At 40.3% G+C, this 72,089-nt stretch overlaps 3 pseudogenes; all 3 read right to left on the bottom strand.

Moving 5' to 3' along the window:
* Positions 1-31,158: 31,158 nt before the first annotated feature.
* On the bottom strand, positions 31,159-41,894 carry LOC145164947 (auxin response factor 11-like; annotated as a pseudogene).
* A 10,063-nt stretch (positions 41,895-51,957) lies between these two features.
* LOC145164945 (cullin-1-like) lies at positions 51,958-53,332 on the bottom strand (annotated as a pseudogene).
* A 79-nt stretch (positions 53,333-53,411) lies between these two features.
* Positions 53,412-54,097, bottom strand: LOC145164944 (uncharacterized; annotated as a pseudogene).
* Positions 54,098-72,089: the final 17,992 nt, after the last annotated feature.

Raw genomic sequence — 72,089 nt, 5'->3', positions numbered from 1 at the left:
GTTTATCATCTTTAATACATTGGTATTGACAACAGTTTTTTGTTAATTTTTAAGCCAGAAAGATGTCGACCTCGAAAGAAAAAGGAGCATCCGGTGTGAAGCCAACTAAATTCATTGCACCACAAGTTATGAAACGCAACAGGATTTCAGCTGCAAAATTTGTAAACAGACAGTTACAAGATGAAGAAATCGACTTCCCAATACTAACAACCACATCCAAAGCACCTATAACATCTACCAACGAAACCCCTAAACCTATATCATTAACATCACCCATGACTACCACTTCCTCGGCATCACTTACAACATCCACACCCTCCTTAGAAAAAACATCTAAAACTTCAGAAAATGGAACAATACAATCCTCAACACTTCCATCAACCAAAACTTCAGCACCTACATAATCTAAACCATCCTCAACACCAACACCCACTACCACATCATCAACACCTATATCTACTACCACAAGCTCAAAACATGCATCTACACTACCATCCTCCATACCTACAGTAACTACCACACCCTCCTTAAGTAAAGGAACTACCACATCCTCAACATATACATCTATCCCAACACCTTCCCCAGAATATACCCCATCAACAACACCTATCCCAGAATCTACCCCATAACCAACACAACCAACCATGAATGGATCTGTAGTGCAAAGTGTAGAAGGTGAAAACAATTCCTCTAAAGATTGCGGACGAGATGGACGTTTAACTGTTCATGTTTGGAAAAAAAACATGAGTTACCAATCAAATCTTAATTACAACTTTTTCTATGTATAAAATTTTGGTGTATACGTACGTATCAATTCATTACTTAACACATCACATGATTACTTGCAGGCTAATGCCACTAGGCCCTTGTGCACACATTATTAGTCAGTCCTTTAAACAAAGAGTAGATCCAGAAGGGTGCGCTTGGGCAAAAGTAAGCAAAGAAATGCGCGAATTATATTGGGAGGAGTTTCAGGTAATTAACTATATGTGATACATTGTTGTTTGGTAAACATTTACATTTAAACTTATGTTTATATTGTTAATGTGTAGAAAAAATGTTGTTGGGATGAAACAATAGACTCGGTGGTGAGGCAAGCTTGGGCAAGAAAAGCGGCAGAAAGTTATTGTCAATATCTCTTCAACACGAGGAGCCCAAAAAGAAACAAACATGGCTTTAAACCAACTCATATTCCACAGGAAGTTTGGAACTCCTGGAAATTAATATGGAATACAGAAGAATACAAGCTAAAATCGGAGCAGAACAAGAAAAATAGGCGTAACGGTGTGGCTGATCGAGTTGCATAACCTACACATAACACTGGATCCGCAAGTGATTTGAAGATAGTTTCTGATTTGGTAATTTTTTAAATGGTACATCGTATCAATGTTTGTATATATTTATCTGTATATTTGATATTTTATATGGTATTTATGCAGAACAGGAAATTAGGACATGAGCCACCCCATAGTGAATTGTTCCTGTATCCACATGTGACAACCCGAAATTTTCATTTGTATAAACTCTACAGTCAAGAACTGCACATATTAGTCAAATTCATTTCAGTACATTTTTGGCCGGTTTAAAGCCTGTTTGAGTGTTTTTATTAAAAATTCGTCAAAAGGACAAATAAAAGGAAGTATCTTCTAGGAGGAATGTGTAGCAAATAAACACTTCAACACCATAACAAGGTGTTTACGGCCAAACTTGGGGAGTTTGGGCCGTAAACTCCTCTTGACCTTGAATTCATGCTTAAGGCATGAGTTTACTCCCCATTTCCTCACTTTACACTTCCAAGCTCAAGAACACCCAACTTTTCTCTCAAGTATCATAACACATTTCTTCCAATCTTTCAAAAATGTAAGTGTTTCTTCTCTTGTTTTGTTGTTATAACACTTCATCTAGTAGTTATACATGATTTCATCCATGAAATCTTGTCTTTTTCATAGATCTTCAAGTGTTCTTCAAAACACCAAGATCAGCAAGAACACACACTAGTGTTTTTGGGCCTTAAACACTCTTACAAGCTTCCTATAAGTAAGTACACTCCTCCTAACTAGTTACTTACTTAAAATACTTGTTAAACGTTTGACAAACATCAAAAACCCCCAAGAACACATGGGTTTACGGTCAAGGCATCTCCTTGAACCGTAAACAACATCAAGTGGTGTATAAGTGCCACCAACACCTTCTAGGACTTCGATATTGGACTAGAACCTTGCATGCATGAGCTAAGGACCCCAAACCACGAAATAGTAGGAGTTACCATGAGTTTACGGCCGTAAACTCATGGGTTTACCACCGTAAACTCCAAGGGAGTGGTCCATGAACCGTAAACTCCAATGAAGGGCCATTTTGAGCCCTAGTACCTTCCTAAGCCTTGGATACAAACCTAGATCACTTCCTTGAGGGGTATAAGACCTTAAAACACAATGGTACAAATTACCATGATTTTACGGTCGTAAACTCATGGGGGAAAAGACCAAAAACCGTAAACACATGTATTGTTACCAAATAGGAAGTAAACTCCAATGTGAGGCCATACTCTCTTTAGATACAACCCTTTAGTACTCCTAGCACTTGAATCAAAGTGTTATCCTTGTATTAGGGTGTCTTTACTTGATAAATTGGTTGTTAAATGACTAATTGGATACATATATGTATCATTACATGTTAAATAGGATCCGTGTGTGTGTTCAAGTCTCCACTTGACACTTAGCATCCTATCCAGCACTTCCATCCAAACCACTCACTACAAGTGAGTTCATACCCCTTAATTAACCTTTGAAATGATTTTAAATGCTTTTATGGGGGAGGATACAAGTTGAAACATTCTAGTTATGGCTTTAATCACATGTGATTAATAACTAGAACAAACGGAAAGATTTACTATTACTTTCAAATTGCTAACAAACTTATGGTTTTCAAGCACTTCAAAACCTTTTATTAAACTTTTAGATACTAAAACTGTTTCCAAACTCTTTTAAACTTGCATTGTTTTCAAACTCATATCTACACTAATATATCTATATAAGTAAGACTTGAAGGACTTAGGACTGATAGCTCACCTTATTTCCTGTTCCTTGTGTTGGATAAGGTGTCTAAGTCCATAACTATTTCTGGTATGTACTTGACCCGACCCGGCATGGTCCATTTGGGTTGCATGGCACCATGCAATTGGATAAACTAAAATGAGAGAAATAACACTTATGGTTTATTAATATATTATAAGTTCTAATATATTAATAATATTATTTAATTAGTTTGATCAAGAATTAATTTAGAATTAATTAAGTGATCAAAAGATAACTAATTAAATATATGGGTAGATTATGTAAATCTTCCATATCTTATATAGTGGGCTAAGAGGCTCCATGGATTATCAAGTTGGGTTCCACCCATAGGATGCTCCATGGATGCTCCATGGGAGTTACAAACCCATGGGTCATGGAAATGAAGAGTCATGACACATTAGGGTTTACATGGTGTAACCCTAGACGTGTCAACACTATATAAGAAACCCATTCTCCACAAAAATTGGCTACACTAAGAAACAAGAGGGCTAGGCCGATTTTAGAAGTGTGTATTCTCTCTAAAGTCATTCCAAAAGCATTTGGTGTTGTGTGAAGCATTTGAGGCATCACACTTGGGGTGCTAGGCTCACAAGGTTTCAAGGATCATAAGCAACAACAATGTAAGTTATTCTATCTTTCATGCAAGTTAAAAATTTGTTCCCCATGTATGCTATATAGGAATATAACCTTGGAATTCAACTTTGCATGATAATTAGACAAACATAGATCCAAGGTTATTAGGGTTGCATGTACACTTAGGAAGTGTTAGAATGCTCAAAACCCATCAGTGGTATCAGAGCCTAGGTTTGTTTGTTGTTTTTTTTTGTGTGTAATCAACTTGAAAAAAAAATCGTTAAATTACAAGTTTTTTTTAAGTGTAATTTTTGATTCTTGAAAGTGTTCATATTGATGTTCTTGAACTTATGAAGATTAGATGATCATAGGAATTGTTTGTAACCTTCATGGTAGTTTAATTCATGATCATAATGTGTTTTAATGGAGTCCATAACTTGTCCTCAAGTTATGGAAAACCAAAAGTCTCACTTTTATTAAAGCCATTAAAAGAACACAAGAGTTATAAAAATGAAGAGTCTTCATTTTTATTACTCAATTAATTCATAAGTTATAAGAAATGAAAAGTTTTGGAAGTTTACAAAACTTGCCCTCAAGTTTTGGAACATGTAAAGTCTTGATTAAAACTTTAGTTCCAACCCTTAGAATTTTAAAAGTTAAAATTCAACCCTTATACTTTATAATATTATAAGTTACTAATATATATATGTATAACAACAAGTCGTCTTACCGCTAGTACGCCTCATTCACGAAGCCGGTCTATAAGGGGGGTATAAGGTTGTTGCCTATAAAATGGCAACTTAATGGGTGTCCACTCTCACCCACCGCTTCCTTGATCGGTGGAGGGTCGTTAGCCGAACGGGTAAGACAAGGACTTATAAATTCTCATTAAAAGTATGATGAATATTATAAAGTAACTAAATGCTTTTATTAAATTCCCAATCTTAGTTACTTTAGGAAAATGTGAATAAGGTGCTAATCCATGAAATTACACTTTACACTTTGTTTAAGTCGTTGGTGGAGCGTGTGTGGTTAACCGACACACTAACTTGGACTTAACAAGGTAGGTAAAGGGTGACTTAAGGTTTACCATAGCATCGGTGGAGCGTATGTGGTTTACCGGCACATCGATTGAGTGATAAACCTTGAGGGTACCAAGTGATTTGCATGGTTACTTCACACCTCATTTTGTGATCCTCGGTATCCCAGTCACAAAACTTGGAGGGCACACTCGAGATTGAAACATGCCTTTGAAAAGTTCATTGAATCTCAAAAGAATCTAGGAATTTCTAAGAACCAATTAAAAACCTAATATTTATATTTCGTTTTTCATGGTGGAAATTGGTGAATCGTCATTCACCTACCTTTCAAATATGTTATAGCTTGGATTACGACATACCTCTTCTAAGTTATAATATATTGTGATTGGATCCTAGCCTTAATATTACATTTGGGTGTTTTATTAAGGACTCTCTTAATATCTAAACTAATCTTGTTCTCTTCTTTCAGATGTCTTCAAACAATGCTGCTTCTGGCTCTAATCCTAATGGCTCCTTTACCCTTATGAACTTGTGTGGGAAAGTCACTTTTGATGGATCCAACTTCAATGAATGGATCAGAAACATCAGGATGATTACCCGCTACGAGGACAAAGAATATGTCCTTGACAAGGAGCTTAAGGAGATTGATGAGACCACTGCAACTCCCCAGGAGATCGCTGACTTCCAGGCACATGAAAGGGATGCTACAAAAGTGGCATGCATCATGTTGGCCACCATGACAGCGGAACTCCAAAAGTCCTATGAGGACTTCTACCCTTTTGAAATGCACCAAGATCTGATGGAAAGATACCATCAAAGTGCACGACAAGAGAGGTTTGAAATCATATGCTCTATCATAACAACCATGATGAAGGACGGGGAATCTGTCACGAGCCACATGCAGAAAATGCAAAGGTATGTGGATCGGTTGCTGAAGCTTAATGTGAACTTCCCTGAGGAGCTTGCAATAGATATCATTTTGCACTCCTTACCATCGTGCTATGATCAATTCCGCATGACATATCACATGAATAAGGAAGAGGTCACACTCAGCAAACTTCAGGGACTCCTCAAGACCGCAGAAACAGGTCTTAAGGGTAAGTCAGTTGTTAACACTCCTACTCCAAACTCCGCCCCGGTTTTGGCAATCGGGAAAGGTAGAGGGAAGAAGAGAAAGAGCTCTTCGAAGGGTACCAAGGCTAGGACCCTTGATGGCTCTTCTTCAAGTGGAACCAAGAAAGGTTTTGTCACTCCTTCTTCTGAACCTAAAGAGGCTGAATGCTTCTATTGCCATGAAAAGTCACATTGGAAGCGGAACTGCCCAAAGTACCAGCAAGATGTGAAGGATGTGGAAAGTTAAACCCAACCATGCAGGTATTTACACTATCTTATCTAATAACTCACCCCATTCTGACTCTTGGGTCCTTGATACCGGTTGTGGTATTCATATCTGTTCTGATTTGCAGGGACTAAGAAGAAGTGAGAATGTGGAGCATGGAAGAATAAACTTAATCATGGGGAATAGGAAAGCTTTACCTGTCACCAAGATTGGAGTTTATAATTTATCGCTAAGTAGTGGGTTTAGTTTAGATTTGAATAAATGTTGTTATTCGCCAGAAATGGCAAGAAATATTATTTCCTTTCATGCATTGTATAAACAAGGTTTCACCTTTTCATTTGATAATGAAGTTGGTTCGATTAATTCTTTCTTTAATAATGTTCTTTATTTTAAAGCATTACCTTGTGATGGTGTGTATGAAACTATATATGTGGTTGATAACTTAGGAAATAATGTATTGTGTATTGATTCTGTTAATGATAATAACTTGGATAAAGCATCATTATGGCATTGTCGTCTTGGACATATAAGCAAGAAACGCATAGGCCAAATCCAAAAGGATGGAGTATTGGAGTCATTTGACCTAAAGTCAGATGATAGTTGCGAATCATGCTTACTTGGAAAAATGACAAAGTCACCCTTCATAGGTTCTTGTGAGAGGGGTGAAGGTTTGTTGGATCTTATACACACGGATGTGTGTGGGCCCTTCAAACATGCCACAAGGGATGCTAATCGTTATTATTTGACTTTTACTGATGATTACAGTAGATATGGATATGTCTACTTAATCAAGCATAAGTCAGAGACTTTTGAGAGGTTTAAAGAGTTTAAACAGGAAGTCGAGAATCAATTGGGCAGGAACATTAAGATGCTTCGATCCGATCGAGGTGGTGAGTATCTTAGTTCAAAGTTCCTCGACTATCTTAGGGAATGTGGGATTGTCTCACAATTGACACCTCCCAGGACACCGCAGTTGAATGGTGTTGCTGAGAGGCGTAATCGAACCTTGTTGGATATGGTTCGTTCCATGATGAGTCGAGCTTCGCTACCAATCTCATTTTGGGGGTATGCCTTAGAGACTGCCGCCCATATCCTTAATCTAGTTCCCACAAAGAAAGTTGCCAAAACTCCTCATGAGATATGGACTGGTAAAGTACCCAAACTAGACCACATTAAGATTTGGGGTTGCGCGGCTTTCGTGAGACGCGAGACTCATGATAAGCTCGAACCTCGAAGTGAGAGGTGTATTTTCATCGGCTACCCACAGAAATCCTTTGATTACCTCTTCTACAGACCTAGTGAGAATGTGGTCTTTGTAGCTAGGAGGGCTTTCTTTCGAGAGAGAGAGTTCATAAGCCAAGGAGACAGTGGGAGGCAAGTTGACCTTGAAGAAATTCAAGAGTCAAGTGGTCAAGGAACTTCAAACCCTAGCACTCAACTTGAGGAGGAAACTCCTGTTGAGCCAATTGACAAGTCTGTACCTCTGAGGCATTCCACAAGGGTTAGGAATGCACCTGAGCATTACTATGGATTCCATATTACTGCGGAAGGTGATACACTTATCAGTGATGAGACACTGATAGGTCTGGATGAACCTAACAGTTACGCAAAAGCCATGGCAGGCCCTGAGTCAGCCAAGTGGAAAGAGGCAATGGACAGCGAGATACAGTCCATGTATGACAATCAAGTTTGGAACTTGGTTGAGAATGTACCAGGTCGTAAGACTATAGGGTGCAAATGGATCTTCAAGAAGAAGACCGACATGGATGGTAATGTACACACTTATAAGGCACGACTGGTTGTAAAGGGTTTCTCACAAACTCCGGGAGTTGATTATGATGAGACCTTTTCTCCAGTGGCCAAGATTAAGTCTATTAGGGTTCTGTTAGCCATAGCTGCATTTCATGACTATGAAATATGGCAAATGGATGTCAAAACCGCTTTCCTTAATGGAAAGTTGGCTGAGGATGTTTACATGAGTCAGCCAGAGGGTTTTGTCAATACAGAGTACCCTAATAAAGTGTGTAAGCTTAAGAAATCCATTTATCGGTTAAAGCAAGCACCTCGCAGATGGAATCTTTGCTTTGATGAGAAAGTCAAAGAATTTGGCTTTTCTAGGAGTGAAGATGAATCTTGTGTATATGTCAAGGCTAGTGGGAGTATAGTTAGCTTTTTGGTATTGTATGTGGATGACCTACTACTCATAGGAAATGACATCCCAACTCTGCAGGAAGTTAAGTCCTGACTTGGGAAGTGTTTCTCTATGAAGGACCTAGGAGAAGCTGCCTATATTCTAGGGATAAGGATCTTGAGAGACCGGAGTAAAAGACTAATTGGACTTAGTCAGAGTACTTACTTGGATAAGGTGTTGAAGAGATTCGGCATGCAGGACTCCAAGAAAGGAGAGTTACCCATCCAGAGTAATGCCAGATTGAGTAAGACACAAAGCCCTAGTACTAAGGCTGAGATAGTAGAAATGAGTCGAATACCTTATGCTTCGGCTGTGGGAGTGAAGACTTGAGAGTTGTAGGGTATAGTGATGCTAGCTTTCAGACTGATAGGGATAATTTCCGCTCTCAGTCAGGCTGGGTCTTTACCTTAAATGGAGGAGCAATTTCTTGGAAGAGTTCCAAGCAAGAGACAGTGGCTGATTCAACTTGCGAATCAGAGTATATAGCAGCTAGCGAGGCAGCAAAGGAGGCGATATGGCTGAAGAACTTCATTGGAGACCTTGGAGTTGTACCAGCTATTAAAGAGCCAATGGAAATTTTCTGTGATAGTGAAAGTGCAGTTGCCTTAGCCAAGGAACCAAGGGATCACGGGAGATCCAGACACATCGACAGAAAATACCATTTCATCAGACATCGAATAGAAGAAGGACTCCTCGTGGCAAAGAGGGTATCATCGGATGAGAATCCAGCAGATCCCCTCACGAAAGGACTGACTTGGGTTAAGCATCTCCAGCATGCTCGGAGCATAGGGCTGAAGGATGATATTAGATTTAGTAGTTAGATAACCTTGAAATTTGTAAAGTGTAATTGACATTAGATGATGAATAAAAGGTGTTTTATTTATGAGTAAAGTGTTGCTATCTCTTGTCGATCGTTTACTATATTTCTTTTGCATGTTTTGACTTCCAGGATAATTATGTTTGGTATATCATATTATTCGAACCTCCACAGTCTGTCATATGTCGGAAGTAGGTATGAATCAAGACTGTCATGATTGGTTGCAGAGGTCTAAGTTGTTGGACATGGCTACAACACTCATGAGTGCTCATAAGTTCTGAGCATTGGACTCAACCCACGCTCACTGGAATCACTTCATGGAATTTATCTCGAGTGATCGTGAGACGTTAATATCATATAAGTCTTCAAACATAGATATATGATTTGTTACTTATGAGTTGGTTATGCATTGATTGTACGAAAACGCATTGGTAACTCGATGTTATAAAACGTGCTCTTGTGTATAATTCAATGAGTAGTAGAACAAACATATGAGTCGAACTTTATCTGTTCCTTCTTGGATTAGAAGCTGATATCTGGGCCCCTCGATGATTTTGTTTTGACCTATGTACCGGGCCCGGTCAGAACTAAGTTGATGTGTTCAATTGAGTTCTATGTCAAACAAATCGGAAATCGGGAAACAAACTGCTGGACACAAAGTAAGACACTGTTCCACGTATTTGTCCGGCTGATATCTAGAACAGAGGATTATATGATCACTTATCTTAAATGGCGTATCATCATCTTCTCAGTTCTGAGAGACCTTGAAAGAGCTACGATTGCCGATCGGTTCCTGAAGTATTGCAGTTATAGTTATTAGACTTATCCAAGTGGGAGACTGTTGGATAAGGTGTCTAAGTCCATAACTATTTCTGGTATGTACTTGACCAGACCCGGCATGGTCCATTTGGGTTGCATGGCACCATGCAATTGGATAAACTAAAATGAGAGAAATAACACTTATGGTTTATTAATATATTATAAGTTCTAATATATTAATAATATTATTTAATTAGTTTGATCAAAAATTAATTTAGAATTAATTAAGTGATCAAAAGATAACTAATTAAATATATGGGTAGATTATGTAAATCTTCCATATCTTATATAGTGGGCTAAGAGGCTCCATGGATTATCAAGTTGGGTTCCACCCATAGGATGCTCCATGGATGCTCCATGGGAGTTACAAACCCATGGGTAATGGAAATGAAGAGTCATGACACAATAGGGTTTACATGGTGTAACCCTAGATGTGTCAACACTATATAAGAAACCCATTCTCCACCAAAATTGGCTACACTAAGAAACAAGAGGGCTAGGCCGATTTTAGAAGTGTGTATTCTCTCTAAAGTCATTCCAAAAGCATTTCGTGTTGTGTGAAGCATTTGAGGCATCACACTTGGGGTGCTAGGCTCACAAGGCTTCAATGATCATAAGCAACAACAAGGTAAGTTATTCTATCTTTCATGCAAGTTAAAAATTTGTTCCCCATGTATGTTAGATAGGAATATAACCTTGGAATTCAATTTTGCTTGATAATTAGACAAACATAGATCCAAGGTTATTAGGGTTGCATGTACACTTAGGAAGTGTTAGAATGCTCAAAACCCATCACCTTGTTTGGTTGTGGACTTAGGGTATCCTGTTATTTGTCCGAATGTCGTTGAACTCTTAGTTATATATATATATATATATATATATATATATATATATATATATATATATATATATATATATATATATATATATATATATATATATATATATATATATGTGTGTGTGTGTTGGATATAAAAGCTTTCACTTCAGTTCAATGCCTTTGTGTAACGAAGGCATACAAACCACATTACTATTTAACTATAATAGGTATAGTTAAGGGATTACTACTCGCTACTACTATTACAAAGTTACATACAAGAGTCGGTACATTTACGAGTTGCTACATGAGTGCTACAGTGAGAAACAAAACATACTATACACTATACAAGAGAACATACTATACACTATACAGAAACATACTATGTACTAGCAAAGAGAAAACATCACTACACTATGACATGCTATACAACCTTTTGAATACTATAAACCGAATGTGACATACTACTTCTCGATACGACACTTCATCGTGGTATCACCATGTAACCAGAGTCTCCTGGAGGGAGAGCGGGCATTATGTGTATAGATCTATACGGGACAGACACTCCCACATCCCGACTGCTAGCTACAGTCCCAGCCGAAAGGCCAAGGGATGACAAAATGTTACTTCACTACATATGACCTGGAGGGTCATCAGTTATTCAGCCGTCGATTAGCATGGTTACATACGAGTTCACATTCAAACCTTTAATTAACCAATTAAGAATTAAAGGCAAAAATAGACTTTTCGAGGCGTATTGTTCATTTAATACCACCTGGAGTCTACATGTTACTACTTTAGACTCCCCGAGGTGTACTGTACATTTAGTACTACCTGGAGTCTGTATTTCATTACACTGTGATTTTGTCACATACACGTTTAAATAAACTATATTTTTATAATGATAGTTTCACTGTGGAAAAACTCCTACACTACATAAGGAACAAATACACAAACAATCGGGTCTTGGTAGAAGAATACATTTTTACTGGAAAATATATAGGATTTTCTAGGGAGTATACTATTTACAAACATTTGAAATCATTTACTACATTAAGTTGTTACAAACATTTTCATAGAAGCAATGACACTAAATACTTATGAACTCACCAGCTTTATGCTGAGAAACTCTTTCAAAATAACTTGTATTCTCTGGTCATCAGTAGACAGGTACAAATGAAGCTTTTGACAAGATGGAGCACATACAAGACTCATCTTTTATTTTGATTATACTTTTGAGTGTCTTACAAACTATACAGAACACGCTTGTATTACAATTATTATATTAATGCAATGGATGTTGTTGTTTGTCTTTACTATTATGCTTTGTTATGATACTGTACATGACGTCCTCCACCCCAGAACATTTCCGCCGTTCCGGTTTTGGGGTGTGACAGATTGGTATCAGAGCATTGTTTATAGTGAATCGAGTATATCAACCCATAAAAGATATACAAACTATAAACACAGCGGGATTAAAACACTCTGACTAAGAAATTATACTTTTAAATAATAAAATATTTAACTAAGTATATATACACCTATCCATACTAGGGTCAGTATCATACTAGAACAGAACAAAACTATTATGATTGTTGAACATCACAATTAGGCTTAGAGACATATAGTCAAACCTAAGGGGATATTGCCGGATCAACTATATTTTCTGAGGAGTGACTACCATGTGCCTAAGAATGATTGTAGTGTTGCAACAAGTCTAAAAACTTACTAACACTACTACAAAGGGAACATTAGAATAGAATACTATAGGAGTATTCTGTGTTATTATAAATTACATATGTGAGAACTAAAAAGGTCGTTACTAGTAGGGCAATAGTTGCTAAGTGGATACTCTAAGGTTACATGTGACTAAGGCGCTATAGACTTAGAATCTATGATCTTTACTTTATTTCCTGTTCCTTGTTTGGTTGTGGATTTAGAGTTAGGGTCACTTATTCGAAGGTCTATCCTGTTTTGGTTGCATGTAATTTGTATGCACTATGCAAGTATTGAATCAACTAATAATGATCATCTTATAATTATCTTAGATTAGTACGTCTATTAACTATTCTTTCCCCATTCTCGTGTAGATAGCATGGTTGACTTAAGGGTTCGCCCAAGGGGTTCCCGTCGCCAGTAGGGGATTATCTTCTCATCCTTTCTCCTCTTAAAAGAATAGCCTTCCTCTTCAGTGTCTCCATTCTACTTGTCTGTAAACATTCCTAACTTTGAAAGTACTCTAACTAGGATACTTAGCTGCCAACGTTTTCCCTTATGGTTTGATGTAAGACCTACTGTTAGGTCATTTTTCCCGAACTCATTTTACATCATTAATACCAGTAATATCGGCAGTTATCTAACCTATGGGAAGGTCTCTACCTTTGTGTTTCCCTACTCTATTGTTATGCCTCTATCTAATGGCTGGACTATGGCGATTTAGTCTATGAAACACTCTCATCATACTTACAATCAATTCTTACTATTATCATCATCTTTATAAACTTTCAGTAAAAGATGCCGCCTCGAAGGCATCCGACCAGAAACAAGCCTGCGAACCAAACTCCACCACCACCACCCCCTCCACATTTCGATGCGGTGATGTATCAGGCAGCTGTGACCGCAGCTGTGACCGCCGCCATGGCCCAAGTAAACTCTGGCGGTGTTAGTGGAACGGGGACTGGCACAAACTCTAGCCATGGTGAAATCCATCCACGTGCACGGGAGTGTACCTATAAAGATTTCATCAGCTGCAAACCTACATACTTCAACGGAACCGGAGGGATCATCGCACTGTCCCAATGGATCGAGAGAACAGAAGCAATCTTCGAGATGTGCTCATGCCCTGAAGGAAGCAAGATAAAGTTCGCTGCTTGCACCTTCACCGAAAGGGCCCTAACGTGGTGGAATGGCCATGTCAAATCACTCTCACTGGTAACATCCAACACCATGGGCTGGGATAACCTAAAGGACCTTATGACAAGGGAGTACTGCCCGAGGGGCGAAATTCAGAAGCTCGAGGAGGAACTGTGGAACCTTAAAATGAAGGGTTCCGACATAGTGGCTTATACAGCCAGGTTCTGTGACCTGGTGACCAAATGTCCCAACATGGTCCCCACCGAAAGCAAGAAAATTGAAAGATACATCTGGGGTCTGGTACCTCCATATCGAGGGAACGTCCTAGCATCACACCGTGCGACCTTTGATAGTGCCAAGGAATTGGCCCAAAGGGTCATCGATCATGAGGTTCCTTCTTTTCCAACAACGAACACAACTACTGCCCCAGCACGAACCAACGCGACCGACAATAAAAGGAAGCTTTGGGACCGAAAGAAGGGCATATCAAATCAACCCTCTTCCAAGAACCAACAGATTGTGGCTGTCCATGCTGCCACTACTCCTGCTGCCCCTGTACCAGCCAAACCATATGCAGGGAGCCTACCCAAGTGCACCAAGTGCTCCTTCCATCATAACGGCCCCTGCCGTGAAATGCACTGCACTAACTACGACCGTGAGGGCCATACCGCCCGGTTTTGCAGAACACAACCCAAACCCATCACCCAGGTTCCCGATATAGGAGTGAGTCAAACCTGCTACGGGTGCGGCGAGACAGGGCACTTCAAAAGAAACTGTCCGAAAGATGGGAATGCGGGAGGAGCAGGAAGACTACTTGCTATAGGCCACAATGAAGCCGTGGCAGACCCCACAGTAGTCACGGGTACGTTCCTTCTCGATAACTCTTATGCTTGTATCCTATTCGATAGTGGGGCAGAAAAGAGCTTCGTAAACTAAAATTTTAAACACTTACTTAAACAATCACCGCAAACATTAAAATAAACCTTCGTCGTAGAAATGGCTAACGGCAAGACAGAGAGTTCTAACGAGACTTACATAGGTTGTACCCTCACGCTAGATAACTATTCATTCCCAATCGACCTCATACCCGTATCGATCAAGAGTTTCGATGCCATTGTGGGCATGGACTGGTTGAGTCTCCATCGTGCCGATATTCTGTGCTTCGAAAAGGCAGTCCGCTTGAGCCTACCAAATAACGAAACCTTGTTGATCTACGGAGACAAACCCAGTACGAGCCTTCGTATCATCTCAAGTATTCAAGCCCAAAAGTACATGCGTAAGGAATATCGAGCATTACTGGCGCACGTTGTCGATGCAAATCGGAAAACAAAAGACCTAAAAGACCTCCCCGTAGTACGCGATTTTCCCGACGTCTTTCCGGAAGAACTCCCAGGATTACCCCCGCAACGTCAAGTTGAGTTCCGAATTGACTTAATTACAAGAGCGACCCCCGTAGCCAAATCGCCCTATCGTCTAGCACCTGCTGAGATGCAAGAACTGTCCGGTCAACTCAACGAACTGCTCAGCAAGGGCTTTATAAGACCAAGCTTCTCACCCTGGGAGCACCAGTGTTGTTCGTAAGGAAGAAAGACAGATCGTTCCGTATGTGCATCGATTACAGGGAGCTAAACAAGCTTACAGTCAAGAATCGTTACCCTCTTCATCGCATAGACGATTTATTCGACCAGTTGCAAGGGGCAAGCTACTTTTCCAAGATTGATTTGAGGTCCGGGTATCGCCAGTTACGAGTACTTGAGGAGGATGTTCCGAAGACAGCCTTCCGAACTCGTTACGGACACTACGAGTTTGTAGTGATGCCATTCAGATTGACCAATGCGCCCCCAGTATTGATGGACTTAATGAATAGGGTATGTCGTCCTTACTTGGATCAGTTCGTCATCGTATTCATCGATGACATACTTATCTACTCTCGAAGTAAAGAGGAACATAGCGATCATTTACGACAAGTCCTAGGAACCTTACGATCTAAGAAGCTTTATGCGAAGTTCTCTAAATGCGAATTTTGGATCCGAAGAGTCGAATTCTTGGGACACGTGGTTAGAAAAGAAGGAATCCATGTGGACCCTTCCAAAATTAAAGCCATCGAGAACTGGTCAGCACCGAAGACGCCTACGGAAATTTGTCAATTTCTAGGCCTCGCTGGCTACTACCGCAGGTTCATTCAGAACTTCTCTCGAATTGTGAAACCCCTTACAACATTGACCCAGAAAGGCGTGGCCTTTGACATGGAAGAGAAAAAAGAGAAGGCGTTCCAAACGCTGAAGCGAGCCTTATGCACCGCATCGATACTATCCCTCCCCGAAGGGATAGAAGACTTCGTGGTTTACTGCGATGCATCCAACCAGGGGCTCGGCTGTGTTTTGATGCAATGAGGTAAGGTCATCGCCTACGCCTCAAGACAGCTGAAGACACATGAGGTCAACTACACCACACACGATCTCGAATTAGGAGCGGTCGTGTTCACCCTAAAAATCTGGAGACACTACCTATATGGTACAAAGAGCACTATCTTCACAGACCACAAAAGCCTACAACACATATTCAACCTGAAGGAGCTCAATATGAGACAACGACAGTGGGTAGAGCTACTCAATGACTACGAATGCAAAATCCGTTATCACCCGGGTAAAGCCAACGTGGTAGCAGACGCCCTGAGTCGGAAAGAATATTCTGGCCGAAGAGTCAAGTCATTGACCATGACTATCCATTTGCATCTTTCCGCACAGATTAAGGAGGCTCAGCTCGAAGCCTTAAAACCTGAAAATGTAGCGGGAGAATCCCTGCATGGAATAGATAAGAACTTGGAAGTCAAGGGTGACGAAGCCTTATATCTCATGGACCGGATCTGGACACCGAGACATGGTGGCTTCAGAGACTTGGTCATGAAGGAAGCACACAACACTCGATATTCCGTCCACCCAGGTTCAGATAAGACGCATCTGGATCTTAAAAAGTTATACTGGTGGCTTAGGATGAAAGCGGAGATCGCTACCTTCGTAAGTAAATGCCTTACTTACGCCAAGGTTAAGGTCGAATACCAGAAACCATCTGGTCTACTCCACCAACCGGAGATACCTGAATGGAAGTGGGAGCGGATCACTATGGACTTCATAACCAAGTTGCCCAAGACAACTGGTGGACTTGATACCATTTGGGTCATCATCGACAGATTGACCAAATCCGCACATTTCCTGCCTATCAAGGAAACTGACAAGATGGAAAAACTCACAAGAACATACATTAGGGTGATTGTACGACTGCATGGTGTTCCTATATCCATTATCCCCGACAGAGATAGTAGATTCACTTCGAGGTTCTGGCAGTCACTACAAAGTTCCCTAGGAACGAGGCTGGACATGAGTACAGCCTACCATCCACAGACCGACAGACAAAGTGAGAGGACTATTCAAACATTGGAAGATATGTTGTGAGCCTGCGTGATTGACTTTGGGAAGGCATGAGATACTCACTTACCCCTTGTTGAATTCTCCTACAACAACAGTTATCACACGAGCATAAAGGCTGCTCCATTTGAAGCCCTCTATGGCCGAAAGTGCAGATCCCCTCTGTGCTGGGATGAGGTGGGTGACACCCAGTTAGCTAAAGGATGAGTTCCTGACAGCACTCTCACAGGTCGGGAGATCATTCAGGAAACGACAGAGAAGATCGTTCAGATTCGTGAACGATTGAAAGCCTCTAGAGACCGACAGAAAAGCTACGCAGACAAATGGAGGAAACCTTTGGAATTCCAGGTTGGAGACCGAGTCCTTTTGAAAGTCTCACCCTGGAAGGGCTTGATACGCTTCGGAAAGCGTGGAAAGCTAAATCCAAGATACATAGGGCCTTTCGAGATTCTCGCTAGAATCGGCCCCGTAGCTTACAAACTCGATCTACCCCACGAGCTTAGTAACGTACATCCTACCTTCCACGTCTCAAACTTGAAAAAGTGCCTATCTGACGAGACTCTTGTAATCCCACTCGACGAGATCGAGATCAACGAGAGCCTCAACTTCGTGGAAGAACCTGTAGAGGTCATGGACCGAGAGGTCAAACGAACGAAACAAAGCCGCATCCCAATCGTGAAGGTTCGCTGGAACGCCAAGCGAGGACCGGAGTTCACTTGGGAGCGCGAGGATCAAATGAAACTTAAATATCCTCATCTTTTTAATTAGTTATATTGTAATAACTTAGTTCCTTGAACTCTAGATTTCGGGACGAAATTCCCTCTAACGGGGGGATGATGTGACAACCCGAAATTTTCATTTGTATAAACTCTACAGTCAAGCACTGCAAATATTAGTCAAATTCATTTCAGTACATTTTTGGCCGGTTTAAAGCCTGTTTGAGTGTTTTTATTAAAAATTCGTCAAAAGGACAAATAAAAGGAAGTATCTTCTAGGAGGAATGTGTAGCAAATAAACACTTCAACACCATAACAAGGTGTTTACGGCCAAACTTGGGGAGTTTGGGCCGTAAACTCCTCTTGACCTTGAACTCATGCTTAAGGCATGAGTTTACTCCCCATTTCCTCACTTTACACTTCCAAGCTCAAGAACACCCAAATTTTCTCTCAAGTATCATAACACATTTCTTCCAATCTTCCAAAAATGTAAGTGTTTCTTCTCTTGTTTTGTTGTTATGACACTTCATCTAGTAGTTATACATGATTTCATCCATGAAATTTTGTCTTTTTCATAGATATTCAAGTGTTCTTCAAAACACCAAGAACACACACTAGTGTTTTTGGGCCTTAAACACTCTTACAAGCTTCCTATAAGTAAGTACACTCCTCCTAACTAGTTACTTACTTAGAATACTTGTTAAACCTTTGACAAACATCAAAAACCCCCAATAACACATGGGTTTACGGTCAAGGCATCTCCTTGAACCGTAAACACCATCAAGTGGTGTATAAGTGCCACCAACACCTTCTAGGACTTGGATATTGGACTAGAACCTTGCATGCATGAGCTAAAGACCCCAAACCACGAAATGGTAGGAGTTACCATGCGTTTACGGCCGTAAACTCATGGGTTTACCACCATAAACTCCAAGGGAGTGGTCCATGAACCGTAAACTCCAATGAAGGGCCATTTTGAGCACTAGTCCCTTCCTAAGCCTTGGATACAAACCTAGATCACTTCCTTGAGGGGTATAAGACCTTAAAACACACAATGGTACAAATTACCATGAGTTTACGGCCGTAAAATCATGGGGGAAAAGACCAAAAACCGTAAACATATCTATTGTTACCAAATGGGAAGTAAACTCCAATGTGAGGCCATACTCTCTTTAGATACAACCCTTTAGTACTCCTAGCACTTGAATCAAAGTGTTATCCTTGTATTAGGGTGTCTTTACTTGATAAATTGGTTGTTAAATGACTAATTGGATACATATATGTATCATTACATGTTAAATAGGATCCGTGTGTGTGTTCAAGTCTCCACTTGACACTTAGCATCCTACCTGGCACTTCCATCCAAACCACTCACTGCAGGTGAGTTCATACCCCTTAATTAACCTTTGAAATGATTTTAAATGCTTTTATGGGGGGGGGGGATACGAGTTGAAACATTCTAGTTATGGCCTTAATCACATGTGATTAATAACTAGAACAAACGGAAAGATTTACTATTACTTTCAAATTGCTATCAAACTTATGGATTTCAAGCACTTCAAAACCTTTTATTAAACTTTTAGATACTAAAACTGTTTTGAAACTCTTTTAAACTTGCATTGTTTTCAAACTCATATCTACACTCATATATCTATATAAGTAAGACTTGAAGGACTTATGACTGATAGCTCACCTTATTTCCTGTTCCTTGTTTGGTTGTGAACTTAGGGTATCCTGTTATTTGTCCAAATGTCGTTGAACTCTTAGTTATATATATATATATATATATATATATATATATATATATATATGTTGGATATAAAAGCTTTCACTACAGTTCAATGCCTTTGTGTAACGAAGGCATACAAACCACATTACTATTTAACTATAATAGGTATAGTTAAGGGATTACTACTCGCTACTACTATTACAAAGTTACATACAAGAGTCGGTACATTTACAAGTCGCTACATGAGTGCTACAGTGAGAAACAAAACATACTATACACTATACAAGAGAACATACTATACACTATACAGAAACATACTATATACTAGCAAAGAGAAAACATCACTACTTTCCGTTTTTTTGTAGGCAGCCTATACAGAAAAACGGAAAGAGTTGGAAGCTGAAGGTGATGAATTTGAGGAGGACAAGCTATTTTATGTTGTTGTTGGTGGTCATGATAAAAAAGAGGACTTTATGGATTAGGCTCTTTTGCAAAGGCGGTTCCCAATATGAATGGTAAAACGGATGTATCTTACATTCCGGAAAAAAATGATGAAATAGAAGAAATGAGGGAGCTTGTTGCTAAACAGAAACATCAAAACGAAGAGCTTAAAGAAATGATGAACGCCGAACAAGAGGAAAACAAAGCAAGGGTCGGGCATCTGGAAAAACAACTTCAAATGACATTGGATCTTATTAATGGCTTTACAAAACAACAATAGTAGTAGGTTGATATATGTTTATTGCAGTTTATGTATTTTAGAGTAGCAACATTCTTTTTTCCATGTAATAAATAATTATTTTATTATTTTATGATATAATGGTTATGATTTTTTTGTTTTTCATATATTACTACAAAATTATTTGGATATAATTTATAAATCAATTATCCATCGGTCCATATGGAATCTGGTATATAATATACACCACTAAAATTGCTAGGGATTCATGACCACGGAATTTGCTAGGAAGTCATCAAACGGAATTTGCTAGGGATTCATGACCACGGAATTTGCTAGGAAATCGTCAAACGGAATTTGCTAGGGATTCAGCACGACAGACTTTGCTAAGGAATCACCAACACAGAATTTACTAGGGAATGACCACCATGGAATTTACTAGGGAATGACCACCACAGAATTTACTAGGGAATCACCACCACGAAATTTGCTATGAATTCATCACCACAGAATTTGCTAGGGAATGAGCACCACGGAATTTGCTAGGGAATCACCCCCACGGAATTTGCTAGGGAATCACCACCACAGAATTTGCTAGGAAACCACCACCGGGGAATTTGCTAGGGAATTACCACCATGGAATTTGTGATGGAATAACTACCGCGGATTGTGCGATGGAATCCTACTACAGAATACATGACGAAATACCACCTACCACGGATTTCATTCCGTTGTCACATTTGTGACAAAATTGTCTTGTCCGTTGCAAACCCTCGCTACGACATTTTTAGGGACGGAAATAGGTCGTTGCAAATTCCGTCGCTATTCGTCTTTTGCAACGAAATTTCAGCTTTTATCAACGGATTCCTTTTGTAGCAAAAACGCGTTTTTCTTGTAGTGATATGAGTCGAAGTTTATCCGTTCCTTTTACCCTAAGAGGGATAAAAGTGATATCTACGGGCCCCTCGATGATTTACTGATGATAACCCTAAGCGCTTGGCCAAGCCTGGACTGATTTGATTTGTTCAATTAGTCATTCGTCATAAATCGGAAATCGGGAAACAACACATGGACATAGAGAATTATTATAATCCATGTCTCATGTCCATACGATATCTAGAATGGAGGAATATATGATCCCTTATCTAAAGGACGCGTTAGAGTTCGACATCGGCGTTTGAGAGCTACGATTGCTAGTCGGTTTTTAAGTCGTGCTTGCAGTTATAGTTTTAGACTTATCCAAGTGGGAGACTGTTGGATTAGGTGTCTAAGCCCATAACTATAATTGGTATGTACTTGACCCGAGAGTAGCGTGGTCCATGTTGGGTTGCATTGACCGAAGCAATTTGATAGGATGGATATTTGAGAAAGAGGTTATTTGTGATTTATTAATATATTATAAGTATAATATATTAGTTGAGAAATCATATTATTTAATTAGTATTGATCAAAAAATAATTTGGAATTAATTTAGTGATCAAAAGAGACTAATTAAATTAACGGGGACTGATTAAGTAACTTATTGATACTTATAGTGTTGGATATAGTGTCTAAGTCCATAACTGTATTTGGTATGTACTTGACCCGACCCGGCATGGTCCATTTGGGTTGCATGGCATTGCAATACTTGGATAGACTAAATGAGAGAATAAGGCACTTATCATTATTAATATATTATAAGTTCTAATATATTAATAATAGTATTATTTAATTAGTATTAATCTAGTATTAATTTGGTGATCAAAGTGAGACTAATTAAATATATAGGGTTGATTATGACAATCATCAATTCTTTTATGGTGGATTAATGATCCATGGTTTATGCGTTATGGATGTAACCATATGAAGCTCCATGGATAGTCCATGGGAGTTACAAATCCATGGGTCATGGGAAATCAAGAGTCATGACAATTAAGGGCATTCATGTGTAAACCCTAATTGTGACAACACTATAAAAGGAGCCCTATGGCTAGCAAAAAATGGACCTAGTGGACCTAGTGTTACTAGAGAGGGCATAACCGATTTTGAGTGCTAGAAGTATTCTCTCAAGTTATTCCAAGTCTTGTGGTGTTGTGTGAAGCATTTGAGGCACAACATTTGGGGTGCTAGGCTCACAAAGTCTTGAAGGAATCCAAGCAACAACAAGGTATGTATTTCTACTAGTTTTATGTTTTATGTAATCCCCATGCCATGCTAGTTAGGAAATAAGCTTGAAAAAGAAATTTGCATGTATATAGAGAAAACATAGATTCAAGGTTATTAGGGTTGCATGTACACTTAGGAAGTGTTAGAATGCTCATAACCCATCAGTGGTATCAGAGCCTAGGATTGTTTTCTGTATACTTGATGCAAAACTGCTTAAAAATCGAAAATTCTGCATTCTGACGACTGGACTCGCCGAGTCCATGGGGAGGACTCGCCGAGTCCATGAACAAATTCATTCTACTCGCCGAGTAGAATAGTGTACTCGGCGAGTAGAAGCGTGCTGGACAGTTTTTCGAGTTTTGTTGCTGGAAATGGATTAAGATCATTATCCCAATCTGTTTTGGACTTGTAAAATCTGTTTTTCAAAATGATAATGATTATGTTAACCCATTTTACATGACTTTTATCAATTTTCAAGTATTGTATATGTGTATATGATTTCTTGAAATTGCTTGACATGAATTTGTGTTCTTATGAGTTTTTAGAAGATCATAGGAATTATGTGTAACCACCATGTGTGTTTAATTCATGATCTTAATGGGTATGATGGTGTCCATAACTTGTCCACAAGTTATGGATAACCAAAAGTCACTTCTTTTAATTATGATTAAAGAACTAAAGAGGTTTCATAAAATGAAGAGTCTTCATTTTTATGAACCATTAAAACTCATAAGTTACAAATTGAAGAGACTTGGAATAGTTTCAAATCTTGCCCTCAAGTTTTGGAATTTGAAAAGTCTTACACTCTAATACTTTAATTCCAAATTGAACCTTAGATTTTTAAAAAGTTTAAATATCAGCACTTATACTATTATTATAATTTTATTATATAGATATGTATAAGAATATGTCATTCTTACCGTTAGTAGGCCTCATTCACGAAGCCGGTCTATAAGGGGGGTATAAGGTTGTTGCCTATAAAATGGTGACTTAATGGGTGTCCACTCTCACCCACCGCTTCCTTGATCGGTGTAGGGTCGTTAGCCGAACGGGTAGGATACGACTTTAAATACTCGTTAAAAGTATAATGAATTATAAAGTAACTATACATCATAAATTCCCAATCCTAGTTACTTTAGGAAAATGTGAAATTGGTGCTAGCCCATAAAATTACACTTTGTACCTTACCAAGTCGTTAGTGGAGCGTGTGTGGTTAACCGGCACACTAACATGGACTAGTAAGAGTGGCAAAGGGTAACTTGACTTTATTATAGATCGGTGGAGCGTGTGTGGTTAACCGGCACATCGATTAGGTAATATTGTTGAGGGTACCAAGTCAATTTGTATGGTTATTCACACCTTGTTTGTGATCCTCGGCATCCCAGTCACAAACTTGAGAGGGCACAATCGAGATTCAAACATGCCATTGAAAAGTTCAATGTATCTCAAAATATCTAGGAGTTTCAAAACCAATAAAACCTAATAATAAAATATTTCGTTCTTATGGTGGAAATTGGTAAATCGTCATTTACCTACCTTCAAATATTTTATAGTATGGATTACGGCATCCCTCTTCCAACTATAAATAGTTTGTTGGATCCTAGCCTTAATATTTCATTTGGGTGAATTATTAAGGATTCCTAATCTAATGAAACTTGTCTTTCTTTCCTTTCAGATGTCTTCCAACAATGCTTCTGGCTCAAACACAACATGCTCCTTTTCCCTTATGAACTTGTGTGGTAAGGTCATCTTTGATGGATCCAATTTCAATGAGTGGATCAGAAACATCAGAATGATTACCCGCTATGAGGACAAAGAAATGTCCTCGATAGGGAGCTTAAGGTTGTGAGTGAAGCCACTGCTACTCCTGAAGAGTTTGCGGAGTTTGTTGCACATGAAAAGGATGCTACTAAAGTAGCATGCATCATGATGGCCACCATGACTCCTGAACTTCAGAAATCCTATGAAGATTTCTACCCCTATGAGATGCACCTGGATCTGCTGGAAAGGTACCATCAGAGCGCGCGTCAGGAGAGGTATGAAATCATCTCCTCCATCATAACCGCAAGGATGAAGGATGGTGAACCCATCACCGGTCACTTGTAGAAGATGCAAAGGTTCGTTGACCGGTTGCTGAAGCTAAATGTTGACTTTCCTAAGGAAATGGCGATTGACATCATTCTCCATTCCTTACCTCCAAGTTATGATCAGTTTCGTATGACTTATCATATGAACAAGGAGGAAGTCACACTTAGCAAACTTCAAGGACTCTTAAGGACAGCTGAGAATGGCCTTAAGGGTAAAGCGGTTGCTACTTCTACTCCTTCAACAGCCCCTGTTCTGGCTATTGGGCAGGGAAAGGGTAAGAAGAGGAAAAAACCCTTCGAAGGGTACCAAGGGTAAGACTCTTGATGGTTCCTCTTCAAGTGGGACAAAGAAAGGTCCCATTACTCCTTCTTCAAACCCAAAGGAAGCATAGTGCTTCTATTGCCAGGATAAGGGACACTTCAAGCGAAGCTGCCCTAAATATCTGCAAGATGTAAAGGATGGGAAGGTTAAACCCACCCATGCAGGTATTTACACAATATTGTCTAATAACTCATCTAATTCTAATTCTTGGGTGCTTGATACAGGTTGTGGTATTCACATCTGTACTGATTTGCAGGCACTAAGAAGAAGTGAGCAAGTGGAGCACGGGAAGATAAACTTAGTCATGGGCAACAGGTAAGCATCACCTGTTACCAAGATAGGAGTTTATTCTTTATTGCTTAATAATGGGTTAATGTTAGATTTGAATAAGTGTTGTTACTCGCCCGAAATGGCGAGAAATATTATTTCTTTTCATGGCTTGTACAAACAAGGTTTTTCATTTTCATTTGATAATAAAAATGGTGTTATTAATGTTTATTACAATGATGTATTTTACTTTAAAGCATTACCTTGTGATGGTGTATATGAAGCCGTGAATGTTGTAGACAATCTAGGAAATAATGTGTTGTATATTGATTCTTCAGATAGCTTGGATAAAGCATCCTTGTGGCATTGTCGTCTTGGACATGTTAACAAGAAGCGCATAGGCCAACTCCAAAAGGCTGGAGTCTTGGAATCATTTGACCTCAAGTCAGATGATAGTTGCGAGTCTTGTTTACTTGGAAACATGACAAAGTCACCCTTCACAGGTACTTGTGATAGGGGTGAAGGTTTGTTGGACCTTGTACACACGGATGTGTGTGGGCCCTTCAGAGTTGCTACAAGGGATGCTAATCGCTATTATGTGACTTTTACTGATGATTACAGTAGATATGGATATATTTACTTAATCAAGCATAAGTCAGAAACCTTTGAAAAGTTCAAAGAGTTTAAGCAGGAAGTGGAGAATCAATTGGGCAGGAACATCAAGATGCTCCGATCCGATCGGGGAGGAAAGTATCTTAGCATTGAGTTCCTTGACTATCTTAAGGAATGTGGGATTGTCTCACAATTGACACCTCCCAGAACACCACAGTTGAATGGTGTAGCTGAGAGGCGCAATCGAACCTTGTTGGATATGGTTCGTTCCATGATGAGTCGAGCTTCGTTACCAATCTCTTTCTGGGGGTATGCCTTAGAGACTGCCGCCCATATCCTTAATCTAGTCCCTACTAAAAAGGTTGCCAAAACACCTCACGAGATGTGGACTGGGAAAGTTCCAAATTTGGACCACATCAAGATTTGGGGTTGTGAAGCTTTCGTGAGGCGTGAGACTCATGATAAGCTTGAACCTCGAAGTGAGAGGTGTATTTTCATCGGCTACCCACAGAGATCCTTTGGTTACCTCTTCTACATACCCAGTGATAATGTGGTCTTTGTAGCAAGAAGAGGAGTCTTTCGTGAGAGAGAATTCGTAAGCCAAGGGGACAGTGGGAGGCAAATTGACCTTGAAAAGCTTCAAGAGTCAAGTGGTGAAGGAACCTCAAATGCTATCGACCAACCTGAGGAGGAAACTCCTGTTGATCCGATAGATGAGTCTGTACCTCCAAGACGTTCCACTAGGGTGAGGAACACACCTGATTTTTATTATGGTTATCACATCACCACTGAAGGTGATACATTTATTAGTGATAGTACACTAATAGATTTGGATGAACCTAATAACTACAGGGAAGCCATGGCAGGCCCTGAGTCTGCTAAATGGAAGGAGCCTATGGACAGCGAGATTCAGTCCATGTATGACAATCAAGTTTGGAACTTGGTTGACAATGTACCAGGTCGTAAGACAGTTGGGTGCAAATGGATCTTCAAGAAGAAGACCGACATGGATGGGAAGGTACACACTTATAAAGCGCGACTGGTTGCGAAGGGCTTTACTCAAACTCCGGGAGTTGACTATGATGAGACCTTCTCACCAGTAGCTAAGATTAAGTCTATTAGAGTATTGTTAGCCATAGCTGCATTTCATGATTATGAAATATGGAAAATGGATGTCAAAACCGCTTTCCTTAATGGAAAGTTGGCTGAGGATGTTTACATGGCTCAACCAGAGGGTTTTGTCGATACAAGATACCCTAATAGAGTGTGTAAGCTTGATAAATCCATTTATGGATTGAAACAAGCATCTCGCAGATGGAATCTTTGCTTTGATGAGAAAGTCAAAGAGTTTGGCTTTTCTAGGAGTGAGGATGAGTCTTGTGTGTATGTCAGGGCTAGTGGGAGCATAGTTAGCTTCTTGGTGTTGTATGTGGATGACATACTTCTCATAGGAAACGACGTCCCAACCTTGCAGGAGGTTAAGTCCTGGCTTGGGAAGTGTTTCGCTATGAAGGACCTTAGGGAAGCTGCCTATATCCTAGGGATAAGGATATTGAGAGATAGGAGCAAGAGACTAATTGGACTTAGTCAAAGTACTTATGTGGATAAGGTACTGAAGAGGTTCAGTATGCAAGATTCCAAGAAAGGAGAATTAACAATCCAGAGTAATGCCAAGCTAAGTAAGACTCAGAGTCCGAGTACAGAGGCTGAGATAGCTGAGATGAGTCATATACCATATGCTTCCGCTGTGGGCTCAATCATGTATGATATGACTTGTACTCGCCCTGATGTGGCCTTTGCTTTGAGCATGGTCAGTAGATATCAAGGGAACCCTGGCAAGGCACACTGGACAGCGGTAAAGAACATTCTCAAGTATCTGCGGAGGACTAAGGATTGGGTCCTTACCCTCGGAGGCAGTGATGACTTGAGAGTGGAAGGATATAGCGATGCTAGCTTCCAGACTGATAGGGATAATTTCCGCTCTCAGTCAGGCTGGGTCTTTATCCTAAATGGAGGGGCAATTACTTGGAAAAGTTCCAAGAAGGAGACAATAGCTGATTCTACTTGTGAATCAGAGTACATAGCAGCAAGTGAAGCAGCTAAGGAGGCGATATGGCTAAAGAACTTCATCGGAGACCTTGGAGTTGTACCAGCTATAAAAGAGCCAATGGAAATTTTCTGTGACAGCGAAAGCGCGGTTGCTTTGGCTAAGGAACCAAGAGATCACGGGAGATCTAGGCACATTGACAGCAAATACCATTTCATCAGACATCGAATAGAAGAAGGACTCCTCATGGCTAAGAGGGTATCATCAAATGAGAACCCGGCAGATCCCCTCACGAAGGGACTGAGCAGGGTTAAGCATTTACAGCATGTGAGGCGCATTGGGCTGAGGGATGATATTAGTTTCAATAATTAGATTCCTGAAACTTGTAAAATGTAATTGGCATTTGATGATAAATAAAAGTTGTTATTTATTTATGAGTAAGGTGTTACTATCTTGTGTTGATTGTTTACTATGTTTCAATTTTGCATGTTTTTACTTCCAGAATAATTATGTTATTATTCAAACCATCCACAGTCAGTCAAACTTTGGAAGTAAGTATTGATTTAAGACTGTCATGAATTTGGCTTGTATGATTTGTCTAAAAGTGCTTTGGACAATGCAATGGTTGCTACAACATTCATGAGTACTCATAAGGGCGGAGTATTGGATCCAACCCACGCTCACTTGCATCACTTCATGGAATTTATCTCGAGTGATCGTGAGACGGTAATATCATATAAATCTTCAAAATTAGAGATATGAGTTGTTGACTATGAGTTGGTTATTCATTGATTGTACGAAAACGCATTGGTAACTCGATGTTATAAAACGTGCCTTTGTTAATAATTCAACAAGTAGTTAGTACAAGCATATCAGTCGAAGTTTATCTGTTCCTTCTAGAAATAGAAGCGATATCTAGGCCCCTCGATGATTTGGTTTTGACCTATGTATCGGGCCCGGTCAGAACATAATTGATGTGTTCAATTTAGTTCTATGTCGAAACAAATCAGAGATCGAGAAACAAAATGCTGGACAATAAGTAAGACCATGTTCCATGTGTTTGTCCGGCTGATATCATGAGAATAGAGGATTATATGATCACTTATCTTAAATGGCGTATCATCATCATCTCAGTTCCGAGAGACTTTGAAAGAGCTACGATTGCTAGTCGGATTTTGAAGTCATATTTGCAAATATAGTTATTAGACTTATCCAAGTGGGAGACTATTGGATATAGTGTCTAAGTCCATAACTGTATTTGGTATGTACTTGACCCGACCCGGCATGGTCCATTTGGGTTGCATGGCATTGCAATACTTGGATAGACTAAATGAGAGAATAAGGCACTTATCATTATTAATATATTATAAGTTCTAATATATTAATAATAGTATTATTTAATTAGTATTGATCAAGTATTAATCTAGTATTAATTTGGTGATCAAAGTGAGACTAATTAAATATATAGGGTTGATTATGACAATCATCAATTCTTTTATGGTGGATTAATGATCCATGGTTTATGGGTTATGGATGTAACCATATGGAGCTCCATGGATAGTCCATGGGAGTTACAAATCCATGGGTCATGGGAAATCAAGAGTCATGACAATTAAGGGTATTCATGTGTAAACCCTAATTGTGACAACACTATAAAAGGAACCCTATGGCTAGCAAAAAATGGACCTAGTGGACCTAGTGTTACTAGAGAGGGCATAACCGATTTTGAGTGCTAGAAGTATTCTCTCAAGTTATTCCAAGTCTTGTGGTGTTGTGTGAAGCATTTGAGGCACAACATTTGGGGTGCTAGGCTCACAAAGTCTTGAAGGAATCCAAGCAACAACAAGGTATGTATGTCTACTAGTTTTATGATTTATGTAATCCCCATGCCATGCTAGTTAGGAAATAACCTTGAAAAAGAAATTTGCATGTATATAGAGAAAACATAGATTCAAGGTTATTAGGGTTGCATGTACACTTAGGAAGTGTTAGAATGCTCATAACCCATCATATAGTTGGGGCTAATGATCCATGTTGATTATGTTGACTAAATCTTTGTGGAGTCCATGAAGAATTAGTCCAAAGGGCTTATCATATGGATTATTGGATTAAAGGCCCAAGGAAGTGGATTAGGGTTTACAAGTTGAAACTCTTGGAATTCTACACTATAAGTGTAACCCCTAAAACCCTAAAATTGGCACATGTGCATTCCAAGAAGATGCTAGTCGTTTTTGGTGGTTAATAGCCTCTCTCACATTTCTCCTCCTCTTGCTCTTGGTGTTTTGTTAACCATTTGAGGCATCACACTTGAGGTGCTAAGCTCTTGAAAGGCCAGATTCTACAAGCTACAATATAGAGGTATTCATTTAACTTGATTTTATGTTTCAAATATCAAAATGTATGCTAGTTGTAGGTTTCATGCTTTGGATAATTTTTGTTGCATGTATAACTAGAGAGAACTTAGATCCAAAGCATTAGGGTTGTATGTGCACCATAGGAGTGTTATAGTACATAAAACCCAACATAAACACTCAAGATTTGATGCAAAATATTTTTCTTCGCAACTGTTATGAATGAAGAGATCAACTCAAACGGATTACTAGAAAAACATATGAACCTGAATTTTGTAATTACAAAATCTACATATGGAGAGAGAGAGAGAGAGAGAAAGAGAGAGAGATAAGAAGAAGAAGAAAGAGAAGAGAAGACATATATATATATATATATATATATATATATATATATATATATATATATATATATATATATATATATATATATATATATATATATATAGAGAGAGAGAGAGAGAGAGATGAAAGGGTAGATGATGATAAGACGGATTTAGGGTGTGGGATAAATGAGACCTTATAGGAACTATTTATACTAAGTACGAGAAAAACAAATCCCCGAAAAAGCAGATTTCATGATGTCATCCAATCACTCACAAGATTCCATGTGGCAATCCAAACTCACCAAAACTAAATCTCCTCAGCTCCCAGCGACTAATGTGTTGTGCAAAGTGCCAAGTGCGCCTAAATCTTGTCATTTCACACACTTGCGTCAATGGCTAGGCTTGGCACACTACTAGAAAAAAGCCTTTTACGACGCGCAATGCGTGTCGTAAAACGCTCAGACGACGCACAAATGTGTGTAAAGGAAGGCCCTGTCATAACGAGAGACGACACGCTCTTGTGTGTTGTCTATAGACGACGCGCAGTTACGACACGCATTTACGAAGCTCATTTACGACACGCATTGCATGTCAAGGAAGGCCATGTCATAAAGGAAGAGGACACGCATTTGTGTGTCGTAACCTTACGATGCGCGTTTAGGACACACTTTGCGTATCATTAAAGCCCCAGTCAGAAATGAATATGACACGCATTTGCGTGTCATAAACTTCAACAACCATTTACGATATGCATATACGGCTGTCTTTACGATACTCATTTATGCATAATACGAAAATATATAAACAAATATATACCAAAACAATTAATTTCATCCAATAACATCATGTCAAAAAACTGTAATACATTAATATTAACGGGATCTGATTGTACATTGTTATTATGAGGTTTTCCCTAACTATATAACCTAATGCTACATTGCTATTAAGGGGCACCTTTTTGTTTCAGATATCATGTCAAAAAAATCCTCCATATCATTGGTTTGCCACTGGTTCCTTTCGTGAATAAACATATGGAGTGACTCCTCCTTTTCAGTAGAAGGAACACCAAGGCGCGTGCTTCTGCTTGAAATCACTGAAGATGACATGGAGTTATGTTGTTGACCAACACGTTTGACTCTAAACAAGTAATTCCCCATTTTCGCCCCAACAATTACATTTAAATGATCACATAGTAAAACAAAGAAAAGGGTATGTTAGTCTTTTAGATGTTAGAAAAACATTTAAACATTGCAATTTATACCTAAGGAATACAAATGAATCCCCAGCCACCAATCTTTTAGCAATAAAAAAAGTACTCCATCCTGTTGTAAGCAAATGCCTTCGCAGTTGACCTGGTCAACCAAAAAAGATCTTACTTTTAAATTTTTAATAAAAACACAAATATATATGTTCTGTACTAACATATAAAGTATAAACATGAGAACATAGTGAATGACCTCTAAATATATGCTTAAATCGCCACTCAATCCCATGAAGATCTTTAGTTACACGTTCTTGAGTAGGAGTAGGCTGAGACATGTCCTGAAAAAAAATACTTCAAAAAAATTAGAACATTAAACTGTTGAAAACATATGAAACTAGAAGTAAATAAAGAGAGTGAAATTACCAATTGTGACATCCCCTAATTTCTCGACCAAAAAAGACCGATTTAATTTATGCTTTTAAAATAAAATCAGAGAAATCCTTTTAAAAGATGTTGCGGAATTGGTCCCCAAAACAAAACATGATAAAAGTTTATCAAAACCTTTCTTTAAGAAATATATAATTTCCTTTTATATCAAAAATTCGGGATATCATGTTCCGATACAGATCAAAAGCATAAACAAGACATTATAAGCCTTACAACAGTTATTTACAACTACTGGCCTATAATCCAAAAATCTCTCATCATCCTCCGACTATGCTTGGGGTCCACTACCTGTAATAATAAAAAGCTGAGTGGGTCAGGCTTGGGAGCCTGGTGAGCATATAGGGTTTTCAACCCACAATAACAATAAACTTATTAAGTTCACCAATCAACAATAACCCTGATTACCCATTCCCGTTATCTTCATTTTACGTCCCTAAACACCTATCACAAGGGACCTATCCTAAGGAATATCATCGGGATAGACACTACTGCTAAGGGGACTCCTTAGCCATACATGTCCTAAAGGCAACCATGAGGGGGATGCAGTACGCCAATGAACATTTAGTTCACCAACACCTACAAGTTGCGAACCTACTAGTGTTCCACTGGACTGTCTAGAAAGGTCTGTGGTCGTCATCTATACTCCGCTAGACGACAACAACAACAACAACAACAACAACAACATCGAGGCCACTCACCATTTCAACACACATCGACTATTTTGTCTACCAATGTTTTACCCAACATATTTGTAGATAAAATACATATACTGTTTAAAACTTGTATAAAACATTGATTCAACAGTCACCTCAAATAAACAATTAATATATTTATACATAGCACGTATTTTAGGGTAAATACTTCATATCTATGTGTAAGGTGAAAGTGACTACACACTCACTTGATTTACTGATAATCGGGCAGCACTTCGTTGCCTAAAATGATCGTTTCTAATAAAACTGGGAGTTTTATTCAGAAACCGGGCACTGCGAGGGTCGGGCCTCAAAACCGAAAAGATAAATTTCCCGGGCTTCTCGGGCACTTCGGGACGTGTTTCGGTTGTTTGGTATGATACCGGGGCTTTGGGGGAAGTGAAAATAGCTAAAATATAAAATTAAGGGTGAAAGATGGCAAATATCCAAAGTTACCCGGGAGGTCTCGCAGCCTCCCTTTTATAGGGCCGAGGTTCGGCTCCGAAGCAACGAGAAGAAGACACACGTCGCATCATGCGAGGTTCGGAGGCGAGGGAAGGCTGATGGCGGTGTGAGGCTCAGACACGTGTGGTCTTCGGATTGGTCCAGCTTCGGATGACTCACTTGCTACGGATGACTCACCGAGATCGGACACGGAGATGGCACGGTGCAGCTTCTGATTGGCCGAGCCTTCAGTGCGAGGAGGGTGCGACACGCCTCGCCAGCTGGCCTCGATGACTCAGCAGTTCAGACACATGGCGCGCATGGAGCGAAGGTGACGTGGCCGAAGTATCACTATGCGAAATTTCTCGGTTTTTGTGCAAAAAACTTCTAAAATCCATAACGTTATTTATATGCACGCGTAGGTAAAATTATGTTCTACAACTTTCGTTTAGACTTCGTCTGCTAATTTTGAATTAATTTTTATATTATTATTTTTAACAGTCCGGGACAGGAAATCCGTTAAAAATTCATAACTTCTTCATCCGACGTCCGTTTTCGTCTGTCTTTTTACCATTGTGCTACTATTGACGAGACCTTCAATTCTCGTTTAGGTTATGTCGGCTAAAAATCACTCGATCTAAAATTCGAGTTTTTAGCTGTCTACTACTAAGGTGAAACTTAGAAAAATCATAACTTCCTCATACGAAGTCAGATTTAGGCGTTCTTTTTATACATACTCTCGGTTTAACGAACACTACGACTTTCGTTTAGATCACTAAGGCTAAAAATTAGTTTATCAAAAAACTCACTTTTTACGTCATTTGGCACCGTGCCGGTTTTGTCGCGAAACTTCGAAAGGTCATAACTTCTTCGTTATAACTCGGATTTCGATGAGGTTTTCGCCTAAATGTTTCTAACGAGATTCTTTACAACTTTATCCTTAGATATCGGCTTTATTTAGTTATTTATTTTCAACGCTTATTTTTGTTCTTAATTCATTAATCATAATAATTAAGCAGATAAGCACATAATTCACATAATATTCACATAATTCATCTTTATTACTTCAAAATGAGTTACAAAGGTTAACCTAGACTATTACGTCCATATTAATGCCTAGCCTAGAAACACGGGCATTACAATTCTCTCCCCATTAGGATGATTCCATCTCCGGAATCACACATCAACAAACAACTGTGCGTAACAACTCATCATGTCACTCTCCGTTTCCCAGATGAGATTTGGCCCATTCGTATGTTTCCAACGCACAAGCACTAAATCGACCATCTTGCGTCGCAACTTCTTAGTCTTACAGTCAACGATTGCCTTAGGTTCTTCAATTAACCTCTTGTTTTCATCCAACCTTAATTCAGAAATAGGAATTATGTCGGGCACATCTCCCGTGAACTTTCTCAAATAACACACATGAAAGGTATTATGAATACCCTCCAGTTCTTCTGGTAATACTAGCTTGTAAGCTTGATTCCCGATCTTCTGAAGAACTTTAAATGGTCCAATAAACCTTGGACTCAATTTTCCCCCTTTACCAAATCTTATAAGTCCCTTCCACGACGAGACTTTAAATAAAACCGAATCTCCAACTTCGAATGATATCAGTTGTCTTTTCTTGTCAACATAGCTCTTTTGACGATCTTGAGTGGCTAACATCCTTTCTCTAATCACTTTCAACTTTCTAGCAGTCTGATGGACTATTTCAGGTCCCATAAACTGCTTTTCCCCAGCTTCCAGCCAACATGACGGCGTTCGACACTTTTCTCCATACAAAGCGTGATAAGGTACCATCTTGATGCTTGAGTGGAAACTATTATTATAGGAAAATTCTACTAGAGGTAAGTGTTCATCCCGGTTACCTTGGAATTCAAGGGTACATGCTCTCAGCATATCCTCCAATGTTTGAATTGTTCGTTCGCTCTGTAGACTCCTCCAAAACCTTGAGGTAAAACGGCTGTCACGATCGGATACAATCGTTAACGGAACACCGTGAAGCCTCACAATTTCCTTCACGTAAGAATTCGCAAGTTTATTTATAGACCATTTCTCGTTGGTTGCTATGAAATGTGCACTCTTAGTGAAGCGATCAACGACCACCCAAATCATGTCGTGATCGTTCCTTGTTCTGGGCAGTTTAGTCACAAAATCCATGGTGATGTCTTCCCATTTACCCATGGGTACAGGTAAAGGTTCTAAACTCCCATACGATTTCTAATGTTGTGCCTTAACCCTAACACATGTTACACACTCGGCTACATACTTAGCAACATCGAGCTTCATCGTCGGCCACCAGTAATAGGGTTTTAGATCCCTATACATTTTTGTACTGTCGGGATGAATCGAGTACATGGTCTTGTGAGCTTCTTCCATCAGAAGATCTCTTACTCCTCCCGTCTTAGGTACCCAAATCCTATCTTACAATACCTTCAACCCTTGGTCGTTTGTACCGAATACTAACGTTTTGCCCAAACGTTCTTCGTTTCAGTCATTTTTCTCTAAAGCTTCCTCTTGAGCTTTCTTTATACTTTCCACAATTGTCGAGACAACTTCAATTCTCAACGCTCTTGGCCTTTTCTTTTCAAGGTTTACCTTCCGACTAAGAGCATCAGCAACAACATTTGCTTTACCAGGGTGGTAAAGTATCTCACAGTCGTAGTCCTTGAGTAACTCTATCCAGCACCGTTGCCTCATGTTCAATTCCTTCTGATGAAAGAGATATTGAAGACTCTTATGATCAGTGAAAAGTTTAGATTTAGTATCATAAAGATAGTGCCTCCATATCTTTAAGGTGAATACTACCACTGTCAACTCCAGATCATGAGTGGGGTAGTTCTTTTCATGCTCTTTCAATTGCCTCGATGCATACGCTATCACTTTATCCCTTTGGGTCAGAACATAACCTAATCCAACTCCAGAGGCATCACTATAAACTGAGAAGTCATCAACTCCTTCAGGTAACGAAAGAATCGGTGCTTTACACAATCTCTTCTTTAACTTCTCAAAGGCTTCCTTATGCTTCTCATTCCAAGTATAAGTAGCTCCTTTGTGGGTCAAAGCTGTTAATAGAGTAGCAATCGAAGAAAAGCCTTGGATAAATCGGCGATGATATCCAGCTAATCCTAAAAAGCTTCGAATCTTCGTAGGACTTTGTGGTTGTTCCCACTTCATTACAGCTTCAATCTTTGCTGGGTCAACCATTATTCCTTCTTGGTTAAACACATGACCTAAAAATTTGACTTCTTGAATCCAAAATTCACATTTGGAGAACTTTGCATACAACTTCTCCTTTTTCAGAACTTCTAGCACTTCACGCAGATGTTTGTCATGCTCCTGCTTGCTTTTCAAATAAATCAAGATATCATCTATGAATACTATCACGGATTTATCAAGGTATGGTTTACAAACCCTGTTCATCAAATCCATTAAAGCTGCTGGAGCATTGGTTAGTCCGAACGACATAACCAAAAATTCATAGTCTCCATATCTTGTTCTGAACGCAGTCTTTTCGATATCCTTCTCTCTCACCTTTAGTTGATGGTATCCTGACCTAAGATCGATCTTCGAAAAATAGCTCGAACCTTGCAACTGATCGAACAGGTCATCGATCCTCGGCAACGGGTACTTGTTCTTGATTGTTGCCTTATTCAGCTCTCTGTAATCGATGCACATTCTCATGCTCCCGTCTTTCTTCTTTATGAATAACACCGGGGCTCCCCAGGGTGATGAACTAGGTCGAATAAAACCTTTGTCTAATAACTGCTGAAGTTGTGTCATAAGCTCTTTCATCTCTGTTGGTGCTAATCGATACGATGCTTTTGCTATCGGCGCCGTTCCTGGTAACAAATCGATACAGAATTCTACTTGTCGATCATGGGGCAATCCGGGAAGATCTTCGGGAAAGACTTCCGGATAGTCACACACCACCGAAATATTCTGCACCTCCTTCTTTTCCTTCTTAGCATCGATCACGAATGCTAGATATGATGTACATCCCTTGACGAAACACTTTCTGGCTTTCATTAGGGAAATGATTCCAGAGTTTACTCTGCGTTTGTCTCCATACACCGTAAACGACTCTTTTCCTGGCGGGTTTACTTTTACTATCTTCTTCCTACACAATATTTCGGCATCATTGGCGCTAAGCCAATCCATTCCTAAAACTATGTCGAAACCATTTAACTCGATAGGTAATAATTCCTCGTGGAACTTATTCCCATTCAAGTCAATGAGGATGTTTTTCATACGATGGATAACAGGTACAAACTTGCCACTAGCAATCTCGATTACTATAGCATTAACTAGTCTATCTATAGGAAAAACTAGTTTTCTACCAAATTCATGCGAAATAAAGGAGTAATTGGCTCTAGAATAAAACAAAATTTGGGCAGGCAATTCGTTTACGAGAAAGGTACCTGAAGCGACATCGGCTTCTTCTTTCGCAGCTTCAAGTGTCATTTGAAAGGCTCTCGCCTTCGGCTTTGGTGGAATATTGGGCTTTGCTGCATCCTTCTTCTTCGGGCAGTCCTTCAAAATATGCCCTTCTTCATTGCACCCAAAACAAATGTTCTTATTGAAGGTGCATTCATTGGCATAATGCCCTGGCTTTCCACATTTGTAACAAGTGACTTCCACACTGCATTTCCCAACATGTTTCTTCTTACACTTGTCACACGACTTGGCTTCGGCTCCTCCTCCGAAATTTCTCGAACCAGTCTTCGAGAACTTGTTCTTTTTATTGGAACCTGAAGTTCCTTCAAACTTTCTCTTTTCGCCAACTTCAACCTTCCTGGCGGCTCTCCCCTTTATCATATCTTCAACAGACTTGGCAGCCCAAACAACTGCCTCCAAAGTAAGTGCCTAACGTACTGGCACCGCATACACCCATGGAAGTCCCTTTGTGTACCTGTCAATTTTTTCCAGCTCATCTGGGACAATACGCAAAGCAAACTCCATTTTGCATGTGAAGTTATTCGTTTATTCATCAACTGTCATATTTCCCTTCTTCAACGTTAGAAATTGGTTTTCTAACTCAAGCACATTTTGGGCCGAGCAGTACTTGCGCTTGACGTGCACCAAGAACTCTGCCCAAGTCAGTTGCAATGGCTCATTAGGGCTTATGGTTTTCCCCAGAGTGTTCCACCAACGAGCAGCACTACCCCTGAACTGACGCATTGCAAATGTGGTTTGTAACTTGCCTTGGCAACCACAAGTCATGAAAGCCAATTCCATTTCCGAGATCCAATCCATTACTTCGACGGGATCTTCTTTTTCCAGTGAAGGTCGATGGCTTGCAAGTCATAAAGTCTTTATACTTGCACCCATTTCTCTCCACTATATCCTCATGGTTATTTATCCCAACCACAAGAGGTTCACTATGACCAACAGATCTACTGTTGTTTCCTTCTTCAGATCGATCGTCATTTAATTCACGTTGTTCAACAGGAACTGAAGGTTCATCCCTGTTGTTCAGCAACATTTGCCTCAATTCCTCCCTTTGTTCAGCCATCATGGTCTGAATCATGGCTCGTACTCCAGCCTTGGTGATGGGTTCTGGTGCAGCTCCTACTATAGGCACCTGTTCCACCACTTGAGGTTGAGGTTGTTGGTTTCTGTTTGCATTTCCCGCTCCACTTCGAGTTCTTGCCATTATATTCTATATACCGAATAAGGCGAATTTAGGTCTTTATCCTTGATAGATATTTCAATTCCCTTATCACTCCGAAACGTTTACATGTTAGTTCTAATATCGTAATCGTACGCTTAGAATCCTACACACATAAGGTTTCCAGATCCGGTCGGCAACAGACCATATATCCGAACAAATAATGGCATATATGGCAAACATATAGCATTTAGCACATAAAAGCATTTTAGGCATCTTTCCTAAAATAAACTAGTGCTCGTATCTAAAATATACTAGACACTCATCTCACAATCATCACTTAGCATTCTAAGTTTAACCCTAGAAATCCTACAAATTTCCTAGTTCGCTTAAACTAATGCTCTGATACCAACTGTGACATCCCCTATTTTCTCGGCCAAAAAAGACCGATTTAATTTATGCTTTTAAAATAAAATAACAGAAATCCTTTTAAAAGATGTTGCGGAATTGGTCCCCAAAACAAAACATGATAAAAGTTTATCAAAACCTTTCTTTAAGCAATATATAATTTCCTTTTATATCAAAACCTCGAGATATTATGTTCCGATACAGATCAAAAGCATAAAGAAGACATTATAAGCCTTACAACAGTTATTTACAACTACTGGCCTATAATCCAAAAATATCTCATCATCCTCCGACTATGCTCGGGGTCCACTACCTGTAATAATAAAAAGTTGAGTGGGTCAGGCTTAGGAGCCTGGTGAGCATATAGGGTTTTCAACCCACAATAATAATAAACTTATTAAGTTCACCAATTAACAATAACCCTGATTACCCATTCCCGTTATCCTCACTTTACGTCCCTAAACACCTATCACAAGGGACCTAGCCTAAGGAATATCATCAGGATGGACACTACTGCTAAGGGGACTCCTCAGCCATACATGTCCTAAAGGCAACCATGAGGGGGATGGAGTACACCAATGAACATTTAGTTCACCAACACCTACAAGTTGCGAACCTGCTAGTGTTCCACTGGACTCTCTAGAAAGGTTTGTAGTCGTCATCTATACTCCGCTAGACGACTATAACAACAACAACAACAACAACAACATCGAGGCCTCTCACCATTTTAACACACATCGACTATTTTGTCTACCCATGTTTTACCCAACATGTATGTAGATAAAATACATATATATACAGTTTAAAACTTGTATAAAACATCTATTCAACAGTCACCTCAAATAAACAATTAATATATTTACACATAACACGTATTTTAAGGTAAATACTTCATATCTATGTCTAAGGTGAAAGTGACTACACACTCACTTGATTTACTGATAATCGGGCAGCACTTCGTTGCCTAAAATGATCGTTTCTAATAAAACTGGGAGTTTTATTCAGATGTCGGGCTCTGCGAGGGTTGGGCTTCAAAACCGAAGAGATAAATTTCTCGGGCTTCTCGGGCACTTCAGGACGTGTTTCGGGTGTTTGGTATGATACCGGGGCCTCGGGGGAAGTGAAAATAGCTAAAATATAAAATTAAGGGTGAAAGATGGCAAATTTCCAAAGTTACCCGGGAGGTCTCGCAGCCTCCCTTTTATACGGCCGAGGTTCGGACCCGAAGCAACGAGAAGAAGACACACGCCGCATCATGCGAGGTTCGGAGGGGAGGGAAGGCTGATGGCGGTGTGAGGCTCGGACACATGTGGTCTTCGGATTGGTCCAGCTTCGGATGACTCACCTGCTTCGGATGACTCACCGAGATCGGACATAGAGATGGCACCGGGCAGCTTGTGATTGGCCGAGCCTTCGGTGCGAGGAGGGTGCGACATGCCTCGCCAGCTGGCCTCGATGACTCAGCAGTTCGGACACGTGGCGCACATGGAGCGAAGGTGACGTGGCTGAAGTATGACTATGCAAAATTTCTCGGTTTTTGTGCAAAAACTTCTAAAATCCATAACTTTCGCATACGAGCTCCGTTTTTGACGTTCTTTATATGCACGCGTAGGTAAAATTACGATCTACAACTTTTCTTTAGACTTCGTCGGCTCATTTTGATTTAATTTTTATATTATTATTTTTAACAGACCGGGACAGGAAATCCGTTAAAAATTCATAACTTCTTCATCCGACGTCCGTTTTCGTCTGTCTTTTTACCATTGTGCTACTATTGACGAGCCCTTCGACTCTCGTTTAGGTTGTGTCGGATAAAAATCACTCGATCAAAAATTCGAGTTTTAGCTGTCTACTGCTAAGCTGAAACTTAGAAAAATCATAACTTCCTCATACGAAGTCAGATTTGGGCGTTCTTTTTATACATACTCTCGGTTTAACGAATACTACGACTTTCGTTTAGATCACTAAGGCTAAAAAGTAGTTTATCAAAAAACTCACTTTTTACGTCATTCGGCTAAAAAGTAGTTTATAACTCGGATTTCGGTGACGTTTTGTCGCGAAACTTCGATATTCACATAATTCCTCTTTATTACTTCAAAATGAGTAACAAAGGTTAACCTAGACTATTACGTCAATATTAATGCCTAGCTTAGAAACACGGGCGTTACACCAATGTAGGTAGGCATTCGTTTGTGTGTTTTTCCGAGCACTGAAAATCCACCATGAGTGCTTGTGTCTGAAGTTGTTAAGACTTTGTAGAAAGAGTGGATACTGTCCTTTGGAGGGTCGTCAATGCATTTATCAGGACTAGTAGGATTACTTTGCTATTCACTATTAGAAAAGAAAACAATTACAAAAGGTTATAAATTGTAAAGAATTTAAGATGTGAAGTCTTACATCTGCTTCTGGAAGTAGAGTAATTTGAGCATAAACTTCATATGTATCTTGTTCAACCTGTAATGGTAACAAAATCTAGATTCTAAAACTTCATAATCCAAATCACACACTGTAAAAACAACATGTGTACATACTTACCAGAAGTTGAGTATAAACAACACGACAAAGATCTTTGATTTGAGATTGTAGTGAGGAATACTCTGATCGATTTCCTGATTGTTGGATTCCTCTAACTGAACAAAAATTGTATATAATCAAGATTTAAGAAGAAGAATAGAAGTAAAATATAAACGATGTGAGAGACTTCGAAGGAAATTAACAAGTTTATTATACTTACTTGCTCCATGTGGCCCTGAGGAAAGTAGAAAACTCTTTCTCCATCTCTTGGAACATCTACTAGTGGACCCGCACATGCCTTCCATAGCTCCTTATATAGAAGATCTTCCATTGCTCATAATCGAATCAAACGAAAGATCCACAGAGAATATAACACTTTCGACATAATAGCTTATAACAAAAAACGATATATCAATATAAAACAAAAATCATTGAAGGAAAATACTTCTTCCAACACATTATCAGAGTCCAATTTTTATTTTTAAATCGTATTCTTATTGTCCCATAAATCTCTATAAACATAAACCTCCAAAACCATTAAATTCGCCACATTATATTCATACTTCCTCATATAAGACCTAGATCAGTCTCCTTCCTTTCCTCTGCAAATCACACATGATTATTAAGAATTGGTAACTTTAGTAGTGGTAGTAGTAGTTTACATAAAGCTTGGCCAATTAAAGAATGACACCCACTAAGCAACACAAAATATTACCAGGCAGCAAGTGAGGTTGAGGTTGAGGTGAATATTATTACAAATCTACATAAAAGAAACCATACAAATATTAGACAAATGATATCATCATCAGAAACAGAAAGAAAGATGTAACGTCCCAAAAATACCAGCTAAAAATTTCATTTTTAAATTAGGTTAATACATAAAAACATCGTTACAAAACATTCATAATATTAATTTATGTCTGAGAACCGATAACATCATAGTAAAATATTCAGAGTACATCCCAGAAAAATCCATAGTGCGGAAAACATGAGAGTGTGTGATATGCCGCTACTGCGCCGGCTGCTTTCCCCTTGCTGAAGAGGTACCTGAAAACAAAACTATAAAATGTAAGCACGAAGCTTAGTGAGTTCCCCCATAATGCCACATACTATGCAATCATATAATGAACAGCTAAGGGATACGGGCCTCGCCCACACCCATAGAGATACGGGCCTCGCCCACACTTTACTTTATGAGAGTTACGGGCCTCCCCCACACTCTGCTATCCATGGAGATACGGGCCTCGCCCACTTTCAGCTACTAAACCATAACATACAAGTATCACACATACAACAAGTATAAGCAATTCTATCATACTGGCATTTAACACAATAAAACTCAGCTATGAGATACGGGCTCCGCCCACACTCCGTTACTAACATATCGTCTATACGGGCCGGCCTTGGTGCCTTAGACCCGTCCCTACTGGAAGGAAACTCACCTCGAGAGTAGCTGCCGAAAACCTGCTCAGACTACGCCTGGCTGCCGCACCGGTAATCCCTCCGGCCATAAATCCGTAAACATGGATTAGGTACTCATAAATACCCCTAAGGTCAAATGACTGGTCAAAGTCAACTCCTTGGTCAAAGTCAACCTTCTGATTAACTGGACTCGCCGAGTCCATATGGCGACTCGCCGAGTCCTTCTGTGTCTAGCCCGACTCTGACTCATCGGGTCCCTGTTCCCACTCACTGAGTCAGCCTGACTCGCTAGACGGGGATAACTAACAAACCCGCGACTGGACTCGCCGAGTCCAAGGAGGTGACTCGCCGAGTCCGACGAACAGATCTCACAAATCGCTCCAATCTTCCACCCAACATCAACCTTGGATATTTGGAGATTCTGGGACTATAGCTACACGTTAAATTGCTAATTCCACGTGCGACTACAGAGGGTTGGACCTCCTACACTTAAACCCTTCTTATCCTAGTGACTGATCATATAACTCGCCGAGTTGGAAGAACAACTCGTCGAGTTCAAGGCTATATTCAAGGGACTCGCCGAGTTTGAAGAACGACTCGCCGAGTACCAGGCAATCTTCATAGGACTCGCTGAGTTGTTTATCCAACTCGCCGAGTCTAAGGCCATCTTCATGGAACTCGCCGAGTGCACTTTGGCACTCGTCGAGTACCCTTCGACTCTTCACCCATTCTGGCCAAAACTGAGACATGCAACGGTTCCAAACCATAAATCTAAGCTCCTAGGGCATAAACACACGGAGTTTGGGAGGTTTAAGGGCTTGCAATCCACATATAAGGGACAAAAGGAAATCTATTTTACTAAGGATGAAGAAGGAGCTTTCTTACCTGGTTAGGAGCTTCTCCCAGGGTATATTTCGGATCTACCACACTTCCTTGCACCCTCCAACTTCCTCCTTCTTCTTCTAAGCTTCAAACTTCCTTCACCAAGCCAAAATCACTCACAAGGATCAAAATGGGCTAGGGTTTCGCTCTACAGTTCTTCTGGAAGAAAATGGGACGAAATGGGTGTTTTAGAATGGGTAAAATAGGGTGCAATGTCTGAAAATAGAGTTTCATTCTGTCAGGTGGACTCGCCGAGTCCATGCATCGACTCGCTGAGTTCACCGCTCAAATCCCGTGTCCACCCTGCTGCTACTCGGCGAGTCGGGACGCAGACTCGCCGAGTTCGTGGCAAAATTAAGATAAAAACTTAAATAAAATCATACCATGAACCCGGTGTTACAAATCTCCCCCACTTATTTTAGACTTCGTCCTCGAAGTCTGCCGCTCCCTTCCGGAACTGCTCCGGATAATGCTCCATCATCTCATCCGTGGGCTCCCAAGTCCATTCCGAGCCCTTCCGATGCTGCCATTGCACCTTCACCAGCTCTACCCTTTTGTTCCTCAGTTCCTTCGACTTCCGGTCTAGGATAGCCACAGGCCGCTCGATATAATTCAGACTGTCATCAACCTGGATGTCCTCCAAAGGTACCACTGCTGAATCGTCCACCATGCACTTCCGCAGCTGGGAGACGTGGAAAGTGCTGTGGATCTGACTGAGTTCGGCTGGCAGGTCCAGCTGATATGCCACCTTGCCCACTCGGGCTGCAACCCTAAACGGTCCAATATACCTGGGACCCAACTTGCCCCGTTTCCTGAATCGGATGACGCCCTTCCACGGCGACACTTTCAGGAGAACCATATCCCCGACCTGGAACTCCAGGTCTGATCGGCGCCTATCGGCATAACTCTTCTGTCGACTCTGAGCAGTCTGAAGCCTGCTCCGGACCTGCTGAATCTTCTCTATCGTCTTGAGCACTACTTCGGTGCTCCCCATGACTCTCTGTCCAACCTCGCCCCAACATATCGGGGTCCTGCACTTCCTCCCGTACAACATCTCGAAGGGAGGGCGGTCAATACTCGCGTGATAGCTGTTGTTATATGAAAACACGGCTAAAGGAAGATAGGTATCCCAGCTACCACCGAAGTCTAAAACACACGCCCGCAGCATATCCTCCAGAGTCTGGATGGTCCGCTCGCTCTAGCCATCCGTCTGCGGGTGAAAGGCTGTACTAAAATGCAGACGAGTACCCAGCTCGTCATGAAACTTCTTCCAGAACCTGGAAGTGAACCACACATCCCTATCCGAAATCACTGAAACTGGCACCCCGTGTCGTGCCACCACCTCTCTGATGTAGATATCGGCCAATTTCTCGGCCGAGAGGCTCTCCTGAATCGGGATAAAGTGGGCGCTCTTGGTCAATCGATCGACGATGACCCATATCGAATCCACTCCCTGCGCGGTCCTGGGAAGCTTGGTGATGAAATCCATCGTGATGTCTTCCCATTTCCACAGCGGGATATCGAACGGCTGCATCTTGCCGTGCGGTCTCTGGTGTTCGGCCTTGACCTTCCTGTAGGTCAGGCACCGCTCAACGTACCATGCTACATCCCGCTTCATGCAGGGCCACCAATAGTCCATACGAAGATCCCTATACATCTTCGTTGCCCCTGGATGAATGGAGAATCGGGATTTGTGCGCCTCCTCCATCAGAACCTGGCGCACGCCTCCGAGGTATGGAACCCACACCCTGCGGTGTAATGTCAATAATCCTCTGCTGTCATAGTCGAAGGAGGAGACCTGTCCCACAATTCGCTCACTCTTCCGATGTTCCTCCTTCATAGCCTCCTGCTGAGCCTCCCGGATCCGCTCCAAAAGCGGAGTCACCACTGTCATCCGTATGCAAATATCCCTGATCGGCGCCGCCTTGCGGCTAAGCGCATCGGCCACCACGTTGGCCTTCCCTGGGTGATAAAGGATTTCATAATCATAATCCTTTACCACATCAAGCCACCGACGCTGCCTCATATTCAGATTTGGCTGGTCCATGAGGTACCTCAAACTCTTGTGGTCCGTGTAAATCGTACAGCGAACCCCATAGAGGTAATGACACCAAATCTTAAGGGCGAACACAACAGCCCCCAACTCCAAATCATGCGTCGGGTAGTTCGCCTCGTGAGGCTTCAGCTGCCTCGACGCGTAGGCGATGACATGCCCTCTCTGCATCAATATCGCGCCCAAACCTGAGTTGGACGCATCGCAGTATACAACAAAGTCCTCCATGCCCTTTGGCAAGGCTAAGATTGGCGCCTCGCACAATCTCTGTCTCAGTGTCTCGAATGCTGCCTGCTGCTCAGGCCCCCAACGAAAGACCACAGCCTTCCTCGTTAACCTGGTCAGGGGTAATGCTATCTTGGAGAAATCCTGGATGAATCTCCGATAGTAGCCAGCTAATCCCAGGAAACTCCAAATCTCAGATGGAGATTTCGGAACATCCCATCTCATCACGGCCTCCACCTTGGCCGGATCCACCGAAATCCCGTTCTGGTTGACAAGGTGCCCAAGAAACTGCACCTCGCGCAACCAGAACTCACACTTGGAGAACTTATCATACAAGTTCTCCCTTCTCAAGGTCTCCAAAACCTCCCGCAAATGCTCCTCATGCTGCTCTCGCGTCTTGGAGTAAACCAAGATATCATCTATAAATACTATCACCGACCGGTCTAACATCGGTCTACACACGCGGTTCATGAGGTCCATGAACACGGCAGGAGCATTGGTGAGCCCGAAAGGCATCACCACGAACTCATAGTGGCCATAACGTGTACGAAATGCCGTCTTCTTCACATCCTCCTCTCTGACCCTCACCTGGTGATACCCTGAACGCAAATCTATCTTGGAGAACCAAGATGCTCCCTGAAGCTGGTCAAAGAGGTCATCAATCCTCGGGAGTGGGTAGCGGTTCTTCACCGTTACCTTATTCAGCTCCCTATAGTCGATACACATCCGATGCGACCCGTCCTTCTTCTTCACAAACAGAATCGGGGCTCCCCAGGGTGAACTGCTCGGTCTAATGAAACCCTTGTCTAACAGCTCCTGAACCTGTGTAGACAACTCCTGCATCTCAGGAGGAGCCAACCGATACGGTGCCTTGGCTATCGGAGCCGCACCAGGGACTAGGTCGATCCTGAACACCACCTGTCGCTCTGGAGGTATCCCAGGCAGCTCCTCGGGGAATACATCCGCGAACTCTCGTACTACGGGCACATCGCCCACCGTCGCCTTACCCGCCTCCCGGGTGTCCATGACATATGCGACATATCCTGCGCAACCCTGCTGAAGGTAACGCCTTGCCCTCGCTGCCAAACAGAAGGCTGGCCCTCGCTGTGATCTCTCACCCTGAATTACTAACTCTCCCCCACTTGGGGCTCTGACTCGTACTAACTGTTGCGCGCAATCTATCACTGCCCCATTGGGACTCAGCCAATCCATACCAATAATGACCTTGTTTCCCCGCAATGGAATGGGAACTAGATCAACCAAATACCGCTCTTCGAACAACCTTAACACACAATCTTGGAAGACCTCTGATGCTCGCACCGACCGGTCATCCGCAATCTTGACCTCTAAAGGGCAATCCAACATGCCCGCGGACTCAGGAAACTTCTTGCTAAGTGCAAGAGAAACAAAGGATCGGGTAGCCCCCGAATCAAACAACACCTGGACTGGAATACCGTTCACATTGAACGATCCTAAACGTATATACACAGAGCACATATCAATATCATAAATCTCATATAAATAGGTCAGAGGGAAAGAATCATACCCGTCACCACATCGGGTGCAGCGCGTGCCTCCTCTGCTGTCAGCTGAAATGCCCGGCTCCTCACCACCGGAGCCTCTGCCTTGCCCTGCCGGCCATCTGTAATCCGCAGGGTCGCTGGAGCTGGCGCCTGTACTGGCGCTGCTGCTGTCAACTGGGGGCAGTTGGCCCTCTTGTGGCCCCTCTGGTTGCAGTGGAAACACAGCAACTCAGATGTCTGAATAACCGGAGCAGGGGCAGCACAATCCCTGCTGAAGTGTCCTGTCTTGCCGCACCTGTAGCAGCCTGTCGATCCTAACCTACACGCTCCCTCGTGCGACCTGCCGCACTTCCTGCAGCGGCCCGGTCCTGAATGGCCCTTCGGCCTACCATCTGATCCCTTGGGCTTCTTTCCCGAAGCCCCTATCGTCTCTGCCTTCCTCTTCCGGATGTGCTCCAGATCTATCTCCCTCTCCCTCGCCCTAGCAATCATAGAATCCAGGGTAGGGCAAGCTGAAAAACTGACATGCTCCCGAATGTCGGCTCGCAGCATGTCATGGTAGCGGGTCCTCCTCATATCCTCATCACCTGCATACTGGGGCACCAGTAATGCCCTCTCCCGGAACTTGGCAGTGATCTCCGCCACTGTCTCTGTCGTCTGCCTCATATCCAAGAACTCCCGTGCCAACTGCTGGAGCTCCACCGCAGGCGCGAACTACGCCCTGAATCGTGTCACAAAGTCCGGCCATGTCATAGCCTCAATGAACGCGGCTCCCAAAGAGTCACAAACCGACTCCCACCAATCTCTAGCTTTGTCACGTAGACACCCTGCTGCAAATCGTACCTTCGACCCCTCGGGGCAGAACCTGATCAGCTGTGCAGACTTAAGGTCTGCAATCCATCGTCTGGCAGCAATGGGGTCCTTCGCCCCATGGAAATCTGATGCACCACTGCCCCTGAAGTCCTTAAAGGACAGTGTGCGTGGTCCTGACTGGCTAGCCGCCATATCACTCCTGAACGCCCTGAGACGATCCTCCATCAACTCTACAATACCCTCCTTGATCGACCCGAAGATGATGGGAGTCGACTCAAGGATGCCCGTGGTAATCTCTGACGCAATGAACTCGCGTAGACCCTCATCAATTGGTTCGGACCGTGAACCCGAACACGATCCTGATCCTGAGCCTCCCGCTCCCTGTCGTGTGGTCACCATGCTGCAAAACATAGCATAACCACCATCATACTATATTCCACTAACGAGGCTCACATTCCTATCACAAGTCCCCGGTCTCGTCTCGACCCTTTTTGAATCGAGTACGGATCCTCCGCTTTCAGTAGTACGGGCCCATACTACCTTCCACGTCTATCCGTACTTTCCTCAAGAATTGCCTCAACTCAACCAAGTCCTTTCTACTAATACTGTGGTTCTCGTGCTACTCTCGCCCTAGGCTTGCCCTAAGTAATCGCCATCCCACTCTCTGCCATCAGCTGCACAAGAAGTCCCTGCTTTCTTTCCGTAACTAGCTCGCGAATACTGTTACATATTACTCAGACTAGATAATTATTCGAATAAGAGGTCCTACCCTACAACGGTTAGACTCAAACAAGAGCTGTGAAATAGGGCTAGACCCAACCTTCTGAAATTATTTAATCCTTGCAATATGTAACTTAGCATATTCGTTCACTAGTTAGTGAAAGACGACTAGAACTCCTAATAGCACAAAGCAAGCAGCATTCGGGCATTGAGTACACATAATCAAGTATATACTACTCTGGCTATCATACTAACTGATCTGTACTAGCATGCAATTCTCAAAAAGCCGAAACACATAAAGCAGGCACATAAGGCATCATTCCTAGATCCTTAGTCCTATTCTAGCATGTTGTTCTACTGAAACTGAAACTGATAATCATAACGTAAACTTGTATGGGTACTTTGGGGAAAACTTACTTGAGCTCGGCCGGTCGCGCACATCACACACCTTTTTCTTTTTAGAAACCCCTTTTACTTAGTCTTTAGAAAATCATTTCTTTATAAAAATCTTTTAATCCCTCGATTTGAGTCCAGACACCCCCGAAGGTGTGTCCGAATCCCTCAAACCAGGGCTTTGATACCAACTTGTAACGTCCCAAAAATACCAGCTAAAAATTTCATTTTTAAATTAGGTTAATACATAAAAACATCGTTACAAAACATTCATAATATTAATTTATGTCTGAGAACCGGTAACATCATAGTAAAATATTCAGAGTACATCCCAAAAAAATCCATAGTGCGGAAAACATGAGAGTGTGTGATATGCCGCTACCGCGCCGGCTCCTTTCCCCTTGCTGAAGAGGTACCTGAAAACAAAACTATAAAACGTAAGCACGAAGCTTAGTGAGTTCCCCCATAATGCCACATACCATGCAATCATATAATGAACAACTAAGGGATACGGGCCTCGCCCACACCCATAGAGATACGGGCCTCGCCCACACTTTACTTTCTGAGAGGTACGGGCCTCGCCCACACTCTGCTATCCATGGAGATACGGGCCTCGCCCACACTCCGCTACTAAACCATAACATACAAGTATCACACAGACAACAAGTATAAGCAATTCTATCATACTGGCATATAACACAATCAAACTCAGTTATGAGATACGGGCTCCGCCCACACTCCGTTACTAACATATCGTCTATACGGGCCGGCCTTGGTGCCTTAGACCTGTCCCTACTGGAAGGAAACTCACCTCGAGAGTAGCTGCCGAAAACCTGCTCAGACTACGCCTGGCTGCAGCACCGGTAATCCCTCCGGCTATAAATCCGTAAACATGGATTAGGTTCTCATAAATACGCCTAAGGTCAAATGACTGGTCAAAGTCAACTCCTTGGTCAAAGTCAACCTTCTGATTGACTGGACTCGCCGAGTCCATATGGCGACTCGCCGAGTCCTTCTGTGTATAGCCCGACTCTGACTCATTGGGTCCCTGTTCCCACTCACTAAGTCAGCCTGACTCGCTAGACGGGGACAACTAACAAACCCGCGACTGGACTCGCCGAGTCCAAGGGGGTGACTCGCCGAGTCCGACGAACAGATCTCACAAATCGCTCCAATCTTCCACCCAACATCAACCTTGGAGATTTGGAGATTCTGGGACTATAGCTACACGTTAAATTGCTAATTCCACGTGCGACTACGGAGGGTTGGACCTCCTACACTTAAACCCTTCTTATCCTAGTGACTGATCATATGACTCGCCGAGTTGGAAGAACAACTCGTCGAGTTCAAGGCTATATTCAAGGGACTCGCCGAGTTTGAAGAACGACTCGCCGAGTACCAGGAAATCTTCATAGGACTCGCCGAGTTGTTTATCCAACTCCCCGAGTCTAAGGCCATCTTCATGGAACTCGCCGAGTGCACTTTGGCACTCGCCGAGTACCCTTCGACTCTTCACCCATTCTGGCCAAACTGAGACATGAAATGGTTCCAAACCATAAATCTAAGCTCCTAGGGCATAAACACACGGAGTTTGGAAGGTTTAAGGGCTTGCAATCCACATATAAGGGACAAAAGGAAATCTATTTTTACTAAGGATCAAGAAGGAGCTTTCTTACCTGGTTAGGAGCTTCTCCCAGGGTAGATTTCGGATCTACCACACTTCCTTGCACCCTCCAACTTCCTCCTTCTTCTTCTAAGCTTCAAACTTCCTTCACCAAGCCAAAATCACTCACAAGGATCAAAATGGGCTAGGGTTTCGCTCTACAGTTCTTCTGGAAGAGAATGGGACGAAATGGGTGTTTTAGAATGGGTAAAATAGGGTGCAATGTCTGAAAATAGAGTTTCATTCAGTCAGGTGGACTCGCCGAGTCCATCCATCGACTCGCCGAGTTCACCGCTCAAATCCCGTGTCCACCCTGCTGCTACTCGGCGAGTCGGGACGCTGACTCGCCGAGTTCGTGGCAAAATTAAGATAAAAACTTAAATAAAATCATACCATGAACCTGGTGTTACAAAAGAGTTGGTTTTGGTATATAAATAATACCTTGGGGATGGGAGGGGAGTAAATTGCAAATATCAAGATGTGAAAGCAAAAATTCTATCAACAATCTTGGCATGGCAAATTGGACACTCGGAACATGCAACGCAACTGAACAAGATTTACACACTGCAAAAATAAAAATATATACAAAAAGATTAGATAAAATTATATAGAGAGGGTATTAGGGTAAGGTAACGAGTAATGAATGTTGGATTAACAAGATTCGAAATATACTTTACATACATGAGAATTTAGCTCTTTGTCCTTCATCTCTTGCTATTGACTGCTATATACCGCCAACAATTCGTTTTGCACTCTCTGTGAGGGTAAAAAGAAAATATATAAATATCAAGTCATTAAATTAGATGTTGAAACAATGAAATGCCATAAACTCATCTTAGAAACCCCAACCTCTAAGAGCATTGATTCACTGCTTAAGTGCAGATAGTGAGCTACTCTTTCTTTTTCTCTTCTTAAACAATCCTCGGCCTGTGTTCCATACAAGAATTCAATCAAACAAATCTAAATAAACACAAAAAAAATTGTAACACCATGGGGCTATTTCTTTTTAACTAAATGAACTTAATGGGTTAGGGACTAAATCTGGACATAATGGCTTAATGGGTTAAGCCAACCATAAGACTTAGTAACAGACCTTATGTACACATATCTTTGTCAAAACAGACATCATTACCTATTCAACCATTCAAGAGGAATGACAATAATGGAATGTACCTTCAACATGTAATCAGGACATGAATCTTCTACAATCCAGTTTGATGCTTTCCGAGAATAGTAACCAGCAGAATCAACAAGCATGTCAGTTTCAAAGTCTTTTTCATAGAAATCCATATGTCCCATTCCGATTTCAACATATATAACAAGGAAATTTCTCAATAATGCTCTATCAATATGCTCTCCTTCACGTTCTTGATCAATCTGGATCACAAGCAATGTTAACTTCAACTCTACATCACCAACAAAAATTGGTGCATGAGCATATAAAACAACGTACAAGTGCAATAACAACATCTTTAGCTTTACCCTTAGCATCTTCATAAACCTATACTCGAAAAATAAAATCTCATTAGTTAGCAATTAAGAAATCAAAACCTGTTATTAACTATCTGCTGAAAAGAATACCAACCGATTCACGAAAACAAGTCAAAACCAACTTTATTGAGTACAGGTAGGGACCTTCGAGCAATGAAACAACGATCAAGATAGTGGAAAAACCATGAAAGCCACCTAACCATTACTTTATGAATTGCCCATCGCTTTACAAGCTCCCACAACATGAACTCATCGTGTTTCTCTCTTAGGCGACGTACATGTTGACAAATGAGCTTGTAACCCATCCCAAAATTCAGCTGTTTTACCACTTCTATTAATCTAAGAACTCCCCCTGCAAATAACATGAACAATGTTTATCAACTAAAAATAGATCACAGATAAAGAATAAATTGTTACCGTTTGACTGTTTAAAATGGTCAACAATGGAACTTCTTGAAAGTTGACCTTGACAATCAGTCAACACCTTTGCAGATGATTCATCAGATAGATCAGAAACTCTATTCTTTCTAACTAATCCGAGCTTCTTAAGCAATGCAGGTTCAATTGCATCCTTTAACTTGTTATCTCTGGTTTTCATCTCTTTTGTATTCCTAACACCCGATGCATCAGAAACTCTATTCTTTCCTTTACTCCATCTTTAGGTTTTTTGGCCTCTTTTAGTGCATCCTGTCAATGTACAAGTAAATCAATGGTAAGAAGTAAATATGCATATATATATATATATATATATATATATATATATATATATATATATATTAATAAAATATTCAATTTTTTTATATTAACTGTGTTTTCACTTTCATTTTCACCTGGTTTGAACCATGAAAAGATTGAAGTCACAAGGATTTGGTAGAACACTCATACACTTGCTTTCAATCTGATGCTTGTAATCCACTCTTCCAGTTTGTAAATCGAATCCAATTATGCTTTTATCAGCACCTACAGAAACCACCATCTGTTTTTGTTACATCCCTGCAACTCCCATAACAGCTGAAGAATACATACTTCTGTGCAACACTTTTGGTTTCCAACAACCATCCCTGTTTTTATCACTCCATTGAACCACAGCATGATCAGTTCCACCAGTTACAAAACAAGTATCTTCCCATGGCATGAATGATATGGTGTTGATGATGCCCTTCACAAGTGGTTTATCTTCAAGGAAAGTTACAATGTTTTTCTCTTTTGGTTTATTCAGGTTGAGGACTGATATCTGAGGGTCGCCACCATCAGCAGTGTAGATAGTAAATAGGCTACCGCCATGTGGATGCCATGTTATATCTTCCGGCCACCTTCTGTTTTTGGTGGATGCACACTCGGCTGTACTAAGAAGATATGCACTTAATTTGTTTTTTTGTTTTTTTTAGAAACACACCAAATTAGAAACTTATAAAATCAAAGAATATGTTTCTTTCCTTCCTTCACCTAAAGTTTTAGTGTTACTTGGTAGACAAATTGAACTGCATAATGTTCTATTTTAGCCTTCATTTCTGATGTCAACATTAAGAAAAAAAAGTTCATGAATTTTACCAACATGCCATCGGGTGTTGTCTACATATCATCTTTCGTGTCTCTTACATAACAAAGCATCATAATACAAATAAAAAAATAGTAGCATGAAACAGATAAAAGATAAAGAACTTACCCTCAGGATTGAATTTGCCACAGATTTACAAGTCCATCCAGATGGTTTGTACCTAACCTCGGGTTCAGCGGACCCCATGATCCATATATTTGACATTAGGTTTAATGCCAACAAACCCTCACAGTCAATTAGAGCTCATCATAAACATGTGTTCATAGCCTTAGAGTGGAGGTAACCACATGATATGGTAATTGGGTTTGTTTTTATATTGAATTCAAAGATAGTGAGACTAGAATATTATGATATGAGTAAATGAGAGTGCAAGTTACCATTTTTTATTCCTTAAATAAGATCATCACCACCTACCAAATCAGCTCCTACAGCTCTAGCCTCATCTGCAGCTGCTCCATCACCAAACACAGCCACACGCAAGGCCTGCAATCGGACCTAGGGCTTGTAAGGATGACAAAAAATCACAAGTAACAAACGTTGTGAGGTATTAGAAGTCGTAATGCCATAAATCACCAAATCTAGGATAGAAGTAGCTAGAAGAGGTGTGACACTCGGGAGGGTCAGCGGTGGCGTGCTGGAGATGGTGGGCGGAGGTGGGTTTGTCTCAAGGAAAGTGGTTGGAACCGGGAAAGAAAGTGTGTGATGAGAGGGGAAACTGGGTAGAACAAAGAAGAAATCCAGCGATGACATGCATGTTGTTTCCTTTATGGATGCCGACAACAGGAAAGAGAAGGCGACGACGGTCGGAGTACGAGCGAAAGAAGCAGCTGTAGTAGTCGCCGATTAAACCTCTTTGTAATCAGCCGATTAAACCTCTTTTTTATCAAACAAAAATCTTGGAACAGGACGATAGTGAGTATATCATTTCATAAAATTAGAGGATAAAAAACAAAGGATGATGATCGTCCCTCTATTTCTCGATTGCGAAGATGAAAGATAGAAAGAAGGTCGAAAAGAAGTACAAGGAGGGTTTTCAAAATTTTGGGCATTTCGTTTCCCGAACCCGTATGTAACGCGTGTTTCATTTAAATTATAAAGTGACACCTACAGAGGACGCCTATTTAAGATACAGCGCCCTCCGTGTTTTTAATTTTTTTTCATGTGACACTAATTTAAGGGCACGCAATAATACGTGACCTAAATCCTTAAATTTTTTGAAGAGATGACACTATTTTAATGTCACTCTCTTTTACGTAACATAAATCAATGAGTGTCGTGGTTTGCGCATCGTAAAAGGGTCTTTTTCTTGTAGTGGCACATATGTGTGGGCTTGGTCCATCTCTTGATCCACTAAATCACTTGATTACCTATCAAGATAGATGACTTACAAATCAGATTTTGGTTTGTTCCCCCATCATTGTGGGATACAAAGTAAACTACCAACTTATAATTCATTTACGTATTGCCAACAACCCTCACCTATTTTAAAAGTTTCACTCTAACAGGTGATGTCATTTTGGTGTCTCGTAGATTAAACCATTGTTTTTTTTGTGGACAAACAAGAGGAGACCACTTCTATGGTATCCTTACAGGTTTAACCCAATATCCTTATGAGCTCCCCGGTTTACCCCACTACATCACTTTCCATGTCTGTGTTCTCACCGAGTGCTTATATGGTCATGCACTAAATTCCTTTTCATGAGCCTCTAAAACTCTTAATCTTTATTTGAGGTGGCTCCGCCTCTACATTATATTGGCATGGTTTTACAACATCTTTTCTTCTTAGATGTCTACAAAACTTTGTTAAGAGCCTTAACTCAACCTCATTCTCGGCAATGACGTATTATCCTACCTCACATAGATCTATCACTAGTAATAGTACCTTCTATCATGAGTGACTTTGTTGTTACCTATTAAAATTGAGAATTAAGAGCACTAATGTCAAGTTGGGTTTACATCACTAAATGATTCTACTGTGGTTTTAGACCAATGAATCTCATGGTAGATGGAAACAAATCTCTTGCCAGATGTTTGGTAAGTACATCAGCCAGGCTCCTACTTGTCTTAACATAGATTACTTTGACGGTACCGCTCTCAGTTAGTTGTGTAAAAAAATTATGGCATAGACTTACATGTCTTTACTTCCTATTTATATATTACATTGTATACTTTAAACAATGCGGCCTCACTTTCACAATACATGGGTATAGATGGCATTGGAACATCCTACAGATGGATATCCAAGAGTAGGTATCTAATTCACTCTGCCTCTTTGCCTGTTTTTGCTAAGGAAATTAGTGTAGCTTCCATCGTTGAATGAGTTATGCATGTCTGTTTCTTGGTCACCAAGAAATAGCAGCACCAGCTAGAGTAATAATCCAACCACTTATGGATTTTGAATTACTAATGTGATCTATCCAGCTGGTATTAGAATAACCTTCTAGTATTCCAAGAGATAAAAAGTATGTCAACTCAAGAGTACTTGCCTTTTTAGGTATCCTAGTACCATACACATTACCTTCCAGTGCTTCTTCATTGGATTGACAGGATATTGATAAATGTTTTTTTATAACAAATATGATGTTAGGTCGAGTGCAATGTGTGGCATACACCACGCTCCCAATTGCACCGGCATATTCCAGTTGATCCACTACTTGACCATAATTCACATTTAGTTTCATACTTGAATCAAACGGAGTGTTGAATTCATTAATATTGAAACTTTGAAACTTTGTTAGAATTTTCTTTATGTAATTATATTGATTCACTAAAATCTGACTACCAATCCTTTTCAACTTGATATCAATAACTGTATTAATTCTCCAAGATCTTTCATCTTAAACTTCGAAAATAGGTATTTCTTCATCTCACCTTCTAGGTGAGTATCAATAAACGACATACCACCGACATAAAGACATATAATTATCGTGTATTTTTATGTGCATTTAGAATAAATACATTTGTCAACATTATAATGCTGAAATTCGAGAGCAGTCATAATAATGACAAATCTCTCATGCCACTGTTTGGGAGCTTGTTTCTAATCGTTCAATGATTTAATAAGTCTACACACTTTATTTTCTTGTCCAGGGATCATGAAATGTTTATGTTGCCCAAATAAATCTCCTCATTGAGATAAGCATTGAGAAAGGTTGTCTTTAGATCTATTTTGATGAATGTATCATCCTTTTAAAGTTGATATTGTTATGAGAGTTCTAATCGAAATACTCCTAGCAACTGGGGAATTGGTATCGAAGTAATCGATCCCTTCTTGCCGCATGTATTCTTTAGCAACTAATCTTTCAATATAGGCAAGATATGGATCCATCTCGACAATATTTTCTCTTTAATATCCATTTTGATCATATGGGTCTTTTCCCATTGGTTAGATCAACTAAGTCCCAAGTTATGTTTCCTATAATAAAATCCATTTCATCATTCATGAAAGATCTATATGACCAAGAATCATTACAGAATGATATTTTCTAATGACATAAGAGCCTATAAGGTTACACCTTATAGAAAGTTACTACTTATCGATTATAAATTAAAGTAATTTGATTATTAGTAATATAATCAACACTTGTATTTAATTGTGAATTACTGTTTCATGGAAATAATAATTACAGAGAGCAGAACTAGTTATATCCATATGGTATGAATATATATGTCATGTAAATTTATTTTGGACACCTTTTATTTCATTTAAACATGATAGGACATATGCTAGTTATAAGATTGAGTGAAAGACAAATAAATCCATTCCATCACCTCATATTTTGGTGAACTCCTAAGGGAGTGGGAAGGATTTCTTGATTGACTTGTTTTGCACCCATTCTTCTTTACATGTCCTTAATTACGTAGTTAGTGAAGGTATGGCCTTCGTCTCTTCCATGTAAGTATATAAAGAAGTATAAAGACCAAAAAATAGCTAGTTTTTTTTCCAAGTATTTTCTTCTCCTTTTCTCTCTAGAGTATAGAGCTCCATGGGCTCTTCCTTATCCTCCTTATTGCATTGTGTTGAGAAGAATTGAGTGCCTAAGTTGCTTCTCCTTAAAGGATTATTTGGTACACTTGCTTGGTGGATATATATATATATATATATATATATATATATATATATATATAGCTACTACTTCGAATACTATCATATTTTGGTGGTTTACACTTGCTTGGTACAAGTGAATACTATCATACTATCTCTAAGGCTTAAGAAGTGCTTGATACAAGTGAATACTATCATATTTTGGTGGTTTACACTTGCTTGGTGGATATATATATATATATATATATATATATATATATACACTACTTTGGAGTCTTTGCCATCTTCATTAACTTCCAACCTCCCAATAGTAATCAAAGTCTTCAAAGGTTGCATCTCTTTTTTCTTTCTGTGGTTGATTTAATTATTCCATGTCTTGCGAAATGATCCTTGGTGGGTATAAAATGGTTTTAATGTTATTCACATTTTAATACTTCCATTGCTAAATTGGTAGTTTTTATTGATTTTTTTAGTAAAACCTAATAATTGGTATCAAAGCAATTCTTGCAAACTTTGTTATATTATTAGATTATTTGGTGTAATCTTTGTATTTGGAAAACATTGATGATTTTCTTTTCATAAGAAAATTTTATACATATTTTCTCTGACAATTTTATAATGTTTATAAATGTTATTTTTATGAATAGAAGTTTACATGCATCTTATTAGTCATAAAAATTGTCTTAGAAAATCCAAGTTTTGTTTTATATTATATATATATATATATATATATATATATATATATATATATATATATATATATATATATATATATGTTTGTGTGTGTGTGTGTACGATATGCATAAGCTAGCCATGGACCATTTGAGATGTTATATGTATTGGTTTGCTAAAATGGTTGTATTTTTTTTTCATACGGTATGTAATAATTAAATAGATTGTTTTCATTTTGTTTTTTATTGTAAGTATTATATTAGTTAGAATAGCTTATTTTATAAAAATGTAACAAGAATGAAGATGAAGGCCATTTTGAAGATCAAAAGTTCATCCACTTAAATTTTTAATGTTTTGTAAACTTTATAAAATAATTTTTATGAACTTGCTATAAGGTGCTGAAGCAAGTAGTGTCACACCCCCAAACTGAGAATGGCGGAAACGTCTGGGGGTAGATGACTTCATGTTCATTATCATAACAATTGAATAATAGAGATCAAAGCATTACAACAATCATATTACTAAATTATATGTTTTTACATTGTATTCGAATCATTATTTGTTTGAATTCCAAATACATAGGACAAAAATATGTAACGTGAAGCTACTACGCCCCATCTTCAAAATGAAACCCTTATGGGTATCTGTTTACTGATTTCCTGAGAATACAAGTAGTTTTGAAAAAGTGTCAACAATTAAGTTGGCGAGTTCATAAGCATTTTGTATGAGAAAAATCTGTCATTTTTCCTTGAGAATGATAGAGTGTGCTTCCAGAAAATCCATTATTTTCTTTTAAAGTGAATTGTAGTCTTAGAAACCCCAAGACCGAAAATATATAACTATTGTTGTAATCAGAAGTAGTATAATGTAGTTTTAGTATTTATAAAACCATTAGAATGTATGTTTCCAGAAATGTAAGTTGTATTGTACTAGAAAATAATGTATTGTAGTTGTATCTGTGTAAAAACCTTTGAATGTATGTTTCTGGAACTACCAATTGTACTGTAAAATAGTGTAATGTAGTTTTATTATTAAATAAAACTGGTTGAATATAAGTTAGACCCGTAAACCAAATGTATTAGTTAATAACCCATGTTAGTTATTATAACCATGCTAGCGTCTAGTTGGCCTGCTACGACGTTCTTCAGGTGTCAGAATGTTACGACATTTGTCACCACAGACGTGCCCTTCTAATTGTAGCTAACAATTTAGGTGCGGGATTTTAAGTCCCGTATAGATCTATACACAAGTGTCATGCTCGCTTACCGAGACTCTGGTTATAATTCAGGAACTTTAGTATGTACTCTAGTAGGTACGATGAAGGTATGTCTCACAAAATTTGTATTAATTGGTTTACGTCTAGTGTAATAAAAACTCTTTCTTGTAAATAAATGTATTATCCATCCATAGTGGTTACATAGCGTAAAAATAATTATACTTCTAAATAATTATTCTTTGTCCCAAAATGGTAAAATAGTGTGAATGCCCCATAAACTATACCTATTATAGTTTATAAAAATTGTTTCGCTGAAATGATGAATCCTTTGTATGTACCATTATATATATGTATATGTATATGTATATGTATATATATATATATATATATATATATATATATATATATATGTGTGTGTGTGTGTGTGTGTGTGTCTATATATATATATATATATATATATATATATACATATATATATATATATATATATATATATATATATATATATATATTTGTAAGAATAAACTAGCGTATTTGTGTTCGTTTTTCGTGGCTTTGTGTTTTTAGCAAAACGTTGTATGAAAAGTCCACGAGTTTTGACGCAAAACTATTTATGAATTTAGCACTTTTGTATAAACTGTAGGAAAATGTATTTAACCATTTCGTATTTTTAACATAAGTTTTCTTGTGTTTTACTTGTATTCCCCCCTAAAACATAGAAAATCTCGGAAAATGTAGGAGTATGAACTCACTTCTAGTTGTCTTCGTGACTGGATAACGAGGTGAGGGTGATGATCTTCAAGTTAGAACACTTGAAGGTGTTCGTACCCTATGAGTTTTTAACACATAATAGTGTATGTAAATTATATGAACTAACATGAAAGTGTTGTATAAACACTGGATTTAACAAGGATACTTACAACAAATTCCTAAGAATCAACTTGAAGAACTAGTTTCCTGGGGATGTTTGAAGATTTTTCTGGGAAAATATATGAAGTGTTGATTATGTTCGTACTCGTTCTTGAGAGAAAAGTGGGAAACTTTGAAGATGGAAATGAGGATTATAAAGAGTGATTTCGGCCTATTATATAGATGGGGGTGAGGGTGATGTGATGTTTGCATTGGTTCGTGTATTTTATTACATTGGGAAAAGCAACACCTAATCAAATTGGTGATTTCGGCCTAAGCTCCACTGAAATCACTTTTAAACATGTGATTTCGGTCCTAGGTACGATTTTGATCAAGTATGATTTTGGTCTAGATGATTTCGGTCTAGACATGTGATTTCGGTTCATCACAATCGAAATGTCAAGGTTTTTGGGTCCCAAAATTGAAAACCCTAAAAGCAAGGCATAATTCATGCTTTATGTCCTAAGTATTTGACTTTTGTTGACTCGTTTGACTCTTGTTGACTTGTTTGACTTTTGTTGACCTAGAATAGCCGATTGTCACATTATCCCACCGTTAGAGGGAATTTCATCCTGAAATTAGTTCTGGAGTGGGCACTCATGAGTTAGGGAAGAGACGTGGGTACTTTTGAATCATATAGTCTTCTCGTTCCCAGGTGAATTCAGGCCCTCGCTTGGCGTTCCAGCGGACCTTCACTATAGGTATGCGACTTTGTTTCGTTCTTTTGATCTCCCAGTCCATGATTTCCACAGGTTCCTCTACGAAGTCTAGACTCTCGTTTACCTCGATTTCATCGAGTGGAATTACAAGTGTCTCGTCGGACAGACACTTTTTCATATTGGACACGTGGAAGGTGGGATGTACATTACTGAGTTTCTACGGTAGTTGAAGTTCGTATGCCACCGGGCTAATCCTGGCAAGGATCTCGAATGGCCCGATATACCTTGGATTTAGTTTTCCAAGTTTTCCAAAATGTATCATTCCCTTCCAGGGTGAGACCTTTAACAGTACGTGGTTACCACCCTGGAACTCCAAGGGTTTGTGTCGCTTATCTGCATAGCTCTTTTGCCGATCCCGAGATGCTTTTAATTGTTCACGGATCTGAACAACTTCTCTGTAGTTTCTCGTATGATCTCGGGGCCGGTGAGAGTGCTGTTAGGAACTTGCCCTTTGCTAGCTGTGTGTCACCCACTTCAGCCCAACACAGTGGTGATCTGCATTTGCGCCCATATAGAGCTTCGAATGGTGCGACTTTTATGCTGGTATGGTAGTTGTTATTATATGAGAACTCGGTAGTGGTAAATGGGTATCCCAGGATTTACCAAAGTCTATCACACAAGCTCTCAACATGTCTTCTAACGTTTGAATTGTTCTCTCGCTTTGCCCTTCAGTCTGGGGATGGTACGATGTACTCATGTCGAGTTTAGTTCCCAAGGACTTTTGTAGCGATTGCCAAAACTGTGAGGTAAATCTACTGTCTCTGTCGGAGATAATGGATATTGGCACACCATGTAATCGTACGATCTCTTTAATGTACATCCTGGTTGGCTTCTCCATCTTTTAGGTCTCCTTTATTCATAGGAAGTGCGTGGATTTGGTTAACCTGTCAACGATCACCCAAATGGTGTCAAGACCACTCGTCGTTTTGGGCAACTTGGTTATGAAATCCATGGTTATCCGCTCCTACTTCCACTCGGATAAATTCAGTTGTTGTAGTAAACATGAGGGCTTCTGGTATTCAACCTTGACCTTGGCACAAGTCAGTCACTTGCCCACATAGGTAGCGATTTCTGCATTCATGTTCGGCCACCAATAAAGTTTCTTGAGGTCCAGGTATATCTTGTTTGAACCGGGATGAATAGAGTACTTGGTCTTGGGATCCTCGTTCATGACAACGTCTTTGTACCCGCCGAATCTCGGTGTCCAGATTCGATCCATGAGGTAACGAGGTCCGTTATCCTTGACTTCAAGGTTTTTATCCATTCCCCGCAAGGCTTCGCCTGCGATGTTCTCTGATTTCAAAGCTTCAAGCGGCGCCTCCTTGATCTGTGTGGACAGGTGTGAATGGATGGTCATGGTCAATGATTCAACTTGACGGCCCGGGTATTCTTTTTGACTGAGGGCATCTACTAATACGTTGGCCTTGCCTGAATGATAACAAATTTCACATTCGTAGTCATTTAACAGTTCTACCCATCGTCGTTGTCTCATATTGAGCTCCTTTTGATCGAAGATGTGCTAGAGACTCTTATGATCCGTGAAGATTATGCACTTCGTACCATAAAGGTAGTGTCTCCAGATCTTCAGAGCAAATACTACTGATCCCAGTTCGAGGTCATGTGTGGTGTTGTTGACCTCGTGACTATTAAGTTGTCTCGAGGCATAGGCAATGACCTTTCCTCATTGCATGAGTTCACAACCTAGCCCTTGATTGGACGCATCGCAGTTAACCATAAAATCTTCCGTCCCTTCTGGAAGGGACAAGATTGGGGAGCTACATAAGGCTTGCTTTAGTGTTTGGAATGCAGTTTCTTGTTTCTCCTCCCAGTTGAAGGTTATACCCTTCTGAGTCCAGGTAGTGAGTGGATTTGCGATCTTGGAAAAGTTTTGTATAAACCTTATGTAGTAGCCAGCGAGGCCTAAAATTGATGAATTTCAATTGGTGTTCTTGGTGTCGCCCAATTCTTAATTTCTTTGATTTTGGAGGGATCCACGTGTATCCCTTCCTCGATGACCATGTGACTTAGGAAATCCACCTTTTAAATCCATAATTAGCATTTCGAGAACTTTGCATACAACTTCTCCGCCCTTAATGTTTCCAAGACTTGTCGTAGGTGCTGACTGCATTCTTCGTTACTTCGTGAGTAGACTAGTATGTCATCGATGAATACTATCACGAATTTGTCTAAGTAAGGTCGGCATACACGGTTCATCAGGTCCGTGAACACCGCAGGTCTATTTGTTAAGCCGAAGGGCATCACTACGAATTCGTAGTGACCGTAGCGAGTTCTGAATGCGGTCATGGGAACATCTTCCTCCTGGACTCACAGCTAATGGTACCCAGATCTTAGATCCATCCTTCTTCTTCTTCACGAACAGGACTGGTAGTCTATACACATGTGGAATGATCCATCCTTCTTCTTCACGAACAGGACTGGTGCTCCCCAAGGTGAGAAGCTTGGCCTGATGAATCCTTTGCTTAGCAGTTCATTTACTTGAGTGGACAATTCCTACATTTCTGCTGGCGCTAAACGGTATGGGGATTTGGATACAAGGGTGATACCGGGAATCAAGTCGATTTAGAACATGACTTGGCGTTTGGGTGGTACTTGTGGGAGGTCTTCAGGAAATATGTCGGGGAAGTTACACACTTCGGGAATATCCTTGATGTCTTTCACTTCTTGTTTCTCATCCACCACATGGGCTAAGAAGGTGTGGTATTCCTTGTGTAGGTACTTCTGAGCCTTGATACAAGAGATAATTCGAAGGTTCGTGCTAGGTTTGTCATCATAAATGACGAGGGTTTCGCTACTTGGCAGGTTAAGGCGAACAGCCTTTTCGTAACACAGGATATCGGCATGGTGAGAACTTAACCAATCCGTCAAAACTTTTTATTGTGACCGACATTAGGTCAATTTGGAAAGAATAGTTGTTTAGAGTGAGAGTACATCCTATGTATATCTCGTTAGTGCTCTTTGCCTTTCCTTTTGCCATTTTACGGTGAATGTGCCATTTAGTGATTGGGGATTTTGTTTAATTAAGTGTTTAAACTTGTGGCTCACGAAACTTTTCTCAACACCACTATCGAAAAGTATGCATGCATATGAATTATTGAGGAGAAACGTAGCGGTAACCACGGTAGGATCATTCATCGCCTCCTCATGTCCCATTGTTAAAACCCTTCCCACGCCTCCGTCATTCTTTGATTTTGGACACTCCCTCTTGAAATGCCCCGTTTCACCACATCTGTAGCAAGCATGGCCAAGCCCGACATTAGCGGCTTGGGTGGTTTGTTGTGCCGGTGCCTTACAGAAAAAGATGGTGTACCCCTTCATGTTGTAATTATTGAATTGCATCTCTCGGCAGGCTCCATGGTGATGAAAGTTGCACTTATTGCATTTTAGGAGAGTTTCGACATATTGTTTGGGAGGTATTGAAGCGGCAGGAATAGTAGCAGCGTGGACTGCCACAGTTAGTTGTTTCTTTGTGGGTTCTTGCGTTGGCTGGGTCTTTTCATGTTCCAGAACTTTCTCTTATTGTCAGTTCCTTTGGTTTGTTCGGGAGTGGCCGTCATATAGCCCTGGCGGACTCCATGATCCACAAGTGTTTGTGCCAAGCGTTTGTTGCTGTCAAAGATAGACGGGTTTGCAGTTATCACATTTCCTTGAATTTGAGAGGATAGTCCCCAGATGTATCTCTCCACCTTTTTACTTTCCCAGGCGACCATCCCAGGGCATAATACTGCTAGATCGCTAAATCTGGTAGTATAGGCTGCGATGTCAGAGCCTGTTATAGTGAGGTTCCAAAGCTCCTGTTCCAGCTTTTATACTTCTCCCCTCGGGCAATATTCCTCCAGCATCATGATCTTCAAGTCCTCCCAGCTCATCGAGTTAGCTACCGGGAGGGTTAGTGATTTGAAATGACCATTCCACCAGGAAAGGGCCCTGTCACCGAGAGTACAGGCCGAAAATTTGACTTTTCTTCCCTCTCGGCATGCACATATCTCGAACATTGATTCTGTCTTTTCGAACCGTTGTGTCAAAGCAATGACACGTCCGCTTCCATTGAAGGATTTTGTTTTGCCATTTGTGAAGTCTTTATAGGAGTATTCTATTGGTTGTTCGTGGCTATCTCCCTGGTTAGTATTATTGGTACCGCCTCCCGTCCCACTGGTACCATTTGTGCTGATTTGTGCCTTGGCGGATGCCACTGCGGCTGTTACAGCAGCTTGGAAAATGGTAGTGTCCATCTATGGAGGTGGTGGTGGTGGTGGTGTGTTGTTGACACACCTGATAGATTTGCGTGGTGGTATACTTCTTCCATAAAGTTTAAAAGTGGAATGATGATAAGTCTTTGATAATGGTCATGAATCGAGTATGATCAAAACAAAGTGTCTTAACTATATGTTTGGTTATGTCGACTGCGCAAGAATAGCGGTGTAAAGACACATGAAGAGTCTAGTTGTATGGTTCTATAGTATCATAAACTACTCCTATAGTATTTTAAACTTTATGTTCAGTTCTAAAGTTTCTTTGTACGGGGTGTTGGTAAGTTTTAGTCTCGTTGTTCACCACGACCATTCCCAAACACATGTTAGTCATATCTTGCATAAATATAGTTGATCAGACTATATTTATCCCTTATATGATTACGTAACTATCTAGGCTTAATCGTAGTGTTCAACTTATTTCTTTACTTTTGTGTTGTTCTTATTATGACACTGTTCTAGTATGTATGCATGTACGTATACTTTTATAAAAATATTATTATATTTTTCAAAGTATATTTCTTATTCAGAGTGTTTTAGTCCCATTGTATTTATAGTTGTATATCTTACATGGTTTGATATACTTAGTTCACTATAAACAATGCTTTGATACTAATCTGTCACACCCCCAAACCGAGAACGGCGAAAACGTCTGGGGGTGGATGACTTCATGTACAGTATCATAGCAATTGAATAATAGAGATCAAAGCATTACAACCATCATTGTAACACCCCGTTTATTAAATAAATAAATTAATAAATGAATAGTAGCCCTAAAATCCACAATTTTAGTGGGGTACTGGCTTTCAGGAGCCAATTGTTACAATTTTAGAAGTTGGGGGTTAAGAGTGTAAGTTCGGGATTTAATTTGAAAAGGATTTCAGAAGTCAGGGTGCGTTTGGTAATTAATGGATTTAAATTGAAATGATTTGAAGGCTTAGGGGTCTGATTGGTAATTTAGGGACCTATTATGAAAGAAATTTATGGGATCAAGGGCTGCTTGGTAAAATGTTGGACTTGATTTGAAGAGATTTTAGATGGCTGTTGTTAAAAGGGTAACTTATGGACTCATTTTCAAAAAAAGGGGGAGGGAGGGACCGAATCTGTAATTATGGGGAAGATGTTTAACCGGCTGCCTCCATATATAAAGAAGCGAACCCTAACCCTAATGTCAACTATCCCCAACCGCCACCTCTCCACCCTTATGCCTCCCCGCCAGCGCCGCTGCTATGTTGTCTCCGACCACCATCCGACGTCAACACCTCTGGACTTCCGTTCTTCTTCTCCTTGTTGACTTAATCAGATATTTGAGTTGTTTTTATCTATTTTTTACTACAGAAAGTTTATTTTATTTGAGTTGAATAAGTCTAATGGCATGTGGGTTGTAATACGGAGTCTAGAGGGTAGTGTGACTCAGTTTCCTTATTTCCTGCATTTCTTTTAGTTTAAAAGGGAAAAGTGTACGTTGATGGATGTACTCCATTCTGTTTTTCTGTGATAGTGAATAAAGCTGCAACTTTTGCCCAATGTGTTCGTCTGTCCCAGTTTTACTTTTATAAATCTTTCTCATACATTCTTTTAAGTGTCCCCTGTATTACCAACATTTGGTATCAGAGCACAACCTGGTGCATGCCAAAGTATCAGCCACGTGATAGAGAAATGACAGGAAGCAGCAGTAATGATAAAGAATGACAAGTCACACTTCATTATCCTATGTTATCTAGAAGCAACTATGTTACATGGGCGATTAAAATGTAAGTGTTCATGCAAGCTCAAGGTGTGTGGGATGCTGTAGAGCCCAGAACAACAAACACGGTTATAGAAGTAAAAAAGGACAAGATGACCATGGAAGCCATCTACCAGGGTATTCCAGAGGATTTGATGTTGGCCTTGGCGGAGAAGCAAACGGGTAAAGAAGCATGGGAGGCCTTGAAGACCATGTTCATGGGAGCAGATAGGTTGAAGACAACAAGAATTCAGACTTTAAAAGCCGAGTTTGAAGCCTTGAGCATGAAGGAATTAGAGGGTGTAGACGAGTTTGCTGCGAAGATAAGCAACATAGTGAGTACTATGCATGCATTGGGGGATACAGTTCAAGAGTCTTATGTAGTGAAGAAACTACTAAGAGCTGTACCATCCAAGTTTCTCTAGATTTCTTCAACTTTAGAACAATTTGGTAACTTGGATGAGAGGTCAGTTGAAGAAATCATTGGAAGGTGGAAAGCTCATGAGGAACGCATGAAGGGTCATATTGAAAATGAAGAGAGAAAGCTTCTTCTTACTCATCAAGAATGGATGGACAGAAATAAGAAGAAAACTGAAGAGGGCTCCAAGAACTTGCACAAAGGAAACCATGGAGGGTCTAGTGCATCAAGGGGACGAGGCAGAGGTCGCGGAAGAAGCACCACCAGTAACCATGGTGGTCATGGAGTTCGTGGTTCTCATCAACAGAAGGATCGTGGACCATCCGATAGTCGAGACAAGAGTAAGCTGTAGTGTTACAAGTGTCAAGAATTTGGGCATTTTGCTGCCGAATGTGAAAATCCAAGACGCGAAAAAAATCACGATTTAAACTTTACACAAGAGCACATCGACAATGAACCAGCCTTGTTATTGTCGATCCTTGATGATACAGAAAAAATCATTGAAGTTCACCTAAATGAGGAAAAAGTGAATCCACGATTGAAGACAAGTGGTGGTAAGGCAACAAGTTTGTGGTGTGTAGACACATGTGCTAGCAACCACATGACAGGTGACAAAGAAAATTCCGTGACCTCAATCAAATGATACAGGGCTCAGTCAGTTTTGGAAGTAGATCAAAAGTCCGAATTGAAGGGAAAGGTTCAATCATCTTTCAGTGCAAGAATGGTGAACATAGAAAGCTCCAAGAAGTGTACTATGTACCAGACTTATGCTCTAATATAATAAGTCTTGGTCAATTGGCAGAAGGAGGAGATGAGATTCGAATAAAGGACCCATTTTTATGGGTTAGTGATGCTGCTAGAAAGTTGCTTATGAAGGTACAAAGGTCTCGAAACCGACTTTCTAAAATCAATCTGAATGAGGTAAAGTCAAAGTGTTTACTTAGAGAAATTAATAACTCAACATGAATTTGGCACACTAGGATGGGCCATGTCAATTTTGATGCTCTAAAGGCCATGTCAGATAAGATATTGGTAGATGGAATGCCAAGAATAGAAAAACCCACTCATCTCTATGAAGGTTGTCTACTAGGGAAGTAGATGAAAAATCCCTACCCAACACAGTCGAGTTTTAGAGAAATAAGGAAACTAGAACTTGTACATGGAGATTTATGCGGGCCTGTCACACCTCCCACACCCTCTGTGAACAAATATTTCATGCTTCTTGTCGACGACTATAAAAGAGTCATGTGGGTCTATTTAATGAAGAGAAAAGATGAAGCCCTCCAAGCTTTCAATAATTTCAAGGCAGCAGTGGAGAATGAAGCGGGTGAGAGTATCAAGGTATTTCATACAGATCGTGGTGGCGAGTTTCTTTCGAATAAATTCACTGTGTATTGTAGACAAACCGGGCTCGAGAGATGTTATACAGCTCCATACTCTCCACAACCGAATGGTGTTTTGGAGAGGTGAAACAGGACTGTTTTGGAGATGGTGAGAAGCAATATGAAAATGATGAAGGTGCCAGACGTGTTTTGGGGAGAAGTAGTAGGTCATGCTGTCTACATCTTGAACCGAGTTGACACAAAATCACTCAAGGATACCACACCATAAGAATTATGGACTGGAAGAAAACCTTATGTGGGACACCTTAGAGTGTTTGGTTGTGTTGCTCACATGAAGATAGCAATAAGCCATTTAAAGAAGTTAGATGATAGAAGTAAAAGGCTCGTACACCTTGAAATCGAGAAAGGAACGAAGGCATATAGGTTATTGGATCCTGATTCGGGGTTGATTTATGTGAGTCAGGATGTGAAGTTCGAAGAAAAAAAATATGGGTGTGGGAGGAGGCAATAAAAATCAAGTATAAACTTGGCATGAGCTTCACAGTGGAAGGTTACGACCTAATTGAAGGAGAAGAAAATCAAGGTGAGTCGATACAAGGTAATACAGAAGAAATCGAGTTTGGGCTGCCACAAAGCAATAAGGTATCGACAGAAAATGAGCCAGAGTCCATTACTCCTAAAATGGAGTCACACATAAGTCCACAGGGAAGTCCAAATCCCAACTCGTCGCTGGTCAGCCCTATTACGACTCCAATACAATCACACTCAACGTCACCAGCAACTCCGAATTCCTCTGTCGGTTCATCGAGTACTGCGTCAAGTTCCACCGCCGATGGTGCCCCCAAGAGATTTCGATTACTGACTGATTTGTATGAGCACACTGATCGACTGCTACTAATTCACGATGAAGAAGAACCCACTTCGTATGCGGAAGCAAGAGAACGAATTGAGTGGATTGAAGCGATGAAGACAGAGCTAAACTCAATTGAGAAAAATCAGACATGAAACCTGGTTGAACTTCCAAAAGGGCGAAAAGCTATTGGATTGAAGTGTATGTTCAAGGTGAAAAGAGACCCAAGTGGAAGAATTCTTAAGCATAAAGCTAGACTGGTGGCACGTGGTTATGTTCAGAAACCCAAAATTGAGAATGAAGACGTTTTTGCACCAGTTGCCAGGCTTGAGACGGTACGTGTCCTACTTGCCCTTGCAGGAACTGATGGATGGCTTGTACATCATTTAGATGTAAATTCAGCCTTTTTGAATGGAAAATTGGAGGAAGAAGTCTATGTAAGACAGCCGGAAGGATTTGAGAATCAATATCAAAAGCACAAAGTTTACAAGCTCACAAAAGCCCTTTACGGGCTTAAGCAAGCGCCCAATGCTTGGAATGCTTGTTTGGACAGCTATCTGAAAGATTTGAAGTTCAAAATATGCTCTCAATAGTATTCAGTATATATACGAAACAAAAAAGGAAAAGTCTTGATTGTAGCTGTGTATGTAGATGATCTGCTGGTGACAGGTAATTCCAAGTTAGAAATATCTAACTTCAAGACACAGATGAATAAACGGTTTGAGATGAGTGACTTAGGTCTTCTATCTCACTACCCGGGCATAGAAGTGAATCGATTTGCAGGCGGGATAACTTTAAAGCAGGAGGCATACGCAAGAAATATTCTAGCAAAGACAAGAATGGAAGACTGCAACCCCACCAAGTGCCCAACTGATCAGAAAGTGCAACTAAGAAAAGATGAAGATGGTGAGTTGGTCAACCCAACTGATTACAGAAGTATTGTGGGAAGCTTACGGTATTTAACACATACCCGTCCCGATCTATCGTTGCCAGTTGGTGTTGTAAGTCGGTTCATGGAAACACCAACTGAAAAACACCTCCAATTAGTAAAAGGTATCCTTAGGTATGTAAAGGGCACCTTGGATTACGGTCTGGTTTATTCAAGAGGGGGGAAAGAAGTCAAGATCAATAGTTATTCAGACAGTGACTTAGCGATGGATGTAGATGATCGGAAAAGTACTGGTGGTATGGCATTCTATATCAATGAGAATCTAGTTACAAGGGCATCTCAGAAACAACGGATTGTTGCTCTATCCTCGTGTGAAGCACAGTTTATGGCAGCTACCATGGCTACTTGTCAAGCTATTTGGATAAGTCACCTACTGACCGTGATGACCAGACAAACAGTTGCACCTGCAATCCTGCATATTTATAGCAAGTTAGCTTTAGACCTTATGAAGAACCCGGTGTTTCACGGGAGGAGTAAGCATATCGACACAAGATTCCATTTCATTAGAGAATGTTTGGAAAATGGTGAAGTGAAACTAACTCATGTTTGCAGCAAGGAACAAAGGGCAGATAACCTTACAAAAGTTATGGGAAAAGTGAAGCATAAAGAGATGCGGGAGCTAATTGGAGTTAAGCAGGTGACAAATTCTGGATAAGGGGGGAAATTGTTGACTTAATGCAGA

The sequence above is a fragment of the Lactuca virosa genome, chromosome 3, assembly GCF_052849685.1.
Source record: "Lactuca virosa cultivar CGN04683 chromosome 3, Lactuca_virosa_CGN04683_v6, whole genome shotgun sequence".
Classification (NCBI taxonomy): Eukaryota; Viridiplantae; Streptophyta; class Magnoliopsida; order Asterales; family Asteraceae; genus Lactuca; species Lactuca virosa.
The sequence above is the reverse complement of the archived record's forward strand: the minus strand, read 5'-3'. Positions and strand labels throughout refer to the sequence as shown.